Below are 71,652 nucleotides of genomic sequence, written 5' to 3'. Positions count from 1 at the left end.
CCTTTCTCTGCCGTTTCATCATGCTGGGCTCCTGCTGGGGCATCTGCTTCTCTGCTTTCTGTTGCTTCCTCCTTCCTTCTGCCTTCCACATGACTGCCCTGAGTAGAGATGGTCAAATGATGCCCCCAGAAGCCAGCCTCCTCTGGGAAGAGTCTGATTTGTAGTTCTCTGGATATTGTGATGCTGGTCCAAGGTAACTAACAGCCTCCTGGGAAAGCTAAAGTTGGCCAACGAGATAGAGGCAGAAGGCCCTTGGGGAGTTCTTAACCAGGACAGAACCCTTTATGCCTTGCCCTTTTAAATGGCTTCTTCCTAGATGGAATGGAGATGTGAGATGTGGCGCTGCAGCAGCCATTTTATGGCCAAGAGGAAGCCCCACGTGATAAGAGGATGGAGCAGAAAATAAGTACTTGATGTTCCTGATGGTTTCACTGATGCTCTGCATAGCTTTGGGCTGCCTGTCCTAAACTTTATTATATGAGATAAATTAACTGTCATGTGTTTAAGCCACTGGTAGTCAGATTTTTGTTTGTTTGTTTTTTTAATGGATTTCCTGGGGTTTCTATAATGTCCACAACCCCTGGGCTTGGTCCTGTGGGTAGAGGACATTGGAGGAGTTCTTTTTCAACAGCTAGTGCCACTATTGTTCTTCTATCTGTCACGATTTTCCTCTCTGCTCATCTCATTTAATCTTCACAACAAACCTTGAAGGTGGTAGCATTTTCACCTCCATTTGACACCTGGAGAAACTGAGGCTCAAAGAGCGTAAGTGACTCGCCTAAGGTTACGTGAGCCCTCAGAACTCTTGGCTCCTAATTAAGTGCTCTTTGCATGACATCTGGGGCTCCAACAAAGATGGAGGACAAGCATCCTTGCTAATGGTTTGTTGTGGTTGAGCTGGTGTCTATTTCTTGGACCTATGGAAAGACCCTCAAACCTGGGCCTTTGCTTTGAAGCTTAACAAATAGCATGCTAGTGAAGAGTGCAGACGTCAATCTCAGGAAGATCTGAGTTCAAATTCTGGCATCCTCAATGTCACATTTAAGTCTTCTGGGAAGCAGACGCCAAGATGACATTAGACATGCAAGAGATTTATTAGGGGAGATGCCTGTGAAGGACAAAGAGGAGAAGCAGGAACTACGCTGGACTGAAATACAAGTCTGACACCTGTGAAGTGAGAGGGACAGAAAGGAGGATTGGGTGGGAGAAGCCTATGACTACATAGCAGCTCAGAGAAAGTTAGGGCCTAGGCTGACTTCAGAGCAAGGATTGCCCCTCCCAGTATAGAAATGGCCTGGCTGCAGGGACGGATTACGCAGTAAGCACAAGTAACCATGGGCATGGGCTTACTTGTGCTTACTTACTAACCTGTAGTGAACAATTTCACGAGTTTCACCACATCTTTGATGTGAAATTGTTCACTACAGATTAGTAAATAAGCCTGTGTTAACCTTGCTTACTGGGCAATCCATCCCTGTCAGGGGCTGTGAATTTGAAGAGGCTTTGATTCTGTAGGAAGGTGCTGTGGGGTTGGGAGAAAGACAGATGCCAGCCATACCTAGAAGCAGAATTTTTGATGTGGTGAAAAAGTATGAAATTGTTAGCTATAGACGAGCTGGTAAGCAAAGCAAGCATTATGCTCACCTTGCTACCACCCCTGCTGTGTCCAGTCACTGGCTGGGAGCAGTCCCACAAGGCATGGCCTCTGAGTCAAACACTGCAGTAGTTCGAAGGTGCAGCACCTGGAAGCTGCCAACCACCTCACTCATCAGGGAGGCTCTCTCCTGAACGGAGGCTCGCTGGTACACTCCAAGAATGGGAACAAGCCCCATAACCTCACTAAACCTCAGTTTATTTATCTGCAAAATAGGGGTGGTCATAATTGTACCTAAGGAGGCTGGGTGGTGAAAGCTGTTTGCCATCGGGTGCTATCTCAAAGGTTGTGAGAGGGGCAGATGAAACCGGCAGCGACCAGGTAGGGCTAAGCTAAACTAAGAGAGTGAAAAATAAAGGGCTGGGGCGAATACCAGACAGAATCAGTTTGAGGTCCCTGTGCAGGCACAGAACAACGCACAAGGATGCATAAAGAGCCTCAATTTGTCCTCCCAGCAACATATCACAGAGATGTCGCCGAAGGGGGTGGGCCTGGAAGGAGCTAAGTCAACATTTTCCCTTAGCCACGGCCATCTTGTGAATCCTGAATCCCAGTGTAGCTTCGTTGACCGGATGACGACGACATCATCATAAAAGTTGCCCACCAACCCTGATGGACCACGTTCCTGAACACGCCGTGAGGAAGAGTCCCGCCCACTCCGTTCTCCTCCCCGTATAAGCCCCCGTGTCTGCTGATCGGGGAGCCATCTTGGCGACACAGGTGCCGGTGTGCTCCTTTGCTTGGCCAACCAAACGAAGTTTTCTTCTCTCGCTTTCACCGAACTGGTGTCTCAGTGTCAGGCGGAGCAAGACCTGGAGGATGGGTACCAGGTGGAGTCTGAAACCAGCCAGTGGCTCCTGGTGATCTGCTTCCATAAAGATTAAACCCAAGGTCTACTCTGTAACCCATGAGGTTGCGTCAGGGGCCGATTCTACGGCTGCTAACAACAACAATAACTGTACCCACTGCTCGAGGTTGTTATGAGGAGTAAACGATATAATTGTACCTCCTGCTCAAGGTTGTTATGAGGAGTAAACGACACAGTTTACACAAAGGCTCAGCTAAGTGCCTGGCACATGGGAAGCGCTCCATGCAAGGCAGCTATCGTTAGTAATGAAAGTTTCTTCCCTGCCTTTCTTACCTCCCCAAGAACCAGCCCTGTGTCCAGTGCTCTGTCGAGTCCTCCTGTGCTGAAAAAACTGCTGGGCACTTAGCACAGGGGGCCGAAGACGCCACCCTGAGGGACGAGCGGCTCACACTTCACTTGCCCTGGCACGGCCGCCATTTTTTCCACCAGCAGCGGCGCGCTACACAGAGCCGCAGGGCCTGTCGGGAGCGCCCGGAGAGAACCGGAAGCTCCTCCTCCTCTGGAACGTGAAGCTCAGATCATTGGGCCAATCATGGTGGATTTCCGGGCTGGGTGGGTGGGCCAGCTCAACCGCAGCCTATTTATAGATGAAGCGATGCAGTCTGTGTCAGGGAGGGATGAGGCATCCAACCTCTGATGGTGGGGCGTTGCTTCTGCCCTGAACATCAGTGCATCTCAGGAAGGTGGTGGTGGCTGTTAGGTTCTGTGATGATGGTTCAGACTCAGTGTCCCTGTGTACAACAGAAGGAAACAATGCCAGGTCCTGTGTCATCCTCACAATCATTGCTATGTTTGAGCCCATTGTTGCAGCTACTGTGTCAGTCCATCTCCTTGAGGGTAGAAAGGCTGGAGGTTGCTCGTGAGGGTTGGGAAATGTGGTACAGCCCTGAGCAAGTTCTTTGCCACTCGTGGGTTATGGATTATGCGATGGGGCTGGTGGCCTTTTCCTTCAGCTTCTTCATCTGTAAAATGGGTATGATTGGACTTCTCTTAGGCTAGCCACTTATGGAGGTGAAATAACAACAGTGATCAAAATAATGCCAAGAAGAATTATACTAGCAACCACTTCCTGAGCACCTACAATGTGCCAAGCCCTGTGCCACACACTTAAAGGCATTGGGCACTTAATCTTTACAAAAATGCTGTGGCTATACCCACTTGACAGATGAAAAAACTGAGGGTCAGAGAGGACAGGTGAACTACCCACAGTCACACAGCTAGGAGGTAGTGTAGACTGGACTCAAGCTCAACCTCCAGGTCTCCCAAGCTCATGATCAGACCACATACTGCCTGCCCTTTGTTTCTCCCCCTACCCATCCCTCTGATTTGTTTGTTCCTTTTGTCCCTCCTTTCTGAACAAGCACTGAGGGTGAAGCAGAGTGTGTGCAGGGGGAGAGAGTTGTGTCAATGAATTCAGAAATGTTGGCAGGAGCCAAACCATGTCTGAAAGCTGGACACGCTAAGACTGGCCGTGGAGAATTCTAGGGAGATATGCTTTTGACTGTACATATTTCTCTGATGTTTATGTTTCATAACAAGCAAATATTGCTTTTGTGAGAAAAATTAATATAAAAAGCAATGCATGCCCAATGTACAAAAAAAATTTAATATAGAAATGTAGCATAAAGAAGAAAATTAAAATAAAAATTGCCCATACTGCCAGCCCCCAGAGACAAGCCTTGCAAATAAATGCAGTAGCGTTTTCCTGTTTCTCTTCAGAAAAGATTATTTTCATACCAGGAAGCAAGGCCTTAAAGACCCACCTGAAGCCTTCCAAATTTCCTCTCAAGAAACACCCAGTGTCACGTACAAAACCTTTAAAAATGTGTACAACCTTCAGTCCAGCATTTCCACTTTTAGAAACACATCTTAAGGAAATGATTGGACAATGTAAAAATGTGACAAGCATGGTGGCTGCACCACCATTTATAATCAGGGGAAGATGGAAAACAGCCTAAATGCTCGTTACCGGGGAATGGTTGAATAAAATATGGGACATCCATACAATGGAACATTCTACAGCTGCTATGATATTGACAGGGATCGATATTTATTGACACAGAATGATCTTCTTGCTATATTATTAAGCAAGTAAGTGGTTGTGAAACACTACATGTGCCATGGCCCCCATTTTTGCAAAAGAAAAAATATATAACAGAACTTGATTGTCTCACAGTTCTGGAGTGTGAAAGTCCAAATCAGGATGTTGTCAGGGCCATGTTCTCTCAGAAGACTCTAAGGGAAAATTCTTTCTTGTCTCCCTCAGCTTCTGGTAGCCCCGGGTGTTCCTCAGCATGCAGCATAACTCCAATCTCTGCCTCCATCTTCACGCAGCAGTCCTCGTCTGTGTGTGTCTCTTCTCTTCTTTTCTAAAGACACCACTCAGATTGGATTAGGACCCACCCTACTGTGGTACAAACTCATATTAACATAACTGATAACATCTTCAAGACTATTTTCAAACCAAGTCACATTCACAGGTACCAGGGGTTGTTAGGACTTCAACATTATCTTTTGGGGAGACACAGTTCGATTCATAACAATATATATATGTGTGATTGTATGTGTGCACGCTTTTAAAAATATATATATACCAAAATGATAACAGCTGTTATTTGCGGTAGAGGGATTACAAGTGATATTTTTCTTTTTCAATATCGAACTTCTCATCTACAGCTACAATGCAATCCCAATACATATCCCAATGACATTCTTTACTGAAATGTAAAAACTAATGATCAACTTCATATGGAAAGGAAAGAAACCCCAAATAGCCAATGCAATACTGAAGAAAAGGAACAAAGCCAGAGGCCTCATACCCTGCAATATCAAAACAACCTATACAGCCACTGTAATCAAAACAACCTAGTATTGGTTCAACGATAGACACATAGACTAGTGGAATAGAATTGAGAACTCAGAATTAAACCCAGCCATCTATGCACAATTGATTTTCAACAAGAGGTCAAAGTCTATGTAGTGGTACAGAAACCATCTCTTTAGTAAATGGTGCTGGCAAAACTGGCTATCCACTGGCAGAAAAGGAAACAGGATCCATACCTCACACCATATGTAAAAACTAACTCAAAATGGATCAAAGACCTAAATGTTAAGCCTAAAACCATAAAATTCCTGGAAGAATACATAGGGTGAAAACTATGGGGCCTAATCTGTAAAAATAGGATAATAAGCATTACAACAAATGCACGGATAGAGGAAGACAAAACAGATAAACGAGACCTCATAAAAATTAAAAACTTACACTCATCAAAAGACTTTATTAAAAAAGTAAACAGACAATTACAGAGTGAGAAAAAAATCTTCAGAAAAGGCTTATCCAATAAGGGTCTAATTTCTAAAATCTATAGAAAACTACAACAATTCAACAACAAAAAGACAACCCAATTACAAAATGGGCAAAGGACATGGATAGAACCCTTACCAAAGGTGACATCCAAGCAGCCAACAAACATATGAAAAGATGTTCACTATCACTGGTCGTTAAAAAAGAGTTGCAAATTAAAACTACAATGAGACACCATCTTACCCCTGCTAAAATGGCACTGATTTAAAAAAAAAAAGAAAAAGCAAATGTTGGCGAGGATGTGGGGAGATTGGAACACTTATCCATTGCTGGTGGGGCTGTAAAATGGTACAACCACTATGGAAAATGGTATGCCAATTTCTCAAAAAACTAGAAATAGAACTACCCTATCATTTAGCAATTCCACTCCTAAGGATATACCCCAAATCAAACCAAACCTACTGCTGCTGAGTTGATGCTAACTCATAGCTACCCTATAGGACAGGGTAGAACTGCCGTATAAGGTTTCCAAGGCTCTAAATCTTTACGGAAGCAGACTGCCACACCTTCCTGCCAGGGAGCAGCTGGTGGGTTAGCAGCCAAGCAGCCAAGCGCTTAACCACTGCACCACCAGGGCTCCTAGGCTATACCCCAGAGATCTAAAGATAATGACACAAACAGAATATGCAAACCTATGTTCAAAGCTTTATTATTTATTATTATTATTGCTTTATTCACAACAACAAATAAATGGAAACAACCAAAGTGCCCATCAACGGATGAATGGATAAGGAAATTGTGGTACATACGATGAAATACTACCCAACCATAAAGAACAATGATGAGTCCGTGAAATGTATTATAACATGGACGGACCTGGAGGGCATAATGCTAAGTGAAATAAGTCAAGGATATAAGGACAAATATTGTATGATCTCTCCTTTATAAGAATAGATAAATATAGAGAGACCAACGTTCACTGGTGGTTGTGGGGGAGCACACTTTAGACCATGGAGACTTGTTATTTTTGGTGATGGGAAAAGTGGCACCGAATGTGGTCGTAGTAAGCACAACACAACCAAAGTAAAAATGAGTGTTTGAGCACATATGAATGGGTATAGACAAATTGGCATACAGGTAGGTACAGGTGTGTACATAGGTGAGAAAAGATGGAAGTATCTATAAAAAATTAAAAAAAAAAAATAAAAATCTGTAGCCATCGAGTCGATTCCAACTCATAGCGACCCTATAGGGCAGAGTAGAGCAGCCCCATAGGGTATCCAAGGAGCGTCTGGTGGATTCAAACCAAAAGGATTTTATCTTTTGGTTAGCAGCCATATCTCTTAACCACTGCAATATGTGTCAACACAAATATGTGGGTGCAAGCCCATATATTCACTGAAGACACAAAAATGGATACTCCTCAAAGGTAACCCAACACCTTCCAAAATTGATTTTCTGGATTTGAAGGCTTAGGACCATAGTCTCGTGGGGCAGCTCAGTCAACTGGCAAAACATAATTCACAAAAATCGTCATCTGCATCCTAGTGAAGTGAGTAGTATCCGGGGCATTAAAGGCTTGTGAGAGGCCATCTTAGATACAACTATGGGTCTCTACTCGCAAACTAGTAAGAAGGCAACCAAAAGCTCAGAGAAGAAACAAGTCTACACAAGCCACAGCCTCATCCAACATGAGATCAGAAGAACTAGATGGTGCCCAGCTACCACTACTGACCGTTCTGACCAGTGTCACAATAGTTGGTCACTAATAGAATGGGAGAAAAATATGAAGCAGAATTCAAATTCCTAGTTTAAAAAAAAAAAAAGCCAGACAAACTGGAACAGTAGAGAACACAGGAGTCCCTGAGACTATTGCCCTGAAACACTCATGAAACGTAGAACTGAGCCTATCCCCTAAGAAATAGAAGAGTGGCACACAAAATAAAGGCCGTTACCCATAAGATTGGTGCTCTACTTAAAAACTATCTGAGACCAAAAGGTCAACAATTACCCAAAAGCAAAGATGAGGAGATAAGGGGGCAGGAAAATTAGAATAATGGAAAAGAAAGAAACAGAACATAAAGAGAATGTTGACACATTGTGATAAACTTAACTAATGTTACTGAATAATTTATTTGGAAATTCTCAAATGGGAACATAACTTGCTGTGTAAACTTTCACCAAAAACTCAATGAAATATTATTTAAATATATGTATCTCTAACTTTCCTATAATAAAAGTATATTACTTTGCACTTTATATAACTAAAAAATAAACACAGTGAAACCTGTGAGAGCCGGAACTGGATGGGACTGCCTTGTTTTTCTGGGTCTCTCAAGTTTTCCGCCTTTGACAGGATGCAGTCTTACCACTTTTCTATCGCTCATTTTAGTGGAAAGTATTTGCATTTTCTTTCTCTGACAGGTTCCTGCCTTACACATGTTCGGGGTTTCGCAAGTTTTACTGTCGCAGGCCCAGCATGCATGGTCCCACCTCAGGACCTTTGCTCTGGATGATTCGCTCAGCCTGGAACACCCTTCCCCAGGTATCCTCCACTTCCTGCAAGTCTTGGCTGAACTGTCATCTTCTCCAGGAGGCCTTCCTTGACCACTCTATTTAAAATTCCTCAGAGAGATGAAGTCTCTTGCCCAAGGTCACAAAGAGCCCGGGTTCAAAGGCATTTTTGTCTGACTTCCCAACAAGGGCTAAATAGTTAATCCATGCCACTGTCTCAAACAGCGTAAGGCTGAATGAGTGTTCTAACAATCCTCATTTAGGTCCTAGGTGTTGTTGTTGGGTACGGTCAAGTCGATTCCACCTCATAGGGACTCTATGTGACAGAACAGAATGGCCCCATAAGATTTTCTCGGCTGTAATCTTTACAGAAGCTGATCACCAAGTCTTTCTACCATGGAGTTACTGGGTGGGTTTGAACTGCCAACCTTTTGGTTAGCAGCCAAGCACTTATTGCACACCAGGGCTCCTTTAGGTCCTTAATGAGGGGAGTAAAGTCTGTGTTGTTTATTAGCTAGTTTCTTAACTCTTTCTCCCCCCATCTCTCATTCTGCTCTATTTTACTTTTATTCCAAGGAATTTACCGCCTTTTAACTTAATGGAAGCTGTGGTGGCATAGTGGTTGAGCTACGGTGGCTATTCCAAAGGTCGGCAGTTCAATCCATCAGGTGCTCCTTGGAAACCCTATGGGCCAGTTCCACTCTATCCCATAGGGTAGCTATGAGTCGGAATTCACTCAACGGCAATAGGTTTGGTTTGGTTTTAATCTGATATGTAGTTTGCTTATTTATGTTTATCATCTGTGATCCCGCCCCCACCACCACCATTTGCCAGCCAGAATGTCAACCCCATTTAGGCCAGGAACATGTGTGTTTTGTTCCCTGTTAACTCCTGGAGCCTAGAACTGGGCTTGGCACATAGCAGGCGGTCAATAAACACTTGAGTAGTTAATAAATGGCATATAAACAAGCAAATCTTGGATTTGGGGGATTTTTGTTGTTGTTGTTTTACAAAGACTTTATTCCATCTTCCCCCTTTAATTTTCCGAGGTGGCACGGATGAAGTGGGTCCGGCAGGCCTGGCGAGGGACAGGTGGGAGAAAAGATGTCCCCCTCTTTTTCCAGATTTCTGCTCCTTTGATTTGCCAGAGGGAAGGCTCGGTCGTGCGGAGCCCTAAAGTAGCACCGCCCTCTTCTGGCGAGTTTGGAGCACTGCAGTACGGAAGCTCAGCTGTTGCCCCCAGATAGATATATGGAAAAAAAAAAAAAAAAAATTAAACGTGGGAATTTGGAAAGGAACGTAGAAGAATGATCGATGGTGGACCGGCCCCCAAGTTTTTCTCTGGGTATTTGGGTTCGTGGGTACCTTTCAAGCCGGAAGAGAAGCTGAGAAGGAAATAGTACCCACTCTGTCAGCCGTGTTACTAGAAATCAGGGAGAGCCCGTATTTTGCAACAGAAAAATTTCTTCTGTTGAGAAATTTGGCCAAGACTGACCTTGCAAAAGTCAGCTGCAAATCAAGACTCAGTCCCCAGAGATCTTTTTGGAACTTATGGTTTCCCTGGGGTCAGTTCAAGTTCAGGGTTTTTCTTGAGTTTTGTGTTTAGCATGTATTCTTTTATCCAAAACACCTTACAGAACCAGGCTTTCAAGCCCAGTTTTTAACCCAGGCTTGAATGTGCAGGTCCAGTTACAGAAAGAGAAAATGTATGGTCAAGTCAAGTTTGTTCATTGACTTGGCGTTTTTATTGGGGATTTACCATGTGCCAGGCGTGATTCTAGGTGCTGAGAATACAGGAGTGAAAAAGATGAAAATCTCAGCCTCGTGGAGCTGATATTCTAGTGGGGGATACAGATGATTAACATATTTTAAGAAACAAACATGCAAATATGTAATTATAAACTGCGGTCAGTGTTCTGAAAGAGAAGAACAAGGTGCTATAAAAAAATAATGGGGGTAGCCTTTGATTTGGGGAAGTTCATACTGAGGGCATGGTATTTAAGCTGAAATCTTCTTCCAGTAGCTAGGGCTAACTTGGAGGAGGAAAGGATAATGAGAGAAGCTAGAAGTTTCTAGGGTTTTGGTGTTGGCAAAAGAAAGTCATTTGTTCATTTTAGTAGATGTTCACCCCGTGGGAAGCAGCACAGCAGAGTGGTCTAGAATTGGAGTCCTGGGTTTGAATCCTGACTCTACCACCTTCGTTTCCCCCTTTGCCCCATCGGGTTTCCACTTCTTTGCCCCATTGATTTATTATAAGGTTTTAATGAGATAATGGATATAAAGCACTTGGTGCAGTGCCTGGCAAGTAATAGGTACTCAGTAAACAGTAAATGTTGCTAATGGCTCTGAGAAGTCCTGCAGGATGGAAGCTGTTTAACTTGACTCACTCTTTGCCCACAGACACTTTTTGTTACAGAACAATTTGTGTCGCACTGTATATTTTTGGGAAATGCAGCTCCAGCCATTGGGGCTTGGAGAGTTAATTAGACACTATTAATTGCCTTGGAGGGTTAATTAAACACCAATTAAACAGCCAGAGTGCTTCTTAGAGGCCAGGATAGCAAGACTTGTTCTCACATATTTTGCACATGTTGTCAGGAGGGACGAGTCCCTGGAGAAGGGCACCATGCTTGGTAAAGTAGAGCATCAGCGAAAAAGAGGAAGACCCTCAAGGAGATGGATTGACACAGTGATTGCAACAATGGGCTCAAGCATAACAACTGTGAGGATGGTACAGGGCCAGGCAGTGTTTCGTTCCGTGGTATATGGGGTCACTATGAGTTGGAATGGACTCGATGGCACATAACAGCAACAATATTCATCGCCTATCCCAAATCTATTTTCCATCTTTTTCCTTGCTAGTAGAATGTGATTGTGTTCAGAATTGGGCCAAAGAGCCACTGATCTCAAAGAACGTAAGTCAGGTTTGGTGTAGAGCTGGGCACCTGACCCTCACCATCCTGCCTCTGCTTTGAATGTGGAGATGCCAGGACCTGCTACTTGGATCTGCAGTTGCCATCTTGAGGGCATGAGGAAAAAGTCAATAGAATCACAGAAATACCACCAGAATCTCAGTCATGTTAAGCTGCTGAACAACCCTGGAACTGCCTATTTTCAGACTCTTTGTTATGATAGAAAAATGATCCCCCACTGGCTTAAGCTGCTGCTAATGGTCTTGTTACCTGCAACCCGAAGCATTTCTCACTGATCCAGGGGTCCCAGCTCTCTGTTCAGAATTAAGATCAGCCTGCTTTTCTCCATTTGTATTAATACTCACTCCTTCACCTTGAGGACAGTCTCTGGGCATGGCACCAGGCAGATCCATACCCTTCCCCGAATCCTGTTCCCTTTGTAAAACCATGACTCACCTCAGAGTCTTTTGCTGGCCTCACACCTTCATTCCAGAGCAGATTCCATAATCCATCTCTCTTTGTCTTTCTCGTCTCTCCTGTCTATTTTTGTCCTCTGTGAAATACCCTGGGCCCTGGCCAGGATGTGGAGATACTAGCACACACACCCTCTCCCTTAATCCTTCGGGCCCCTATACCCTTGTCCGAAGTCACCCAGGAGAATGGGGCCAGCTTAGCTTTTTCTGTTTGGCACTTCCTGGAGAAATGGAATTGCTCCTTTGTGGGTTCTAAACCCCAAACTCTCTCCTGTTCTCCTCTCAATGCATGGTCCTAGAACTTTCTTTCTGTCTCAGGTTTCAGAAGATACTTTCAAAGGAGGACTAGCAAATACGTGGCATGCATGCTACCACCCCTCATTCAGTGCCCATGGCAGACATTGCTAATCAATCACAGCACTTAATTACAGTTGGCAGGGGGAAGGGGGAGGAGATGATATCCTTGACCTCTCTAACATGGTTAGGCAGGAGGGGTGAGGATAAAAATGAAGCCCACACTCAATTCAAGAAGATTCCCCTGGTGTCCATCACCCTGATGCTCTTGATCAGCCATGTCTGCCCAGAATTCACCCCCAAAGGGGGGCCCGGCTGACCTGGAGAGCTTTAGACAGGTTTGCACCTTGAGATGGGATCAGGGTGGGTAAATTCAGCCCCTGGAGACACTTTGCACAGGAAATTTTGTCAAGCCTACCACACACTGCATCCCAGACTTCCTTCAGGCCATCTTTGGACCTTGTTGAATTCAGTCCCATGGAACAAGTCTGTAGTGATCACCTACCATGTGCCAGGACCAAGGTCCATAGAAATATGAGCCAGTTCTGGAAGATTCTAGAAGAAGAGACACACTAACAAGATGATAAAGCAGGATGCAGTGAATGCTGTCATAAGGGAAACTTCAGTCACCCAAGAAATGCTTATTGAGGTTCCACTATGCCAGACACTGTACATGCTGGGGAAAGCAGTGGTGAACAAGACAGGCCAGGTCCCTGCCCTGTAGAGCTTCCAGACCAACCAGGGAGTGAGAAGTTCCGCAAAGGATCAGACAAACAAATGCAAAATGCAATTGTAGCAAGTGTTAGGAAGGAAAGAGGAACCAAACCTGGGAGAGCTTAGGCTGGGAGTCAGGGAAGAACGAACAAAAGAGTTAGCCAGACCAGTGATCCTCAAATGGGGCCAGTTCTGCCCCCCAGGGAGACATTTGGCCATGTCTGAGATATCTTTGATTGTCACAACTGGGTGGCGTCTAGTGGGTAGAGGCCAGGGATGCTACTCAAAATCCTACAATGCACAGGACAGTCCCACACAGAGAATGACCAGGTTCCAAATGTCAGTAGTGCCAAGGCTGAGAAATCTGCTCCAGAATCGAAGCCCCATGACACTGTCTGTGCTAGGGGAAGCACATGGGCCCGCCCCTGCAAAGCTTGCGTGCTAGTTGCAGACCTGTTGAAAGGTCCTTCACCCGAGAACTTCGGGTCAGATGACTAATGAGTCAGGAGCAAGGCCTTTATATAGCTCCAGACTGGGGCAGCGGTGACCAGGCTGGGCTGTCACCACTCCACGTTCTTCCACAAAGAGGATTCGACAGGCAGGCAGAGTGGGGCGAGCTGACGGGGGAGGTTGGGACAGCAGCTGTTGGGATCTGGGCGTCACGGGGAGGAACAATGCCCCCGGAACGCCAGGCATGCCACTGAGGCAGCTGGGCCCTTGGGGTGGGTGGGAGTGGGCAAGAGGGTGTCTGAAGGACATTGGACACTGGTAAAATCCGGGGACTGTTTGAGTGCCTCTGTCCCCCACATAGGCAAGGCAGGTGACCGAGAGCTAAAAATACCAGGGACAAAAAGGCCACCAAAGTGCTGTCTGGCTGCCTGGGGGTGGTGAGAGGTGGGGCCGGGATCCCCAAGCCCTGGAATCAGTGAGGAAAAGTGCAGATGGTGGAGTCAATCTGGGTTCAAGTTCTAGCTCTGCTAGAGCTAGGAGTGGGGTCTTGGGGAATGACTGTTCTTCACTGACCCTCAGTTTCCACATCTGAAAAATGGGTCTAATATTACCACCTTTTTCATAAGGCTGTTGTAAGGATTAAATAAAACGATGGGTAAAGCACTTAGCAACAGTGCCTGGCTCACGGGAAGTTCAAGATAAGTGGGGCAATGACTAGCAGATTTCTTTTGGGATCTCAGGTTGGTAAGCTCGTGGAACAGGGGGCTGGGTGATGGCCAGGGTGGGGAGGCCTGCTTCTCCCAGTACCTTACCGTCAACCCCTAATGATCCAGCACAATCTCGGCACCACCTCCAGGACCCTACACGTGCCCACCCTCACTCAGCCAGCTCTTGTGTGTCCTTCCTCCACCATGAGGCCGCCATGGAAGACAGGAAGCAACTCCACAAATGAATCATAGCGAAAGAGTACTGAGAGCACCTGCACACAAGATGCTCTGTGGAAGAGGCCTGGGGTGTAGGATGGGGGCTAGAGTAGGACATGAGGCTGGAAAGGTAGCCAGTAATAACCACGCACACACAAAACAACACTCATGACGTACATACTCTGTGCCAGTCTCTGTGCAAAGCCATTTACATGCCTTAGATGAGTTACCAAATGGACAGTGCTTGGAACAGTGCCTGGATCAGAGTGAGCACAAAATCAATGTCAACTGCTCTCGTTTAGGAGCACAACTATCTGCTTTTACTTTACCAGCAATCTCCTAAGGCCAGCGCTATTGTTTCCCCCATTTGCCAACTGAGGAATCAGAAGTTTAGGGTAGTGACGTCGCTGGTCCAAGGCCCCACAGTCAAGAAAGTGGAGGAGCTGATCTGAAATCCAGCTTTTAATCATTCCACGTTCTGGTAGGTCAAGGTCAAGGGATAAAAGATCTTAACTGTCTGGTCAGGAAGGAGAGATTTCCTCCTGAGGTAGTGGGGAGCCACCGAGGGTTCTAGAGCACGTGCAGGTTGTCAGTGGAATTGGGCATGGGGAAAGGTTTTGGGGTGGGAGGATGTGAAGGGTGGGGGTTGATAGGCAAGAGAACCAAAAAAAAAAAAAAAAAAATTCTGTTGCCATCAAGTCAATTCCCACTCACAGCAACCCTGTAGAACAGTACCCTATAGGGTTCCCAAGAAGCGGCTGGTGGATTCAAACTGTCAACCTTTTGGTTAGCAGCCAAGCTCTTTACACAACCAGAGCTCCAGAGGCAAGAGAGGAGAGGCCCAAAACCAATTGAAGCTATTATCATAGGACAAAACTGGAGCAGGACTGGGGAGAAATTGATTTATAAGACATTTTAGAGGCAGAACAGGTAGACTTTGTCACCAATGGGTCAGCATCAAAGATGGCTGAGGGTGTGGGTCTGGGGGCCTGAGAGTAGTGAAGCAATCAATAGGAAAAGGGTTGGGAAAAGGAATTGGAAAGAAAACAAATTCACATCTGAACATGTCATTGCTTCCATTGCTACCTCTCTGGACGTGGGCACCTGGCTAGCGCTCTGGAATAATAGCTAACATTTGTTGAGCACTTACTGTGTGCCAGCAGCAGCCTAGCACTTTACAAGAATGAATTAACTCATTCAGATCTCCCAAGGGGGCTTTGAAGTAAGGATCGCTGTTATCCTCTTGTCACAGATGAGGAAACTGAGGCACAGACAGCTGCTGTTGCTTGCCCAAGTTGTACTCTGTACACAGTGGGTGCCCATCAGTGCGGCTGACCCACCTCCTCTGGGCACAAAGCCCTCTCTACCAGCTTTGGCTTTTGAGGCACTTGGTGGAGGAGCTGCCTCTCTTTGCTTGATGGCTCTCACTAATGCCCGGGGGCCCTGACATGGGGAGATAGGCGCTATCACTTGGTGACAGAGCCCGTCAGCCACCCAGCTTTGGGCTGGCAGGACCTGCTATGCTTTTGTTCTATTGAGAGACAGCTGACTTCACCACTCGCCTTGGAGGGACATTCTGCCCCAAGGCAAGCTGACCAGTTTGCTTCCAAATGGTAATAACAGCAAACCGCGCCAGACTCTGCTCTAAGCATTAATCTGTGCCTAGACTAACTCTTTTAGTCTACTGATATTAAATACATGTACTCACCTGATCTACTGAACGTTTTCTATTTATTTTATTTTTTGTTGAGAATCTATACAGCAGAACACATACCAATTCAACAATTTCTGCAAGTAAAATTCAGTGACATCGATTGCATTCTTCAAGTTGTACAACCATTCTCACCCTGCTTTTCCAAATTTTTCCTCCCCGTATTTGAACAGTTTTATAAATACAACAACATGTGGTCAAGGGTTTCCTACCCCCCAACCCCCCGCCCCTTAGAACGTGAGATATAATGTCTTAGACTCGAATTCCAGAAGCTAAAGAGGAAAAAGCACCCCAGAAAGGAAAAGAATTAAAAAATGCCCCCAGCCAGGCAGGGCTGGATTAAAACCTTTAAAAGCCTGAAGACAGAGAAGATGCTAGCTCCTACCTCCCATTGACTAAAGATTAAAAAACAGGGCTACATGCAAAGATAGCAGAAGAACAGCCCACATGGTTCTGTGTTTGTCCATGGTGGCTATTTTGGTCCTTTGAGAAAATATACCTAATCCTTTCCAAAAAAAAGTTTGTTTTTTTTTTTTTTTGTTCTTGGCACCCCTGCTCAGCTGGAGCTCTGAGCATGTATTTGGTGTGCCAGCTGCGTAAGCTACCAGCCTTGCGCTAAGCCACAGGTGGAAGGCCATTAGGGCCTCACTCAGTGGGGGGTGGGGGGTTTGGGGGCAGCCACGGAAAAGTCTCCCAGGCACAGGGTGGAGTGGAAAAACCCAGGCAGCTGATGTGTGTGTGTGTGTCACATCATTAACGTGAAAGTGTGTTTGTGTGTAGGCGTGTATCGTACATCACTAACGTGAAAAACTTAACTGATACCATTTTCAGAGACACTATTTCCAAAAAAGGTCACGTTCACAGGGGTTAGGACTTCAGGACATCTTTTAGGGTGACCCAATTCAGTCCATAACAGTTTGAAAAGCAGGTCTTTTTTTTTTTTCATCTTTCTTTTTAATTCTATTATACTTTATGTGAAAGTTTACAGCGAAAATTAGTTTCTCATTTGAAAATTTATACACAAATTGTTTTGTGACATTGGTTGCCATCCCCGCAATGTGTCAGCACTCTCCCTCTTTCCACCCAGCTTCCCTCTTTCCTTTGCTCAGGTTTTCCTGTCCCTTCCTGCCTTCTCATCTTTGGTTTTGGGTAGGTGCTATCCATTTGGTTTCATTTATGTGATAGGACTAAGAAGCACATTCACGAGTGTTGTTGTATAAAAAATGTCTAATCTTTGATTGAAAGGGGAACTTCAGGGGTGGCTTCAGTTCTGAGTTAGCAGGGTGTCTGGGGGCCATAGTCTCGGGGGTTCCTCCAGTCTTTGCAGACCACTAAGTCTGATTCTTTCTGTGTGTGTGGAAAGCAGGTCTTCAAGCTTCAGGAAGTCATTTTTGGGTCCCACTTGAATCTCCTTAAGGCTTTTTGATTTTCTTTTATGGAGGGAACCAATACCTGGGATTTAAAAAATAATGAAATCAATACACGGCTATATTTTCACAATAGACGACTATTGTACCATATTGCACCTGAAACTGTATTCTCATTTTCCTCAGATTTGAGGTTAATATGTTTGTCTTCCCTCACCCAAATGAAGTTTTGCTCTTAGAGCCCACGCGTAGTAGGGTTCCAGTAAATATTTCAGTAATTCATGTCCTTTGGATTTGGAGTCAAAATTCTTCTTACCTAAATGCAGAGCACACCTACAGCTATTGTGTGCGTCTTTTCTCTCCTTACCCCTTCTTTTAAAATTGTCAATAGATGTTTCTTTTTTTTTTTTCAATTACCATTCAGTAAAATTGACTTTTTTGGTGCACAGTTCTATGAATTTTAACAGATGTCTGTTTTATTGTTGCAATTAATATCATTCAGCTGTGGGTCTGCTTCCCCCAGCTGTTCCACTTTTCTAGGTGAGGTCGGCAGAATGAATACTGGTCCCCCAAAGATGCCCAGTTCCTATTCCCTGAAACTCATGAGTATGTTACCATACACAACAAAAGGGAATTTGCAGACATGATTGAATTAAGGACCTTGAGATGGGGAGAATATCTTGGATTATCTGGGTCCTCGTAAAATGAAAAAGGAGGTGTCAGAGGCCTCAAGCCAAGGAATGCAGGAGGCCTCCAGAAGCTGGAAAAGGCAAGAAAATGAACGGACACAGCCCTGCTGACCCATTTTAGTTCTCTGACTCCTGCAACTGCAAAATAATAAACCTTTGTTGTTTTAAACCACTGAATTTGTGATAACTTGTTACAGCAGCAGTAGGAACCTAACACACTAGATTTGTTTTCTGATTCTTCTAGAAGTTTGGGTCTTGATTATTCTGTGCAGTGTTCCTCTCTCTGGCTTCTGAGCCCTTCAGGTGGGCAGTTATTTTTTGCTTCGGTGCAATGGGGCACAGGTCTGGTTGCCAGAAACTTCCTGCAGGCAGTAGAAAATCGATGAATTGGTTGATAAGCAACATGTCTGCCCTTCTGGAGGCCCCTGGGGAAGCGTTTTAGCCACTGAGCCTCAGAAGCAGAGAAGCCCCAGCCCACCCACTCAGCTCCCACCCACCTGCACTCTCTCAAGGCTGATGCTGAAATGTCTCTGTGAAGTCCACATATTATAGCCAGGTGCTTTTGAGTCGATTCTGACTCATGGTAACCCCATGTGTGTCAGAGTAGAACTGTGCTCCGTGGTTCTCACTGACTGATTTTTCAGAGGTAGGTCACCAGGCCTTTCTTCCGAGGTGCCTCTGGGTAGACTCAAACCTCCAACTCTTTGGTTAGCAACCAAAGGCGTTAACCATTTATACCACCTTATGGGGATGTGTGCTACTATCACCTGTTTTCCAGATGAAGAAATTGAGGTCCCAAGAGGTTTCATGCCGTGCTTGAGACCTCACTTCTTGTTACTGAGACAGTACTCAACTCCTAGAACCCCCTCCCCAAGCCTCAGTGGAACAAAATGTCTCCTCAGAAGGCCCAGCAGCTACAGGTGCCTTTCAGGGAAACATTTATACACCCCACCTGGGCCCATTCTGAATACAACAGCAGGGACTTCCCTTTACCCTGTGCGTGCTCTGCATTCACTGTGGCTACAACAACCTTTTCACCTGGACATTTCTAGCTACTGACTGCTCTCACAAGGGTTTTAATGAAAATCCATGGTGTGCCTATTAGCCAGAGAAACATTCATTCTGGTGTTGTCAGAGAACCTTGGGCAAAAGAGCTCCTCTTGGCTTGTGCGTAGGTGAGCACATGAGTGTGTGTGTGTGTGTGCACTGAGTGTGCCCACAGGTGCACCTGTGTATGTGCACGTGTGCATGTGAGCATGTACATGCGTGGATGTGCGTATGCGTGTACATGGGTGTGTGTATGCATCTACATGTTTACATGCATGTACAAGAAAGCACATCTTTTTATTTTTCTTTTAAACATTCTTTTCGTTATTAGATTCTGTGATGAGAGACTCCTGGCTGATTCTGACCCACCTGTGACGTAGCACCAGCAGTTGTCATCAAGTGGACTCCAATTCATGGCCACCCCACATGTGTTAGAGTAGAAGTGTGTTCCATAAGGTTTCAGTGGCTGATTTTTTCAGAATAGTTTGCCAGGCCTTTCTTCCAAAGTGCCTCTGGGTGGACTTGAACCACCAAACTTTGGTTAGCAGCTGAGCACATTAATATATATAAAATATGTAGAGATCTATCTAGTCATCCATCTATCCATCTTATTGGTTCTGTTTCTCTGGAGAATCCTAATGATGCAATATGCTCCAAAACCCAACCAAACTCGTTGCCATCAAGTCAGTGCCAACTAACAGCAACTCTATAGGACAGAGTAGAACTGCCTCATGGGGTTTCCAAGGAGCGCCTAGTGGATTCAAACTGCTGACCTTTTGGTTGGTAGCTGAGCTCTTAACCACTGTTCCACCAGGGCTCCATACAGTGTGTCAGGAAGGGCTAAATGCTATGAAGAAAATCAAAACGGAGAAGGGAGCTTGGAGGGGAAGGGGGTGAGGGGCTGCTTTAAATAGGGGGGAGAAGAGGCCGCACTAAGGTGGCATTTAAGCAAAGACCTGAAGGAGGTGAGGGAGGGAGCATGCAGATATCTGCTGGGAAAGCACTCCAAGTAGAAGAGACTGCAGGTGCAAAGGCCCTGGGGTAGGGCCCCTCCCTGAAGATGTTAGAGAACATTAACATTCTCTTTTCCCTGCCATTTTCTGTCTCAAAATTGACAGGCACAAGTGTCACTCCGCCTCAGCTCTGCAAAAAGCCTGCAGCATCTCTCCCTGTGACCCAGCAGCCATCTATTTAACCTTGAGTGCCCTTTTGGGTCTCACGTGTCAGCCAGTGAGGAGTGAGCTGCCGTTATTTCAGAAGAACGGCATGGGGTGGGGGTGGGGGGCCCTTAGGTGGTGCCCGCCTCACCTATTACTGCCAAAAGTGGTCATGGGGTTATTTTTAAACACAGAGAGGAAGTATTTATTGTTCCTGAGCTGAAGAGAGCCAGCGAACTGGTGGCATTCTTCCGGGGAAGCAGTGTTGGGGCCGTTCTGTCACTGTCCTCTCGACCATGGTGAGTAGTGAGGGCTGTGGAGTGAGCGATGCTGGGCGGGAAAGACTGGGACACCACCTACATGCAAGGAAGAGGAGAGAAGGGGGAGAAGGACGCCTGTGGGGGGCCAGACCCCAGACCGTTGTGGGAAAAACACAGAAAGCTGCGTGTGCCCAGAGGAACCCCAATCAATGCCCCGATTTTTTTTTTTTTTTTTGCCCCGATAGGCCACAAATAACGGCAGCCCTGGGCACTCACAGAAACAAAATAAGAGAGTTGGCTTTTTTATGGCTTGTCTACTGACCTCTCACGGAATCAATAACTCCCAGGGCTTGCAAAATGGGATTGAGCGCTTTTAAGGATCAAATTGTAATTCTTTGCTCTTGTTCAGGCAGCTGGGGAAAAGAAGCTTTTTGTGTTCACCTTTTGAACTTGCAAATTTAAAATCTTTCTCCTGTGTTGTTTTGGTTGGATGCTCCCCTCCTGCAAACCAAGCAGCTCCCCCCCAGCCCCAAATCAGGGTCAGTGTAGGAAAGAGCATGAACTCCAGAGTCAGACTGCCCAGGTTCAACTCTGGCTCAGCCTTTGCAGGGCTGTGTGACTTTGGGCAGGTTGCTTAACCTCTCTGAGCCTCAGTTGCCACTTCTTAAAATGAAGGCTGTAATAACAGCATCTACTTGACAGAGCACGTGTGAGGATTAAATGAAACAATGTATGTAAAGTGCTTAGAATACTGAGCGTTATGTGCTTGCTTATGTTATATGTTATTATTTAAATCCAGAGAGACCTGAGATGGTGAGAGATGTCAGCTTGCTCTGCTCTGCACTGTTTGCATGATGCAAAGACAGGACAGTCAGAGAAGAGATTTCTTGGCTGTTTGGATCAAGGGAATGTTGGGACAGGGGGCAGTTGAGCTTTAATTCCCTGAAAACTGTCATTTTGTTTTGGCATTCTTCACGGCCCAGTGAGCCTGACTTTTTCTTTTCCCCAAATCAATTCACCTTCAGTGCATTACTGAGCTTTTTGTAAAAAAGCATCAAGATAAAAGCAGCTGGTTCCTGCCCAGGCTGATCCGTAAGTGTGGCCTCCTCTCTGGAGACACACAACCTCCACCGTCTCCTGGTCTGCAGAGGAGCTGCAGCAACACCCACTACCTCTTAAGATTCACCAGAGCCAGGTCGCTCCGGAGAAACTTTATTTTGTGTGCTTTTATCCCTCCAGCGTCCCCCTTTGGGGTATGAGTGTGGGGACTGTATCCCCATTTTACTGATGAGCAGCTGAGGTCTTGAGACATGGGCAAAGTTGCCTGACCCAGTTTTCTCATTCCCAGCCTTATACTCTTTCCATCAATGCCTCCTCTTTCCTAGGCACCTAAGAAAGCCAAGAAGAGAGCAGAGGGCGCCAACTCCAACGTCTTCTCCATGTTTGAACAGACCCAAATCCAGGAATTTAAGGAGGTGGGTGCTGCTGTTGAAATCTTTCTGGATGGAAATTCTCACCCATTCGAGAGAACCTCTCCCTCATTCCATACTCCCAGCAGGGACCTACTGATTAGACGTCTTTATCCTACAAAACAGGTTGCTGACTAGTCAACTCCAATTTATGGCGACCCCCATGCGTCTCAGAGTGGAACTGTGCGACACAAGGTTTTCATTGGCTGATTTTTCTGGAAGTAGATTGCCAGGCCTTCCTTCCTAGGTGCCTCTGGGTTGATTCAAACTGTCACCTTTTTGGTTAGCAGCCAAGCATATTAACCATGACTAAATTGCTCCCAGAAACACTATCAATTTCTACTCCCAACAGCCCCAAAAGGAGAGAGTTGCCTTTTTTTCCCCCCACCTCCACCAACATGGGGTATTAATATTTTTAAATGTTTTTACCTACCTGAGAGGTGAAAAATAATATCATCTGACGTTCTAAATGTACAGTCTTTGATCATTGAGCACTAGCCCTGTTTGAAACCCTTATGGAAACGTGCCTTGTTAAGCAAACCTAAATACCAAATTAAGCTGATGACCACAGGTTAGAAGAACAGGCAATTACTTAATTTTCCAGCAATCATGATGGCTCACACCGAGCCATCCATACTCTCTCCTGGCCCTTCAGAGAAAGATATGCTAAACCTATTCTAAAGAGGTGGGCCCTGGTGGTTCAGTGGTAGAATTCTCACCCTCCATGTGGGAGACCCGGGTCCAATTCCCAGCCAGTGCATCTCATGTGCAGCCAGCACCGTCTGTCAGTGGAGGCTTCCGTGTTATTATGATGCCAAATAGGTGTCAGCGGAGCTTCCAGACTAAGATACACTAGGAAGAAAGGCCTTATGACCCACTTTCGAAAATCAGCCAATGAAAACCCTAAGGATCGCAACAGTCTGACCCCATTGTGCAGCTAATAACAACAACAATCCTAAAGAGACTGGTGTGTTTTATATCAAAGGGGGAACAATTTGGGGCTTCCAAATGGGGTGTGAACACTTGTGCCTTTTGTCCCCACTAACATTCAGATCTCAGGAATGTCATGTCCCATAGGCCACCAAGGAATGAGAAATGCCTAGGAAAAAAATGTCATATCTGAATTTGAAATAGCCACCTTCCAGGGAGAAAGTTATGCCTACCAGTTCTCCCTCGCCCTGCCCTACCCTCTGGAATGAGATCAGCTGCTGGGGTGTGGGCAGGGAGTGCAAATACTTTCAGGAACCACCTGCAGCAAAGATTAAAAAAAAAAAAAAAACAGATGAGATTGCATTTGTAAAATACTTGGGCATTACAAAGTTCTTGGAGTCTTCCTCGGAGCTCAGTGGGAAAAAAAACTGGCTCTGTTTTATACGTAACCCAGGTTTGCAGGGGTGGGGAGGCAGATGAGACCCCAGGCTTTAGCTCTTTCTTTTTAATAACAGCTTTTGTTGTTGTTGTTAAGTGCCATCAAGTCAATTTCGACCCATAGCGACCCCATGTGAGAGAGTAGAACTGTCGCATAGGGTTTTCTAGGCTGTAATCTTTACAGGAGCAAATTTCCAGGTCTATCTACCTTGGAGCTGCTGGGTGGGTTTGAACTGCCAACCTTCCAGTTAGCAGCTTAACCACTGTACCACCAGGGCTCCTTAAAATAGCTTTATGGAGATACAATTCACATACCATAAAATTCACCATATTGACATGTACAATTCAGTGGTTTTAGCGTATTCAGAGTTTTACAGCCATCACCACATCTAACTTGCGAACATTTCCATCACCCCAAAGAGAACCCATAACCACGAGCAGTCACTCCCTATCCCCTCCCTCCAGTCCTTCCAAACCAAACCAAGCCGACCGCCACTGAGTTGATTCTGACTCATAGCAACACGGTAGGACAGAGTAGAACTGCCCTGTAGGGTTCTGAGGCTGTAAATCTTTACCGAAGCAGATTGACAGTATCTTTCCCCTGAAGAGCTGCGGGTGGGTTCTATCCAACGAACTTTCAGTTAGCAGCTGAGTGCTCAACCATTGCGCCATGAGAGCACCTCTCTCCAGTCCTTAGGCAACCACTAATCTACTGTCTGTCTCCATGGATTTATTCATTCTGCCATTTCATAGGAATGGGCTCATACAATGTATGACCCCTTGTGTCTGGCTTCTTTTACTTAGTGTAACGTTTTGGAGGTTCACCCATGTTGTAGCGTGTATCACAACTTCATTCCTCTTTATTGTTGAGTAGTATTCCTTTGTGTGGATATATTGTATTTTATCTGTTCATTAGTCAATGGGCATTGGGGATGTTTCCATTTATGGCTATCATAAAGAATGCTGCTATGAACATTCATGCGCAGGTTTTTGTGTGGATATACATTTTCACTTATCTTGGGTATATACCTAGGAGTCCCCTGGGTGGCACAAATGGTTGAGCACTTGACTACTAGCCGCAAGGTTGGCAGTTCAAACCTACCCAGAGGCGCCTCAGAAGACAGGCCTGGTGATCTACTTCTGAAAGGGTCACAGCCTTGAAAACCACATGGAGCAGTTCTACTCTGAACAAATGGGTCACCATGAGCCGGAATCCGCTAGATGGCAACTAACAACATCTACCTAGGAGTGGAACTGCTGCGTCACATGGTAACGTGCAAAACTTAACAGTTTGAGGAACCACCAGACTGTTTTCAGTCTTTGACTCTTTTATCTAATGTCCTGCAACGCTGCCTGAAAATCCCAGAATCTCACACGCTTCCCCCAGTCCTTAGCCTAACCCCTTGGGTTCCCTGCCCCAATTCTCCTGCATTGACCAGCTAACCATCACCTTCCACAGGCCTTCACCATCATGGACCAGAACAGGGATGGCTTCATTGACAAGAATGACCTGAGGGACACCTTCGCAGCTCTTGGTGCGTCACACCCACCCCAAGTTCTGCACAGGAGTCTCCCTGTCCTATATCCATGAGGGGTGGGAGGCGGGACCATCAGACAAGCTCAACAGCTGTCGTTTTCCAAACCAGCAGCTCAACGGACATTGGCCTTTAAGACAAACTTCAGAGACACTGAGTCTCCACATATCTTTTATTTTTCTTCTAAAATAATGTTTGTGTGATTTTCAAGGCAATGCCAGATCGCAATAGAAAACTTGGAAAATTCAGAAAAGTATAAAGGAGAAAACAATCGCTACGAATAAGGCCACATTCTGTCTTTAACATTTTACTCTCCTTCCTCTAAGTCCTTTCTAAGCATATCTGGGTTTTTGTTTTTTGTTATTTTCAAGTAAATATTTTCAACATTTTTATTTAACTTCTCTAGAATGTGAACATGGGTGCGTGGAGCTTTTTCAAAATATACAGACCCAACCTGCTACCCACTCCTTCTGTCCCCAGGAACTCAGGGCTGCCATGAACAGCTGTGCAGGTGGTGTACTGCACAGTTCTACAGGATGGTAGTTACATTTGTAGCCAGTGTAGATGTTTATACTTAGAACATAAAAGTATCTTAAGCAGGGGTGGCTTTTTCTAATTTGCACAAAGGTCCTGTATGGGCTTAGGGCAGAGGCTAGAGCAGGTTACCAGAATCTCTAAGGCTGAGGATTATAGCAGGTATAATTTGAAAAGTTCCCCCACACAATCCTGATCTCTCTCTTCCACCTCCAGCTGAGAAGGGCTAATTTATAATATGTACATTGCCCATTTGATTAAAAAATTAAAATATCTATAAAATATTCCAGGTTCCGAAGATGCCATCTTTTAAATAACTAATCCCTCCCCATATCGGATATTGAGTTGGTTTCAATTTTCTGGCCATTATAAATAATACTGTTGAGAACAACTGGGTCTGTGAGTCTTTGCACCCGCTCGTCCATCTCTGAATATTCCCTATTCCAGACGCCTGGAAGGGCAAATGACAGTTTCCTATTGGCAGAGGCATATCTACAGAAAACGGCGCCTATAGCAAGCACTGAAGTTGCGCCCCTGCGGAGGCGTAGAGGGGGTAATGAGCGCCACGGGGCAATCCCTGAGTTGCACCCCCCCCCCATTTCAAAATGAATAGATGTTGATAGTGGCGATGCCTGAGCAGAAACTTCCCCCCTCTTGTCCGGCTGCCTCAATCAGGAATCTCTCATGTTTGGGGCACCTCAGAATGTCATTCTACCCCCCTTTGGACTTGCACACTGGGGCAAGTGCCCCCTCTACCGCCTCTGGCTGTGCCTTTGCACCCCTGTCCAAACATCTGACAATTATGGTAGATAATTGTACCATAATAAACAACAACAAAAAAAAAAAACTGGTTGCTGTAGAGTCAGTTCCAACCCATAGCGACCATAGAAGACAGAGAACTGCCCTATAGGGTTTCCCAGGAGTGGCTGGTGGATTTGAACTGCCAACCTTCGGATTAGCAGCCATGTCACTTAACCCCTTCATACTATAATATCGGCTCAAAAATACAAGTCAAGCTCATTAATCTTTGACTTAACACATTGTGGCATGACAGAAAAATTACAACTGCCCCCCCGTTCTTGCTTTCAGGGATGAAAATTGGTCTATGGTGTGCTCAGTCATTTTTGTTTCTTCTCTTTCTGCACTCAGCAGAGCAAGATCACACCATCTGCCTTGACGCATGGAGGCTCTCAAATACAAAAGTATTAGTTTAACCTTGCTGAATGATGTCTCACAGCAGGCGATGGTTAATAGAAAACGCTCAGTGGCACCCCCTTCCCCGCCTCCCCACCCCGCTCAAGTGGCGCCCAGGGCACATGTGGTACCTGCCAAACCTTAGACGCCCCTCTGCCTGTCGGCCGTTTCACTCCCAGCTCAGGATCTCTGAGTGTGTATTTCTTGCTCTAGGGCGTGTAAATGTGAAAAGTGAAGAAATTGATGAAATGCTCAAGGAGGCTCCAGGTCCAATAAATTTTACTGTGTTCCTGACAATGTTTGGGGAGAAACTTAAGGGTAAGCTCGTATATGCCGGTGTGTGTGTGTGTCTGTGTGTCTGCATTTTTGGCATGAACTGAAGCCCTAGAAGAACAGATGGGAATTGGCAAAACATGGGTAGCTTTCAAGGAAGCAGAAGTACCATTGGAAAAAAATAATACTAACAGCAGTTAACCTTGCTCCGAGCTTTCCCTAAGCGTGTCTTACCCCATTGAATAGCACCTATGAGGTGGATTCTATTATGATCCCTAGTCTATGGATGAGGAAACTGAGGCTCAGGGAGAGAAAGTCACTCACCTGAGGCCACACAGCTGGCAAGTGCCAGAGCTGGGATTCATACCTTGGCCTTCATAAGTCGAAATTCATATTGGAACTTGAGTGTGGTCAGAAAGAAGTTTGTTCTCAACCCTTCTCCCCTTCCCCAGGGACTAGATCTCTCTTTCAAAATCCTGAGGCTTGATGCTCCTCTCTTCCCCAAGCTGTGGCTCCTTGTCTGGCCCCATCATCTTGGGGGAATTTGGGGTACCACTCGTTCTCAGCTACCCATGACACATTTGAGCCCTGTGTTCTGTTTTCAGGGGCAGACCCTGAAGAGACCATCCTGAACGCATTCAAGGTGTTTGACCCTGAAGGCAAAGGGGTGCTCAAGGCTGCTTAGTGAGTGGGGTCTGTGGGGAGCGGGTGGGTCACCCTGCTCTCCCACCCACACCTGGCACCCACACCTGCTTGTCTCTCTCTGCAGCATTCAGGAGATGTTGACCACCCAGGCCGAGAGGTTTTCCAAGGAGGAGGTAACAGGGTCCTTCGAACACTCCCTACATTGAGGCTCTTGAGCTCATCCTTCAGGGGGCTTCCTCTCCCCCTTTTCTAAAACACCCCTGAACCCACCCTAGAGGAGAATCGGCTTTTGTCTTTTGAGGCTTTATTTCATTCTTTCAATCACCCTATGAGGTAAGGACTGGTATTATTTTCATTTTACAGATGGAGAAACTGAGTCCCAGGGAAGTAAAGCCATTTGCTTTAAAATCATAACACTGATGGTAATTGCCAGAGCCTAGATTTGAACCCAAAAGGAACCCTGGTGGCGCAGTGATTAAGCGCTTGACTGCTAACTGGAAGTTCGGTGGTTCGAACCCACCAGCTGCTCCACAGAAAAAAGATGTGGTAGTTCTGCTTCCATAAAGATTCCAGCCTTAGGAACCCTGTGGGGCAGTTCTACTCTGTCCTGTAGGGTCGCTATGAGTCAGAATTGACTTGATGGCAACAGGGTTTGTTTTTTTTTTTTTTTAATATTCAAACCCAGGTCCATCTCACTCCAGGTACTACCTTCCGTGCAGTTTATGGAAATTTCAGAGACCTGGTTAATGCATCAATTTCCTGCTTGAGGGAAGGTGACACGCAGTGCTGCCATGTACTGTGTTGCAGGTTGTGCACTGCACAACTCTCAGGGACGCCTTTCTTATAGTATACATCATGGGTTTATATTTGTTGCCATAGTTGTCCAGCAGTAAATCGTCTTGTTATACTTTTTTTTTTTTTTAATCAGTATATATATGACCTTTTTCTGGCAGGTGGCAGTAATGTGTCTGGAAAAAGGGGCACTTTTGACAATTCACCAAAGGCGCCATATAAGCAAGCAGTAATTTTGCCAACATTATTACTAAATATTAGTGACTATTTAAAATAGCCCCTGTAGCTTCTCAGGTCTGTTTCCATCAATTTTCACATTTCATTAGAAAGATTAGATTTTCATGCACACATAAAACTCAAGCAGTTAAAAAAGCCTGCCTTCACTCAACAGCTGTGTGAATTTGGACAAGCTCCTTAACCTCATTGTACCTCAGTTTCCTCATATGTAAAATGGAAATAATAGAACTTATACTGTGAGGATTAATGAGTCAGTACGTGTAAAGCACTGATACGTGATAAAGCAATATAAGTGTTAGCGACTATTAACCAACTCTTTAAAATAGTCAGTACTTCTGAAACAGGACATCACATATGAAAAGAAAATCTAGATTTCTAGTTCCCCTGGAAGATCAGACCTCCTTGCCCATGTGACCACATGTGGCTGGCACTGAGCAATTGCTGCCCCTGTAGATGGGATGTGTGTCTCCATTTAGCCACAGTCCCCACCATGCCCCCTTGCATTACATGCATAACTCACCCAGCCCCTCTGGACACCTGAGTTTGCAATCTCTGCCCATGGTCACAGGTTGGGCTTCCTGGAAACATACCCACAGGATGTTTATTTGGGAGAGCCCTTGGGATCAACACCTGTGGGAGGATGGGCAAGGACTCAGGAGTGGGCAGAGGGAGAAGATAACACTTGGGAGCCCTGGAGCTACAATGGCCCTTTGGAGAGGTCCTGAGATGCCAGGCCTTTATACCCCTGCACAGATCAGTTATTGGCTATGGGGTGCCCCAGGAAGGGGGTGACCTTGAATGAGGCACTCTCTGCAGCAGCTGGATAACAAGTCCTTTCTCAGGGGAGGTCTAGGGAACACATGTCCATGTCCACCGCAGCCCCCAGCTGCCTCTCCACTCTGGCCTGCTTGCATGCAGCCTTCTGTCCTAGTCCCTCCCATCATCCTCATCGTGTCTTTCGGTTGGCTGCAGATTGACCAGATGTTTGCCGCATTCCCCCCTGATGTGACTGGCAACTTGGACTACAAGAACCTGGTGCATATCATCACCCATGGGGAAGAGAAGGATTAAGGGGGGGCCTCACCTCCTGACCTGGGCTCGTCTTCGGGGGAGCAAGGTCCCTGCCCTCATCTCACTCTGTCTGGCAACACCACCATCCCCACCCCCAGCCTGTTAGCTGTAGGGCTGCCTCATTTATCCACCTCCATTTTCTTTACAGCCTGTGGCTGATACATACCACTTGGCCACCCATCCTGCAGACGGAAATCTATCCAGAGGCCAAGTTCAAATAAACAGGAGGCTGTGTATTTGGTTATGACATTTTTCTGACAGATAGAAGTGCCTTGAAGAAGGGAGGCCCCATGCTCATTCTCCCAAAGGTGACATATGAGCTGGCAGTGGCCCTGATGTCACTGTTATTGAATCATCATGACTTTTTATTTATAATAGCCCCCGGCAGCCATTCAGGACTATTTTATCAAGGGCCACATTTTACTAGACTGTTAACTGGATGACCACAGTGCTTCCTTCCAAAGAGCTCAAGCAGGTAGAGAGCCTAGATTCCAGGGCATCCTTTCTTTTAGGATGCCATCGGAATGTTTCTCCCATGGATACGCTTAGATTGGTCCCATGTTAAATGGACGGAAAGGAGCCCCACACACATAAGGCTCACTTTTCAAAAATCATGTTCATTAATCATGAGAGATTAATTTCTAACTTCAGATAGAGTAGAACTTGTCTATACTTCCCTCCTGACAAATTGGGGGAGGGGCATGCAATGATTTCTGACTCAGGCTGGGGTCCAGCAACAGGACCTGGGTGTGAGTTGACTCTTGCTTTTGAGTGACTAAAGTCATCATTGAAGCATTTGGGTCTGTTTTGGTTGCAAGAATCCCAAGTTAAACAAATTGGCTCACACAAATAAGAAGTCCAAGGGCTTCAGACACAGCTGTATCCAGGAGCTCAACAAGATGGCTCCCAGCAGCTCCCAACTCCTGGCTATCCCCTCAGCAACCCTCGTGGAAAGAGTGCAGGTTTCTCTCTCCAGATCCACACAAATTCCAGCACAGGGCCTCAAGGGATGTCTCTGGGGCCCATGAATCAACCTGGAACCAATCACTGTGGACTGGCAGGTGCAGTGCTCTGATTGACAGACCTGGGTCACATGATTAACCCTCATGCTAGGGTTGAAACTGCTCTCCCCCCTCCCCAATTTGGCCTCAAAGAGGGAGGGTTGGTTCCGAAAAGGAAAACCAACCAAGATGTTGTTCTGGAAAAAGAGGGAGTGAATGTCAGGTACTCTAATAAGTTTTGAAGAGAATCCCAGGAAATCAAGATGCAGACAGAATGATTAAGACAAAGAGCCTAAGTTGGATATGGGAGTGGCGGCTGAGGTCACAGAGAGGGTCCAGCTGGCAGTAGGAGTCAGAACTGGAGCGAGTATTCAAGGCTAAAGGATAGCAACCATCCCACTTCCAAGGGAGCTTGGGGTAAGCCCATCGCTACAACTACAATCTGGCTGCTAGGAAGCCAGGCCCCATCAAAGCCAGCAATGAGCTGAGTGAGCAGGGACCCAGGGGAGTCAGGGCCCCACTATACAGTGACCCATGTCCCCCAGCCCTCCATTCTCTCCAGACACAGCCCAGCTGAGAACCTGCCACCCAGGGCTGCGGCAGAGCAGACATGGCTCAGGTCACTGGTTAAGCGCTGCCTGACGTTCAGAGCCAGACACCTCGACACAGCGGCACAGCGACACGCTCATCCAGAAGAGGTACACAGAGACATGAACACACACACGCACAGAAGCAGACACACACACACACAAACAGGCACTGATACACACACACACACAGAAGCAGACACACACACAGAAACAGACACACGCATACATACAAACACAATGACACACACAGACACAGACACAGACACATGCACAGAAGCAGACAAAGACACGCACACGTGCAGAAACACACAATGACACACACAAAGGACACAGAAACAAACACACGATGACACAGACACACATATGCACAGAAACACACAATGACACACACGCAGAGAAACAGACACACAATGACACACACAGAAACAGACACAGACACACACAGAAACAGACACACAATGACACACACGGAAACAGACGCACAGAAACAGACACACAAACATACAGACACACGATGACACACACATACAAAGATACACACACAAAGACACACAGACACCCATGCACAGAAACAGATATACAATGACACACAAAGACACACTGCCACATAGACATACACACATAAACACACTGACACTGACACACAGCAAGAGGCATGCCCATGCTCGGGGCACCTGCTTTCCAAGCCTCCTCTCTAGCTCCTGGGTCTCCAGCCTCAGCCCACGGGGTTCCTGAGGCAGGTGTGGGCCCGGAGCCAGGCCACCAGGTGAGAGAAAGCACCACCCCCTCTAGGCCCACTCTACCCCCAATTTCCAACCCCAGGAGGGACCCCTGCTTGTTTCACAGGGAGACCACACCTGTCTATAGACAGGCACAGCCAGATGCAATTCTACATGCTGGAGAGACAGAAACAGAGAGACAAAAGAGAAGAGACAGGGAGAAGAGGAACAGAGAGGAGAGGCAGACAGGGACAGAGAGGAGAGAGCCAGAGAGACGCAGAGAGGATGCACATAAGCAGGGAGGTGGTAGTGCCTTTCTGCCCTGGGGGGTGGCCGGCCGGTAGGGGAGGGTAGCCCCCACACCCACTGTCCCCTCTGTGGATCCCAGTCCTGCCTGTGTTCGGTTGCCACACCCTGTGTGATTCTGGAGTCTGCTGCTCAGTATCTCAGCTCCAACATGGCCCCTAAAGTTTGCCCCTCACTCCGTCACTTCTTCACTGGGGGAAACACGGGCTCTTGGGTGTGGCCGGTGCTGGCCCCGCTTCAGAGGTCTTTGTGGCCGTGTGGACCCCAGCACAAGTCTTGCCTCCTGCACCAATTTTCGAACACAACCCTTCTCTGAGCTAGGACTCTGCTCTACTTCTTGGCTCTTCAACCTCCCCAAGGTAGCTCCCAACACCCCAAGTCTCCTAGTACAGAGTGTGCGCAGGCACTGAGGTTACGGAACAAAACATTTACTCTCTGGTTATGGTACAAATTCAGAACCATCCATCGCAGCCTGTTAGCTTCTCCTTTTCAGGTCGCTCTTCTCAGCAATGCTGTCCAAGGGCAGATTTCGAGACTCCCTTGCTTTGTAGTGGTCCAGCACCAGCTGCCGAAGGCTTTTGTGGTTCAGTGGCTGCTCATCTGCAACAAACACAGTGTGATTATGGGAGGAGCTTGGAACTCTAACTCAACACCAGAAGCTTCCTTCCCAGGGACAGTGCCTCTCTGCCCCCTTCCCGGCTGCCCATGATTGGGATGGCCAAGCCTGGTTGGGGGTCATGGAAGCAGAAGGGATTAGGAATGGTGTAGGAGTCAAGAGCATAGGGTAAAGGTGAGTAATGGGATCAGAGAATCTAGTGTGGCTGCTAACTTGCCAACTTATAAAATTTGGGTATTTTAAGGTTTATTTTAAACGGTCACAAAGTCATTGTGATTTTTAAAAGTATCCAGGATACAAGCTTTGGGACCTGTGCCTGGGTCACTAGCTGTGTCCCAGGGAGAAAACTCTCCACACGAACCACATCAAGTGGCCACAGCCAAGATGGTATCCAATGGAACTGATGGGCCAATGAGACCTCATAAAGAGGGGGAAACTGAGGCTCAACACTGCAGCACCTCTTGGGCACCTGGACACGGCACCCCCAACCCTGAAGGCACACGCGTCTCAGGAGCCCCGACCCAGAGGCCTGCACAGACGAGGACGGAAAGGGAACTCACAATCATCCAACCTCTCACTGAGGATGTCCGACCCGAACACCGGGGGGATGACCTTGGCGGCTTCCGCTGGCTTGAGGAAAGCAGAGCCACCCCAGAAAGGGTTGAGGAAGGGTGGCGGTGTCTCTGTCTCCGCCCCTTCCACTTCCAGGACCCGTCTGTAAGCCTCTAACAGCAGCAAGTCATTGGTCTTCTTTTCAATGATGGCTGGAAAGATACAAGCATACCAAGATGGCAGCCAGGAGACTGGCCCCTGAGGGCAGGGCCAGGTTAAGGCATGAGACTCACCCAGTAAGCAAGATAGACATGAGTTTATTTGTGCTTACTGTTCACTATAGGTTAGTAAATAAGCACAAATAAACCCAGGTTCACCTTGTTTATTGGGTAATCCACGCCTGCCTGGGGGAAATCCTGGGGAGGGGCGTACCCTGCTGGAGAGGAAAGGAAGGGACAGGAAGTGATTCTCCCCCACTTAGCCCCTATAAGGACAAGGTTACACCATGCATTCTCAGAGGAGGCCATATCACCCCTACCGGTTACCATGGAGTCGATTCCGACTTATGGCGACCCCATGTGTGTCAGAGTAAAACTGCGCTTCACAGGGTTTTCAATGGCTATGACCTTTTGGAATTAGATTGCCAGGCATTTCTTCTGAGGTACCTCTGGGTGGATTCGAACCTCTAACCTTTCAGTCAGTAGCTGAGCACTTAACCATTTGCACCACCCAAGGACTCCAATATCACCCCTAGGGGGTGAAATTTGGTGCTTAAGAGGATAGATAGATAGGTACAGAGATAGAGGTGGAGATACACAGATCTGAGTCTTTATGTACAAAGCAGATACCCATACAGTACATAAACAGGTACACAACATATCCATGGTATTAACATTTCATGGATGAGGCAATTAGGAAAAGAATATCTAAAAAGGTTTCTGGCGAGTAGGCAGGAGAGGGGAACGACAATAAAAACACAGTCAAGAAACACTGGATTACATTAAAATTTGGATTTGAACCCATGCTGGCTGGCTTTAGTGCCCACACGCTTACCACCAAGCTCACTGCTTCCAGAAGAACAAGTCCCCATGCCTGGTCACGGAACATTCTGTAAATGGTACCCAAGGGCCTCACAGGCCCACACTTGACTCACCAAAATACTGCGGAAGATTGGTGTCGGTGATTCTCCCCGTCTCCCCTAGCTGCACCAGGATCTTGGTGGCGTCACACCTGATTTTCCTGAACAGATTTTCCACCGAGTTCTTGAGGTAGTCCAAGGTCTTGCTGATCTCCTTGTAGTCCTTCTCATACCCGTCCGCCTCCTCTGTGGTCTTCTTCAGTTTCTCCTGGTGACAGATCCCGGTTCCCACCAAGGTCAGCCAGGCTGACACTCTGGGCTCAGCCCACCACAGGAACTTGCAGTGGAAAGGGGGCTTTGGGACCCTCCGGGGGTAGGGTCTCCAAATTATAGGGTTTCAAGCCTCTGAGGAAATGCGAGACCAAATTAATGGGCCTCAACCAGCATTTTTAACAAATGAAATAAAAAATTTCCCAGTGAGGCAACAGGCTCCGAGGCACACAGCTATGAGAGTACAAAGCTAAGATTTGAACTTAGTTCCATAACCACCACACCGGGCGGCTTCCTCCTCCTGGCTACTAGAATATTCAGTTCCCAGGACTAAAAATTCCTCACTGGGCAGGCAGAGCTGCCCTCCTGTTACAAAGATGCAATAAAAGATCACATAATTTTTTAAAAGGTCACCTGGTCAGGCTGAGAAAATAACCTTCTCTGTTAATGTGTCCAGCACCCTAGATGCTCCAGGCTCTTTATATACATTGTCTCAGCTCATCCTCACCATTGCCCCATTTTTCACATGAGGAATATTGAATTCAGAGAAGAAAAGTGACCTTGTACTGAGTTCATATACGTACTTGATCGTGGGCTACACTCCAATTGGTAGTAACTCATTTATTAACAAGGTGATATTGATTCCAGGTGTTTTACTAACTTACATGATAAAAAGCAACAATAACTACGTTTACAACTCTCAGCCCTGCTGTGTGCCAAATGTAAACATGCATGATTTTATTCAACTTTCACAGCCCTAAGAATTGGGTACCTACTGTTGCTGTTGTGTGCCATTGAGTCGATTCCAACTCATCACAACTGTACAGGACGGAACAGGACTGTCTTAGGAAACCATGGGATTTCCTAGGCTGTAATCTCTGCAGGGGAGCCCTGGTGGCTCAGTGGTTAACAGCTCGGCTGCCAATAAAAAGGTTGGCAGCTCGAATCCACCAGCCTCTCCTTGGAAACCAAAGGTCCTGGGGCACCCAGGCATGTGCCCAGTTGAGGAGGGTCTCCCCAGGCCTGGGGCCAGCTTGGAAACCTGTGATTCCCTGTGCCTCAGGCCCTGGCAGGTACCTAGCTGAGCATGTACTTTGCTGCCCCCCAGTGACCCATCAGAGAATGGCACCGCCATCCCTGTCCACCAGGCATAAGGGTGCTTGCCAAGGAGGACAAAACAAGCCACAGAGAGAAGGAGGGGACCCAGAAACAGTTCCTGGGCCAAGAACTACTAAATTAGAGCAGAGCTTTGGAGTTGGACTCTCTGAGTTCATATCTTTGGTAGATATTGATACACAATGTTTATTCTCCTCTTATGCTTAATAACAAAACTGGTTGTATTTGGGGTGGCAATGTCTCCAGCTATGTTATTTCCAATCCTCCCTTGCAAAAGGTATGTCCAATGATATCTAAACACAGAAGTTGTTGGTCTGGACTTCTGAGGAAGTACTTGTAAGGTGGCTGACTCTGCTAGAGAGGCCTTTTTTGCCTCCCCTATAGGGTCCCTGGAAACCCTGGTGGCATAATGGTTAAGTGCTAACCTAAAGTTGGACTCCACCAGGCACTCCTTGGAAACTCTATGGGGCAGTTCTACTCTATCCTATAGGGTCGCTATGAGTCGGATTCAACAGCAATGGGTTTGGTTTTATTTATTTATTTATTTTTGATAGAGTCCCTATGAGTTGGAACCAACTTGATGGCACCTTCATGCTTGGAATGTAGATGTGATGGCTGAACCTGTGGTAGCCATATTGCAACCAAGAGGCAGCCTTGGGAGTGGAAGCCACATACTAAGGATGGCAAAAAAAAAAAAAAAAAAGGCAGCTTAGGATGCTGATGTCATCGTAAAGCCATCAACCTACCTATCTCCTGACTTATTTCTTCACAAAGTAAATAAACTTCTACGTTGCTTAAGCCACTGTTATTTTGGTCCCAAGGGGGCCTGGTGGCGCAGTGGTAAAAGCTCTCAGCTCCTAACCAAACAGTCAGTGGTTTGAACCCACCAGCTGCTCTGTGGGATAAAGATGTGGCAGTCTACTTTTGTAAAGATTACAAACTTGTGAACCCTATGGGACAGTTCTATTTGGTCCTATAGGGTTCCTATGAGTCAGAATCGACTCGATAGCAGTGGGTTTGGAGGTTACTTGCAGCTGAATATAATTCAGAGCTCATATACTATCCCGGCTCCATGATGTTGGTCAAGTGAATTTACCTCTTGAACCTCAGTTTCCTCATCTGTAAAACATAGAGATCAACAGCACCTGCTTCATAGGGTTGTTGTCAGGATTAAATGAGATAGTGCAAGCAAAACACATAGCCCAGTGTCTGGTATGCAGTAATTGCTCAAGAAATGTTTGCAATTACTATTATTGACAGAGAACAGGGCACAAGCAGGTCAAAGGGGAGAGAGAAGAAAAGACTGAAGCAGAGTGATGTCTTACAGGAGCCAGTCCATGCGCCTGGGCTGAGGGGAGGCAGGGCTTTAAAATGGATGGAGAAGCCCTAGGGACAAAATTCTGAGGCAATACCTGTACCAAAGGCTGCTTATGCCAGGGGTTCGGGACCTGTTCAGATACATCCAAGTTGGTGGCAGGTAATGGAACAGATATTTTACTGCTCCTGATAACCAACTGACAGCCTGCCTGACAGACAGACAGACAATGGAGTGGCCCACCTCCCTCCCTCCCTGCACTGTTCTTACCTCTAGGAGTTTCAAGGCTGAACGGCTGTCATCGTGGGAAGATTTCTGCTGGGATCTCAGGAGGATGATCTCGTCCTGCTCGGGAGAGAACCAGACCATGAGGAAGAGTGGACACTCCCCTCCCTCAGCACACCCTGAAAATAAGCCTGCACCTCAATGAGGTGTTAGGGATTTAAATCATTCGTTTCCAGGAGCCCCAGAATCCCTGGGCTCCAATGATGCCTATGGAGGTCCTTCCTGATGTTTCTTAATTAAAAAGAGGATGAGGGCATGGGAAGGTCGGTGGTTCATGTTTTCTGGAGAATTTTCTAGAACATTGCAATCAATAGAATTTTCTGGAATGGTAAAAATGTTCTGTCTGCTCTTCCCAGTACCATAACCACCAGCCACATGCGCGTGGAGAGCGCTTGAAATGTGGCTAGTGCCCCTGAGGAATGATCTGAAATTTTTGTTTAATTTTAATTGGGGAGTCACTGAGTGGTGCAAACGGTTAACTTGCTCAGTGATCAAGTGAAAGGTTGGCGGTTCGAGTCTACCCAGAGGAGCCTTGGAAGAAAGGCCTGGAGATCTACTTCCAAAAACTCACACAAGGGGTCACCACAAGCCAGAATCAACTCCACAGTAACTGGTAGGTACAGTAGGGTATTTGTAATTAATCTGAACACTAGTCATACGAGGCTAGTACGTGCGATATTGGAAGCTGCAGCTCAAGAGTAAGGGTTTTCAAGCTACAGTGAGTCAGAATCACCTGCAAGGCTTGTAAAAACAGAGTGCTGGGCCCACCCCCAGTTTCCGATCCTGTAGATCTAGGATGGGGCCAAGAAACTGCATTTCTAACAAGTTCTCAGGGGATTCTGATGCTGTTGCTAGGTGACCCACTTCGAGAACCAATGAGCTAGAGCAACTTGTTGAAATGTAAAGGGCACACAGTCCTTGACAATTCCATCTCAATTAATCTGTCCTATGGAGATAACAGGACAAGTGGGCACAGATGGGAGTTCAAGGCTGTCCGATGTGTTATTATCTATAACGGCCCCCAGTTACAAGAACCTAAATGTCTACCGGTAGGAAGTGGTTACATCAATGATGGTACATTCATATAATTGGGGGAGGGGATCTCAAATAAAAATATGGTCAAGACGCGGATTCCTGGCCCATCCTCAGAAAATCTGGGTCTGTAGGTATGCAAAAGGAGACCTGGTGGCACAACGGTTAAGCACTTGGCTGCTAACTGAAAAATTGGCAGTTCAAACCCACCCAGCAACTCTGAGGGAGAAAGACCTGGCCGTCTGCTTCTATAAAGATTAAAAAAAATATAGCCTAGAAAATCCTATGGGGGAAATTCTACTCTGTCACATGAGGTCACTGTGAGTTAAAATCGACTCAATGGCACCTAACAACAACACCAAGGTATGGGATAGGACCTGGGGAGTCTGTTTTTTCAAGAAGCACCCCGCAATTCTAACACAGAGGATCCAAGGTTCCCAGAAGCTGTGACAAAGAATATAGAAAATGTTGGCCGATATCTATGCTATATTGTTGAAAAAAATACTTACGAAACAGCATGAACCAACTCGTAATGATCCCATTGTAATAAATGGACATCTGGGTGTGTGTGTGTCTATGTCTGTGTGGGTCTGTGTGTGTGTGCGTGCACACTGCTTCATCAAATGATGTCACCAACGTGCTGATGGGGATTCCGTCTGTGTGGCGATGTTTCCCTGATTTTCACTTTCTGTGTGGCGATGTTTCCCTGATTTTCACTTTCTCTTTACATTTATCCGAATTGCTGACATTTTCCCAAAGGAGTGTGTATTATCTTTCTAATCATAAAAAATATATATATATTGGAAAAAATAAAGATATAAGCCTTCCAATCTTTAAAGGAAAAAAAAAAGACATAAAGTGACTCTACTGAGAAGATTAACCCATGCTATGTCCAGGTGGTACAGTGAGTAAGTGCTCGGCTGCTAACTTCAAGGTTGGTGGTCCAAACCCACCAAAGAAAGACGGATGTGGTAGTCTGCTTCCATACAGATTACAGCCTTGGAAACCCTATGGGGCCGTTTTACTCTGTCCTATCGGGTTGCTGTAAGTTGAAATCCACTCAATGGCAACCAGTTTTTTTTTTCTTTATTGGTTGTTTTTATGTCCAGGTGATGGGATTCTTCCAAATTTGGGGTGTCCTCACAACCCTCTGGTATGGCTTATCCTCATCATCCCACCAGGACTAGAAAAGTGCTCTTGCCTGGAAAATGAGTATCCAGGGCGCTGCCCACTCCCAGCCCCACCTGGACCATCCTTTCAGATCGCCTGCCTGCAAAGACGGAGACCCTTCCCTGCAATCCCGAAGATGGCCGCCAGAGGGCAGTGGTGGCGCGCCTAACTGGAGGTCGCAAACTCCAAGGTCCGCAAGGACCTTGCGGGCGCGGAAGGGAACGTACCTGACCATGGGGAATGGGGAAAGTGGGGCTTTTTATGGGGGCAGCTGCACTCTACTTCCAGCGGAATGTGGCCGAGAACTGTCAGCTCTCGTTTTCCCGGAGAAATTAGAATTCAGATTTTCAGGTGGAATATTTTGGTTTTTTTTTTTTAACCTTGGCAACTAATTAAGAATTTATTTTTTTTAATTAGGGGGAGGGGGACCAAGCAAAAGAAGGTTGGGTTCAGTCAGGGGTCCCGGTTTACAACCTTTGACACCAGCTCTACGGGTAAAGTCAGATGCTGGAATCCAAATCCTGGTTTGTTTGTTTTGTTTGTTTGTTTTGTTTTTAATATAACTGAGATGGGCCACAAGACGGCAAAAAGTAAGGTCCCAGGCATCCCCACCAAAGCCCACTCCCACACCCACCTTCATCCAGGACCGCTCCATGTTATGTTTTTTATACTAATTCATGACATGGATTTAAACAAAAATGTTCTGTGGCTTTTTTTTTTATAAAAGTTTGGAAACTCCTGCTCTAGTCCAAACATGTCATTTTACAGATGGAAAAACTGAGGCCAGAAAGGGCAGAGACTTGCTTATCTTTTATCGGACACACTCATCCTAACGCAGGAGAGCACCGTCTCGGTGGACAGGAAGATCAAGCTCAGTTCTATTGAGGAACCGTTTGCTGGTGCCATCCTCTGTGTGCATATTTGCACTCCACTCCTAAGCTAAAAGCTGGCATTGGAACCCACCAGCAGTATCACAGAAGAAAAGTCCTAGCGATCTGCTTCGGTTAAGATTAAAACAAAACAGAAAAGACCTTTGCTGTGAAGTAGATGAGATTCATAGTGCCCCCTAGCGGCAGGTGGGTTCAAACCGCCAACCTTTCAAACCCGGTTAGCAGCTCTGGGCTTCAACCGCAGCGCCACCAGGGCTCCACCGTTAAGATTACAGCCAACAAATCCTATGGAGCAGTTCTACCCTATAACACATGGGGTCGCCATGAGTCAGAATCGACTGGAAGGAAACTAACAGCAACAATCGTTGCGTGCATGACTCGCTGGGCACCGGGGATACAGAGGGATTTATTCCTGCGCCCCTGTGCGCGATAGAACTGAGCTTTTCTAGAAGGGAGACGCAGATGAGGGTCATCCACCCACACTCACACTGAGCGGGCCAGCCTCTCCGCCCCTCCGGCTGACTGGCCACCCTTCCCCACCAGGCTCCCTGCCCCAGATCCACAGAGCTACGTCTATGGGCTCCCTGGCGCTCAGCCTTCTGCCAGTGGGAGCCACCAGCTGGACACGAGATGGTGGACGGAGACCGGGCTGGGCGGGGTGCGGGTGGTGGGGGGCCTGGGGTCAATCTGTACCTCCCTTTCTCGGTCACCACTGTTTGACACTGCCAGACCGTTCACCATACTGTCCTGGCTCCGGAACTGCGCCCTCCCCTCAGCCCTTCCAAGCTGCTCTTGGTAGCCTGGGGGCTGCCCTCTCCCTTCCTGACTCCCTTAGACCTGTCCACACCTTTGTAAATAATCCCCCTTTTAAAACGCTCCGCCATCGACCCCTTTTGAGTGTTCCATCTGTTTCCGTGAGAACCCTAACTGGTATAACCACCTTCGTTTCTGCCATAGCCAGTACCACCTGTACTATGTCTATTAATATCTGTTATTCTCTAGCCAGTTTCCTTTAAGTTGACTGCTCTTGTTTGTTACTTATTTTTCTTTAATTTTTTCATTTATTATGTTATTTTTATGTTGTTATCATTATTCCTAATTATTATTATTACCACCCTAAGTAATTAAAAAAAAAAAAAAACCTTGCTATGGAATAGAATCTAACTCATAGAGACCCTACAGGACAGATTAGGCTGTAATTTTTATTATTATTATTGTGGTTTAGGTGAAAGTTTACAGCTCAAGTTAGTTCCTCATACAAAAATTTATGCACATATTGTTATGTGACCCTAGTTGCAATCCCTGTAAGGTGACAGCACACTCCCCCTTTCCACCCCGGGCTTCCTGTGTCCATTCAACCAACTCCTGTCCCTTCCTGCCTTCTCATTCTGCCTCTGGACAGAGCTTCCCATTTAGTTTCGTGCATCTCCTTGAACTAAGAAGCACACGAGTATTATTTTATGTTTTATAGTCCAGTCTAATCTTTGTCTGAAGAGCTGGCTTCAGGCATGGTTTTAGTTCTGGATTAACAGAGAGTTCGGGCGCCATGTCTTCCAGGGTCCCTCTAGTCTCAGTCAGACCATTATATCTGGTCTTTTTACTAGAAATTGAGTTCTGCACCCCACTTTTCTCCTGCTCCGTCAGGGACTCTCTGTTGTGTTCCCTGACAGCGGAGTCATTGATGGTAGCCAGGCACCATCTGTTCTGGTCTCAGGCTGATAGAGTATCCAGTTTACGTGGCCCTTTTTGTCTCTTGGGCTAATATTTTCCTTGTGTCTACGGTGTTCTTCATTCTCCTTTGCTCCAGGTGGGTTGGGACCATTTGATGCATCTTAGGTGGCCGCTCGCAAGCTTTTAAGACCCCAGATACCACTCACCAAAGTGGGAAGCAGAACACTTTCTTAACAAACTTTGTTATGCAATTGACCCAGAAGTCCCACGAAACCATGATCCCCAGACCCCCGCCCCTGCTACTCTGTCCCTTGAAGTGTTTGGTTGTGTTCAGGAAACTTCTTATCTTTTAGTTTAGTCCAGTTGTGCTGACTTCCCCTGTATTGAGTGTCCTCCTTCCCTTCACCTAAGATAATTCTTGTCTACCATCTAGTTAGTGAATCCTCCTTTCCCTTGCTCCCCAACCTTGACCAAGGCTGTAATCTTTACAGAAGCAGACTGCCACATCTTTCTCCCGACGGTGGGTGTGAAACACCAACCTTTCATTTAGCTGCCAAGGGCTTAACCACCGAACCACCAGGGCTCCTTCCCTGAGTAATACCAAAAAAAAAACAAACCCAGTGCTGTCGAATCAATTCGGACTCATAGTGACCCTATATATAAAAAAACCCTGTATAAAAAAATTTATATAAAAAATTATATCGTATCCGTTAAATCACAGGTTTGCTCTGCAAGCTATATTTTTCCTACTACTCATTCATTCACAACTAATCAATTAAAAATTTTTCACCTTTCTCCTAGCTACAATCTACTTGCACATGGCCAGTGTACACACCGCACATTTGAGAAACAGTGACAATAGGGAGCGGCTTCAGGGACCGCGGAGGAAGGAGTAATTAATTCCCAGAGGAGGTGACATTTGTTCTGGTCAGGACAAAGGATGGGCATTTCATCAGAAAAGGGGAAAGGGAGAAGGAACAACATGAGCAAGGCCTTGACGGAGGAAAAGCTCAGGCAGAGCTGGGATGGGTGGCTGCCGAGGACGTTTTGGGGATCACTAAGGGAGAGGCAAGTTGAGGTATATATTGAAGGACCTGAGCAATACTCTAAGGAGTTAAGACTTTATCCTGTGAGGACAGTTTGAAGAATGTTTATTTATATTCTAGGGAGTGCGTGGTCCAGGGAGCCAATTAATTGGGGAAATTATGGGTTCAACAAAGGTAAACAGATTTCTTTGCTGCAGGACTTCTCAGAGCCACTACTATGCTCCTGTATATCAAGTCTCTCAAGATAAAACTTGACCATCTCCCCGCAAGGGTAAGAAGCTGTTGATTAACAGGGGTCGGTGAACTTTTAAGACAAAGTGGGCTGGCAAATATTTTAGGCTTCGGGGGCCATATATAGTCTCTCTTACATACTTTTCTTACAATGTTTAAAAATGTAAAAACCATTCTTAGCTTCTGGGCTGTTCAAAAACAGGCTGCAGGCCATAGTTGGCCCACAAGCTGTAGTTTACTGACCTCTGGCTTATAAAACATGCTGTCATAGGCTGAATTGTGTCCTTCCTAAATACACTGTAAATCCTAACCCCTATACTTGTGGTTATAATCCCATTTGGGAATGGGTTTTCTTTGTTGTGTTGTGTTTTGGTGTAGGGCGTGTCTTAAATCAACCTCTTTTGAGATATAGATTAAACATGGAAGCGAGGGAGCGGGGATGGGGGAAGACAGATGCCATGCCACATGAAGATAACCAAGGAGCCAAGGGATAGAAGCTGAAGAGACAAGGACCTTCCCCCAGAGATGACGGGGAGATAAAGCTTTCTTCGAGAGCTGGTGCCCTGAATTCCAACTTCCTAAACTGTGAGAAAATAAAGTTCTGTTTGTTAAGCCCACCCACTTGCGGTATTTCTGTTATAGCAGCCCTACACACCCATGGATTAAATGTCAGTATTGGGGGTGGGGCATGGCCACATTACATGTGTGCATCAGCTGAAAGACAATTATCAATTTCAGAAAAGTTAAAAGGTAAGGGGAGCACTGGGAGAAAACAGCACAGTTTCCCAAACAGACTCGACCTTGAGACCCTTTTTTCTGTCAAGCATCTGATGGAGTGTTCCGAGGAGCCTGCCTTGGGGAAGGATGTTGTGGGCAGATGGCTTTTGGAAATGGGGCAGGGGGTCCCAGGCCTAGGGAAAGAAGAACTGGCCAGACCTGGATCCTCTGGGTCTTCTTATGCATCATCTCCATGTCATTGTTGAGCTCTGTGACATAAGTGAACCGAGCAAAGTTCTTCTCCTCCTTGGCCAGGTATTCGTCAATGAGCTGGTTCAGGTTCCCATTCTCAGCCAGCTTCAGCAGCCGGAGGTGGGCCACCTCGTAGCTCTCAAAACTCTCCCCCTTGTTCTTCTTTCCATGTTTCTTTGCCTTCAGAGCTAGAAAAGGAAAAACCAGCAACAGTGAGTAGGAAAATGCAGCCACTCAGATCAGTGCCAGGCAGATAGCATCTGCTCAATAGCATGCCTTAGGGAGGGGGCTAGAATCTTCCCCGAGATAAGGCAGAGGCTGCACTCATTTATTCACTTCACAAATATCTAATTAAGCATTTCTCATATAGCAGGTAGGTGCTTTTGTGCTCAGCTGCTAACCAAAAGGTTGGTGGTTTGAACCCACCCAGCAGTTTCGAGGGAGAAAGACCTGGCGTTCTGCTGTCATAAAGATTACACCCTAGAAAACCCTATGGGGCAGTTCTACTTTGTCACATGGGGTCACTGTGAGTCAAAATTGACACGATGGCACCTCACAGCAATGACAATGTATATCATCTAAGGAAAGGAAAATAGAGAGGAATGGGGGGCCTGGAGAGCATACCTTCTTCCCTTCTGGCCTGCTCCTCGAACTCCACGCGGTCGTTCAGCTTGACGAGCAGGAAGGACTTGAGCTTGGTCTCATGGGCATAGAGACGTTCCAGCTCTCGGATCTCCAGGTTGTACTGAGAGATGTCCTTCTGCTGGCGGTCCTTCATGGCTGCCATTCGAGCCATGGCTTCCAGCCTGGGCAAGGGGGACACAGGGTCTGAGTGTCCATAGGTCTTCCCTCTCCTCCTCTCTCCCTGTCAGGCTACAGGGCCTCCTGCCTGGCCAATGACCGCCACTTCCCTTTTTTTTTTTTTTACTTCTTTTCCCCCTCTTCCCCTGCCCCTGGTAACCACTAATCTTCTGTCTCAATGGATTTGCCTATTCTGGATATTTCATGTAAGTCAGATCATACAATATTTGGGTTTTTTGTGTCTGATTAATTTCACTTGAAGGTCCCTTGGTGGCACAAACCCACCCAGAAGCACCTCAGAAAACAAGCCTGGAAATCTGTTTCCTAAAGGTCACAGCCTTGGAAACCCTGTGGAGAATAATTCTGCTCTGTACACATGGGGTCACCATGAGTTGGAACCGACTTGATGGCAACTAACAACAACTTCATTCAGCACGTTTTCAAGGTTCATCCATGTTGTAGCATGTATCAGAACCTCATTTCTCTTTATGGCTGAATAATATTCCATTGCATGGATAGACCACATTTTGTTTATCCGTTCACCTGCTGACGGGCAGTTGAGTTGTTTCCACCACCACTATCATGTCTTTTAATCATGGAAGTTCTGGGACTGGAACAACTCTCCTTTCCTAAACACTACCAGCTGCAAGCTCTAGACTATCCCCAGGAAATTATTTTTCCATCATCATCATCATCATCATTGACACCACTTGTCAATTACCATGTCCCAGGCACTCCCTTATATATATTACTTACATATATTAATATATAATTACTATAATTTATTAATATATTAACATTAACATAATATTATAAATATAGTATATATTATTAATATAATATAACTTAACATAACAAAAAAAATTTTAATATAATGATGTAATGTAATATAATAAATATAATATAATTAATAGATTATATGTATTAATATATTAATTTTTTTTTATACTTACATATATTACTTAATTCTCACTACCACCCAAAGGGAGCCCTGGTGGCGCCGTGGTTAAGGGCTACAGCCGCTAACAAATGGGTCGGCAGTTTGAATACACCAGCTGCTTCTTGGAAGCCCTATGGGGCAGTTCTACTCTGTCCTCTAGGATCCCTGTGAGTTTGAATCAACTCGAACCCACTAGCCACTCTGTGGAAGAAAGATGTGGCAGTCTACTTCAGTAGAGTACCACCTTGGAAACCCTATGGGGCAGTTCCACCTTGCTATGAGTCAAAATCAACTCTACGGCAGTGGGTTTTGTTTTGTTTTGTTTTTTTAACCACTCACAGAGGTCCTACAATAATGTAATAGTGATGGAGGCAGGATTCGAACCCAGATCTTTGTGCCTCCAAAACCTGTGCTCTTCAAAGTCAACCTGTGTGCCTTTTGCCCCTATGAGTATGGATCCAGGAGACACCTGGACTGCGAGAGACTCCTAAGGCTAGCAGTAGGACCACCTGAAGAGTGGCTGAATTTCAACACCACCACATCCAGGACTCACCTGAATCTCAAGTAAGTCTCTCAGTATCTCTAAACCTCCATGTCCTTGTCTGTAAAATGGGGGGGGGGATAACCCCTAGGGCTATTGTGAGGGTCAAAATAATACCCAGAACAGAGTTGCTATTTGGGGTGATGAAAAAGTTTTGGAACTAGATAGTGGTGATGGTTGCACAACATTGTGAATGTACTAAACGCCACTGAATCGTACACTTAAAAATGGTTAATCTGTTCTGTAAGCCTTCATCTAAAGTACAGCAAAAAAATTATAATAAAAGATAGTTAAAATGGAAAATTGTATATTACATATACTTACCATGGAGTCCTTGGGTAGCATAAAAGGTTACGTGCTCAACTACCAACCAGAAGGTTGCAGTTTGAACCCACCCAGAGGCACCTTGGAAGAAAGGCCGATGATCTGCTTCCAAAAGGTCACAGCCTTGAAGGCAGTTTTACTCTGAACACATGGGGTCTCCATGAATCAGAATCGACTAGACAGCAACTGTCTCTTTTTGCGGGTGGGGAAGGGTTGCTATTTACCACAATAAAATTTTAAAAAATAAATCAATACTCAGAGCACTTAGCACCATCCCTGGCATACAGTTAGTGCTCAGGATTATTACTGTTATGACTCAGGGTTCCCCAATACACAAGCACAGGGGCAGAGGGAGCTCAGACTAGGGAGCTAGATGCTCAGCAGGAGGCCTAGAGGCATCTCTGAGCCCAGGGGTCTCTCTCCAGCCCACCTCTGCTCATAGGCCTGAGCAGACTGCTCAATGGCCACATTCATGGTTTTCTTTTGCATCGACATGCGACGGTGCAGCTGCTGGTAGACGTGGTCATAAGCAGCTTTCTCAAACCGGAGGTCCTCGATCTCCTTCCGGAGCTTGGCATTGGTAGTCAACATCTTGTCAAAGTGGACGGTGACCTATGGCAAGGGCTGTGTTGTTAATTTTGTAAGGTCGTGTGGTTAGGAAAAAAAATTTTTTTTTTTTTTAGAGAGGCAAAGTGAAGTATTCAGGGGTGAAATATTATGATGTCTATAATTTACCTTAAAATACCTCAGAGGGGAAAATGATGCAAATATAGAAAAACATTAACAATTGCTGCATCTAAGTGATGGATAGGAGGGTGTTCATTATTTTATTCCCTATACTTTTCTGTATGTCTTACTTAAAAAAAAGGAAAAAAAAGATTTGGTGAAACCATGTGAAATTGTGCACTACAGGTTAGTAAGTAAACACAAGTAAGCCTGTGTGTACCTTGCTTACTATAATCCCCTGTGTACCTTGCTTACTGGTTAATCTGCCCCTGGATCAGAGATTTTCGAGCTATGTTCTGAGAAACCGTAGGTTTCTGCAAGGCTAAGATTGGGGTAAGGAGCCCTGATGGCACAATGGTTGAGTGCTCGGCTGCTAACCAAAAGCTCAGCTGTTCAAACCCACCACCGGCTCCATGGAAGAAAGACCTAGCAATCTGCTCCCATAAAGATTATAACCTAGGAAATCCTATGGGGCAGTTCAACTTGACCACACAAGATTGGGGTAAGGCAAGGGAGGCACCCAGGGCATAACATTTAAGGAGGCACTCACTCTCAGGTTTTGACCCTGTACTTCCACAAGCCTGAGAATGAATGCCTCTTTAAATTTTGCACTCTGGTGTCTTTGCTTGTCTCACCCTGTCCCAGCCCTGGGTTTCTCTGTGGGGTGTCTCAGTAGTCACCAAACAGGAGGGACAAGCCAAAGGAACAGAAGCTCTTATCTAAATTTGCATCCTCCACCAACTCTTAGGAAGACACCAATTATCAGTCATTTGTCCTTTAGTATGAATTTTACTGTAGGCCTGTTAGCATGCTACCTGTCTCTGATTGTGGAATAAAAAGTCTGACTCATGGGGAGAACTCTCAGGCCCCACTGAGCAAGTACGGGAGATTTTAGTGGATCATGAAGGATTCTGGGACACTGTAATCACCTTTAGAGATGGCTACCTAATCAACTAAGAGGTGCAGCCACACCTGGTCAGGTAAGAAGAGGAAACCAGTTTGAGATACAAGAAAGCAGACCTCTCAGAATGAAAGAGGAGACCTACCAATCTTACAGAAACTGAAAGAATGGTAAGGAAATATTAGGAACAACTGTATGTCAACAAATTAGTAAATGACTTACATGAAATGCAGAGATTCCTAGGATGACACAAACTACCGAAAGTGACTGAAGAAGAAACAGGAAATCTGAATAGAACTATAACAAAAAAGCAGACCTCAACAGACAATGAATCATGCATGCATTCATTCATTCAACCAGCAGATGTTAGCTAAGCACCTACCCTGAGCCTCACACTGTGCCCGGCACTGATGCTATGTTTCTAACCAAGGGGACCCTTGGCCTTACTGGGAGAACTAATTGCAGGTTCCTGGGCCTCAGCCCTGGAGGTTATGATTCAGTGGATCTGGAGGGGACCCAGGAATCTGCATTTTTAACATGTATCCTCAGCATTCTGACATCAGCTGTAAATCACTATGCATGTATATTAAAAAGACCCTGCCTGGCCCTCAGGCAGCTCTCAGGCTAGTGGAGGAGGCAGAAAGATCAGTTCCACCCATGCAGTTATAGCCTAAGTGTCAGCATTTAAGAGCTCAGGGTTTTGCACAGGGAGGCAGTGACAGGTCTCTCTTCAAATCGATCCATTTCCCTCTGTCTTGGCTCAGTTGTAGGAGCTACAAGTTCACAAGTCAAACTGGAAGGTGTTGTTTGTCCTTGCTCAGCACTAAGGTTCCTCTTCCTCTTGCCTTTCCTGGGGAATCACCTCTCCCCCGCTCTCAGTCCCCATTGTTTGATTGGGGGTGCCCTCCACTCTTTTGGAGTGTTTCCAAGGACAGTCGCATAACTCAGTCCTGACCAATCTATGTATTCCATTCTTCTGGCCATGGTGATTGGTTCACAGATGAGCACATGACCCAAGCTGGCCCAATGAGAAGCCTCCCTGGGACTTGGGATTGAACTCTTAGGAAAGAGAGCTCCCTTTATGCTGGTGTTTCTAAAGTAGAAAGAAGACGAGCTATTCAAACCACCTTCACATTGGGTGCTCCTCAAGAATGAAATCCACCCAGAGGAGAGATGGATAGAAGTGTCCTAAAGAAAGACATGTTTGGAGCACCTGGATCCAGCTATACCTGAAGGCTTCATTTCCACCCCTGAATTTTTCAGTTCTACGACCAATAAATTCCCTTTTTTTTTTTTTTTTTTTTTTGCTTAAGCCAGTTCACAATTTAGAGAATCCCACTTAATGCAAAAGTCACTGTGGATTGAAGGTCATCAGGAAACATCACTTCTCTCTTTATCCAGATATATATGTCTAATATTTCTTAGAGACGCATCAACAACAAAATAGCTGTATAGCTAAATAAGTAGCTATAGTAGAGGAATGAGCAGATTCCACAGGAGAGGAAGCAACTAATCTTGCTTGATAAAGGGTAATATTTAAGCTGCTTCTTGAAAATGAGCAAGAGTTTTTGAGACAGGGAACTAAAAGCAGACATTCTGGGAGGTGAGGGCAACAGCCTGTGCTAAAATCCAGAGAGCAAGAAAAAGGCACATGGGCAATGATGAGCCATTCAGGGTGGGTGGTAAATTCTAAAAAGGCTGCCCCGCCTGAATGTACACCATTAGTCCACCTTTTCCGGCATCAACCAATGAAATGGTTATGTTCCGCTAATGGTTCAGATGACATCATTCTTTACCCTGAGCAAAGGGGGAGAGCTATTTGCAAAGCTGCAGAGAATACCATACATACGAGATTCAAACGGGTTTCCAGGATGTGGATCTGTTTTTGCAGTTTCCGGGGGTTATTGGCCTCCTGCATTTTAATGAAGATCTGCTTTTGGTTTATAATTTTTTTTTCCATCTGAGCAATCTGAAAAAAAAGAGAGCGAGGGAGAGAAAACCCAGCTGTATTAACATCTGTATGGGTACAATTCTACAGTTTACTAACTCCCGTGTATTAAAAACAAAAATCACAATGATGTCTTTTCTTTTCCTAAATATGGAATTTGAATTTCTTTCTTGGGTGCCTGTTCCATTCAACTTAATCTGAGCCAGTTTAGGGTCAAAATGGGGCGATGTAGAGTTTCTGCTCTCACCTAGGCATGTAAATTTCACTTACCTGTTGCAAATTTCACTTTACCATAAAGCTGTGGTTTCTAGCCAAAATGGCATTGTTCCCCAAGGAGCTATCTGTAAATTTGTGGAGGTGTTTTTATGGCTGTTGCAATGATGGGAAAACAAGAGGGCACATATCCTGAAACGTGTTGAACAGCCCCAAATACTCAAGAATTGTGCCCTACCCCTTGGGACTTCCCAATGCCCCTCTCGACATTATGTAGGTGAAAAATCTCTTTATAGTTTTCTGTACCTGGAATCTTTGTTTGAAGGTGGTAAACAAACAGGCAGGATTTGGCCCTGGGGCTGTAGTTTGCTGCCCCTGGTCTACTCTAACCCAATTATGGCAATTCCATTTCCCTTTGCCAGTGATTGGCCTAGAAGTTGGCATGTGCCCCAGCCCAGGCCAATGAAGGGAAAACTGCTGGGGTATCTTGTGAAATATTCTCTCCTCATAAGAAGAGGCTATCAAAGAGAGAGAGAGAGAGACTATCATGTAAGTTGTCCTTCTTCATATCTTTGAACGTGGTTGTGTGAGAAGCTGATACCAGCTAAACTTTGGTAGCCATTTTGTGACCTTGAGGGAAGGACCAAAAGGTTCAGAGAGAAAAAAACCAACCCATCATTGTAGAGCTGCTAAACTATCCCTGGGATGGCCTAGTTCCAGACAGATCTCTTGTTATGTGAGAAAAGCAAACTTTATTCCCTCAGCTGCTTTTAATCAAGAATTATGTTACTTGCAGCTAAACACATTCTCACTAGTACATCAAACAAGATGGCAGCTCAGGTTATCAGGCATTGAGGAAACTGTTGTATCTCACACACACTGGTAAGGCAAATTAATTTCATTTATGATTGACATCAGCCAGGGTTTAGACTTTAGCCATTACCCCACACTCACAAAATTCCCTCAGAGCAAAAATAAAGAGCTTCATCAGTCCTGACATCTAAAGTCAAGTTCCCTGTTTTACTTTGTGTCCCTCTCCAGTTCTCTCTATGCACAGGCGGCATGTTCAACACAAACTCGCTGATGCACTAAAACAAGTGACTTGTCTTAATATATGGAGCGCAGTATTGCCAGACTGCAACATCTCCTGCTCGGAAGGAATGGCCACCCCTGCTAGAGATGACCCCCAGAGTCCTCAGGCTTCAGCTCCTTGTCAAAAGGAAGCTGTGGCGTCAGCATTTCCCCGGTGGCTCTTGTGATTAAATTCAGAGTCGAGATCCCTTTTGTGTCTTTATGTCAGAAGGCTGCTTTTGTGATGCCGAGAGTAATTAGGCCTCTGCCCGATGGGAGGCATTACCAAAGGCTGTGGCTGGCGGAGAAATGTATTGCCTAAGCAAGTTGCTGTTTTCCAGTTGGCTTATTTATTATTTTGTAAGGCCAGGCAGGGCCTGATGAGGTTCCTAGCGCAGTGACCTCTTGCAAGGACAGGGCTCTGGGTTCTGTGTTGGGCACAGGGAGAGGGATTCTGGAATTTGCCCATTCTTGGGCTTAAATTAAGGAAACCCTGGTGGTGTAGTGGTTAAGTGCTACAGCTGCTAACCAAGAGGTCAGCAGTTCAAATCCGCCAGGAAACTCTATGGGGCAGTTCTACTCTGTCCTATAGGGTTGCTATGAGTCGGAATCGACTTGACGGCAGTGGGTTTTTTGGGGTGGGCTTAAATTGGGATAAGACGGTTTGCTTTAAAGGGTGAGTGTCATATTCTTTGAGGACAGCAAATGAGGTTGCCTTTCCCTAATGCTCCTGAGGACCCATGTTCCCATCTTTTCTTCAATTTTCCTTTATCACCTCCTTTCTCATTCATTCATTCACACATTGACTCATTCATAAGTCATTTATTCATTCATGTTTATTAAATGCCTGTTCTGTGCCAGACAGCAGGCGTATGATGGTAATCAAGACAGAGATGGTCCCTGTCCTCAGAGAGCTGACTATCTTGGACTGGCAGGAAAAAAAAAAAAACATAAAGGGGATGAGTCTTCAGGGAGAGGAGATACAAGGTATTCTGCATGCAAAGCAGGGTCATTTGAGCTGAGACCTAAAGGATGAATAGGAGTTCCCCAAGCAGCAAACAGGTGGAAGGGCATTCCTGGCAGAGGGAACAGCATGTGCAAAGGCATGGACGTGACAGATAGGAGAGGGGGTTCCCAGGACGGTGAAGAGGCCGGTGTGGAAGGGACACAGAGAGGGACGGGGCAGGACAGAAGGTGGAAGAGGAGGGAAAGGCACAATTCGATAGAGTATACCACACCGGGGAGTTTGGCCTTTATTGAAAGAACAATGGGAAATTATTCAGAGGGTTTTTTTTTTTTTTTCACTTCTTTGCTATTTTATTTTTTCTAGTAATTACATATAAAGGCTCCTGGTGCCACAACGGTTAAGCACTCTGCTGCTAACTGAAAGGTCAGAGGTTCGAACCCACCACCGGCTCTGCAGGAGAAAAGACCTGGCCATCTGCTCCCATTAAGATTACAGCCTAGAAAACCCTATGGAGCAGTTCTACCCTGTCACATGGGGTCACTGTGAGTCAGACTTGACTCCATGGCACACAGCAACCAACCACAATTTATATATAATTTTTGTGTTGCTGTTTATATCTTAAAATCTCATTTTATTTTATTTTTGATGAAAATATACACATTAAAACATGCATCCATTCAACAATTCCAACACATATTATTCAGTGGCACTGGTTACATTCCTCACATTGTGTCAACATTCTTGTTATTTCTGTTTTAGTTGTCTCCTCCCATTACATTAGACTCAGTGTCCCCTAAGCTACTCACTTATACTGGAGTTACTGCTGTCCCTTTGGTCTCATATAGATAATTAAAAAAAAAAATTTTTTTGTATTGTAAAAATATGTATAACACAGCATTTGCCAAGTCAACGTTTTTCAGGCATACGATTTAGTGCTGGAGGGCTTTAAGCAGAGAAATGATGTTAATGAGGTTTCCATATTCATTCAGACAATATTGAGTGAGGACCTACTATGTGCCAGGCACTGGGATAGGCTGGCAGCCTGGTGAGGGAGCCATTAAATGACACCTGTATTAATACAGTCCCTGTGGATGTTGAGAAGCCCTGGAGGTGCGGTGGTTAAAGAATTTGGCTGTTAACTAAAAGGTCAGCAGTTCAAATCCACCAGCTGCTCCACAGGAGAAAGATGTGGCAGTCTCCTTCCCTAAAGATTTACAGATTCAGAAACCCTATGGGGTAGCTCTACTCTGTCCCATAGGGTTGTTAGGCATCAGAATCGACTTACGGACAATGAGTTTGGTTTTGGGTTTTGGTCTGTGGATGCTGGGGTGTCAGGTCCTGCCTAGGTTATCGAGGTGCTTCATCCATTCCTCCCCGCTGCCATGGGTCTTTTAAGAGAACCCTTTAAGAGAAAGGCCACACCTTCTCATCCAGCTCAGTCAGCAGTGTTTTCATGGATCTAATCAGGGTCTCGTAGTCCTCCTTGGTCTGCAGCAAAAACCGCAGCTCCATGTAGTTCTTCTTATTCAGACTCAAGTTCTTCGAGGACTTGATGAGACTCAGGATCAGGGTGATCTCATCCTGCTCCTCTTTCAGGGTCTTGATCTCCTTGCTGGGTGGTGGGCAGAGGGGAGAAGGAGTGAATGATTAATCCTGAGCCTCAAAGGCACCTTCATCACATACTGCGGGTGCCTCAGCCCTGGAAGGGGATTCAGGGAATGTTATGGATCAAATTGTGCCCCCGCAAAATATGTGTTGTAAATCTTAACCCCTATACCTGTGGCTGGTTGGAGCCCCGGTGGTACAGTGGTTGAGTGCTTGGCTACTAACCAAAAGGTCATCAGTTCGAATCTACCAGCCACTCCTTGGAAGTCCTTTGGGGCAGTTCTACTCTGTCCTAGAGGGTCACTCTGAGTAGGGAATGAGTCCTATAGGGTCACTGTGAGTAGGCAATGTGTTTTGGTTTTTTTTTGTTGGGGGGGAGAAATTTATATCTGTAGTTATAATGCCATTTGAGAATGGGTTTTCTTTGTTACGTTAATAAGACAGTTTTAGTGTAGGGTGTGTAGGTTATGTATTAAATCAATACCATTTGAGATATAAAAGGGCAGATTAAGCAAGCAAGCAAGCAGAGACGGGAGAGGACAGATGCCACACCACACGAAGATCACCAAAGAGCCAAGGAACAGAAGCTAAAGAGAGACAAGGACCTCCCCCAAGAGAAGACACAGAGAGAAAAGGCTTCTCCTACAGACAGGGCCCTGAATTCCGACTTCTCACCTCCTAAACTGTGAGAAAATAAATTTCCGTTCATTAAAGCCACCCACTTGCGGTATTTCTGTTATAGCAGCACTAGATAACTAAGGCAGAATTCTACTTCCCACCGGCTCCAATCATATGAGAGAGAAGGGAAGCCAGGCAGAGAGTGGTCCTGGGTCCAGGTCCAGAACTCGGTTATCCCAGACCTGTGGTTGCTGTTGTTAGCTGCCGTCTAGTCCACCCCCGACTCATAGCAACTCCACATGCAACTGAAGGCAATGCCGCCTGGTCCTGAGCCATCCCCGTGACCAGCTGTAGAGTGCACCACTGTGATCCACAGGGTTTTCACTGGCTGATTTTCAGAAGCAGATCAACAAACCTTTTTTCCCTAGTCCATCTTCATCAGAAAGTCCATGACCAGCTGTAGAGTGCACCACTGTGATCCATAGGGTTTTCACTGGCTGATTTTCAGAAGCAGATCAACAAACCTTTTTTCCCTAGTCCATCTCCATCAGAAAGTCCACTGAAACCCATTCAGCATCATAGCAAAACAGAAGCTTCCTCTGACAGAGGGGCGATGTCTTCACATGAGGTACATTGGCCAGGAATCGAACTCTGGTTTCCTGCATGGAAGGTAAGAATTCTACCACTAAACCACCACTGCCCTCTGCCTGAGGCTTAAGAAACCAGACCCACTGCCTTCTGACTCATAGTAACCCCCAGGGTTCCCAAGGCTATAAAGCTCTACGGATACAGATTGCCATATCTTTCTCCCATGGAGCAGCTGGGGGGTTTGAACCCCTGCCCTTTTGGTTAGCAGTTGAGCACCTTAACCACTGCGCCAGCAGGGCTCCTGCCTGAGGCCTAGTTTGTTGTATTTCTACAGCTCACCCTTCTCTAAGGGGGACTGTTTTCCTGCGGAACAACTTACAGCTGTGCCTGTCAAAACTCATTCCCTAGACCTGGCTGGAGCCCCACGTTCTCTTTTGCCAGCAGGTCTGCTGGCATCTATCTGCTCTGCAGACCTCCTTCCAGACTTGACAGCCAATTACCTTCGGCAACGAGGGGCAAAGATATCAGACGGGATTTTTTCAGTTTGCATCAGCCCAGAGAGGGGCAATCACCTCTAACCTCTGCTACTTTCTCTACTTGAGCTGCTAATGATTTATTAAAACTGGCTGATATGAGTCTTCTTCTTTCTCTGCCCTGGAAAAGGAGTCGGGGTGGGCAAAGAATGGGAATGTGGGCAAAGAAAGGCCCTGTGAGACTGCACAACTGAACTACAGAAAATGGCAGAGAGGTCATGTTTCCTGCGAAGTCCGAGTACCCTGTCCCTGCTGCTCAGTTCGGATTGCAGACCAGGCATCAGGGCAGACCAGCCATCAAAGCAGACAGGCCATCAGCGTCCTTTGGAAGTTTGTAGCAATGCACAATCTCAGGCTCCAACCAAAACCTACTGGCTCAGAATCTGCTTTGTGACATGGTTCTCAAGTGATTCGTAAGCACATTATAGTTTTAGAAGCACCACTCTAGAACAGCAAGGAGTGTTCTAGAGCAGTGGTTGGCAAACTTCCCTGTAAAGGGACAGAAAGTAAATATTTCAGGCTTTGCGGGCCTCTGTTACACATACCCAACCCTGCCATTATAGCCCAAGTCATAAGCAATACATAAACAAACAGGCATGGCTGTGTGCCAGTAAACCTTTATGACCAATAGAACATTCCACAATGACAATGAAATGTTCTACATCTGTGCTGTCCAACAGTACCCACTAGGCACATGTGGCTATCAAGCACTTGAAATGTGGCTATGCAACTGAGGAACTGAATTTTTTTTTTTTTTAATTAATTTAAAATGTAAATAGCCACAGATGGCTTGGCTAGTGGTTAATGGATACCCAGTTCTGGAGCATTCTGTCTTTTAAGGCTGCAGTCGCTGGGATTTCTCTTCCCCTCTTAACCTTCTGGAGCCCTGATGATGCAGTGGTTAAGGGCTCGGCTGCTAAACAAAAGGTCAGCAGTTCGAATCCATCAACCTCTCCTTGGAAACCCAAGGGGCAGCTCTCCTCTATCCTATAGGGTCGCTATGAGTCTGAATCAACTCGATGGCAACGGGTTTGGTTTTTGGGCTTTTTCTTAATCTGCTCCTGGAAAGAGGTCTTTGTTAAGGTGGAAAGAAAAAAAAGGCTGAGGACAAGACTATACCAGATCTTATGGAGTGAAATTGTGTTCCCAAAAACATGTGTCGTAAATCCTAGCCCCCAGACCTGTGGGTGTGATCCCATTTGGGAATAGGCCTTTCTTTGTTATGTTAATGAGGCCGTATCAGTGTATCAAACCTATTGCTGTAGAGTCAATTCCAATTCATAGCGACACTATGGGACAGAGTAGAAGTGTCCCATAGGGTTTCCAAGGAGTGACTGGTGGATTTGAACTGTCGACCTTTTGGTTAGCAGCTGAGCTCTTAACCACTGCACCACCAGGTGTGTTTTAAGCCAGTCACATTTGAGATATAAAAGGAATCGATCAGGCACAGAAGAAAGCAAGCAGGGAGTGGGGGGAGGATTGATGCTACACGCATGAGATTTCCAAGGAACCAAGGAACAGTAGCAGAAAAGAGACAAGGGCCAACAGAGAGAAAAAGACTTCCCCTGGAATTGGTGCCCTGAATTTGGATTTCTCCCCTCCTAAACAGTGGGAAAATAAATTTCTGTTAAAGCCACCCACTTTTGGTATTCCTGTTATAGCAGCAATAGATGACTAAGACACCTTTTTTTCCTCTTTTACTACTCAGTTGGAAACTTCGTTTCTGCTTCCCCTCCTTATACCCACATTCTTCCTCATCTCTTCATGTGGGGTAAATGACTCTCAAATAGGGAAACCTGATGAAGAATGGCCACCTTTGTACTATGATGTTGGTGGAGAATATCGAACATACCATGGATGGCCAGAAGGATGAACAAATCTGTCTTGGAAGAAGTATAGCCAGAATGCTCCTTAGAAGCAAAGGATGGCGAGACTTTGCCTCACGTACTTTGGGACATGTTATCAGGAGGGACCATTCTCTGGAGCAGAACATCACGCTTGGTAGAAGGTCAGTGAAAAAGAGGAAGACCCTCAACTAGATGGACTGACACAGTGGCTGCAACAATGGGCTCAAACATAACAACAACTGTGAGCATGGCACAGGACCAGGCAGTTGTTTTGTTCCGTTGTACATAGGATCGCTATGAGTCGGAATCAACTCCACAGCACTTAACAACTGACAACAAGCAAGTCAGCAGGACACGTGACATTAGCCCTCAAGGCTTGAAAATAATCCTCTGTTCTCTGAAACCATTTAGACAATGGCCCTGCCCTCCAGACTCTAGGTATTAGCCACTCTTCAGGTTCTGCATGGAGAGCCCTCAGTCCTGGGCTTTCGCTCCACCTTCCAGGCCCATTGGAATGGCAATTCTGTTCCCTCAAATTTGGGCAGCCCCATTCTCCTAATCCATCTGAGTGACAACTCCATCCTTTGAGACTGCACAGGTCATGGCCCCACTCTTTGAGACCGAAGCAGCTCTGCTCCCTGATTCCTTGTCCTCTCAGCCCCTCAGGCCTCACCACCTTCATCTGCCCTGCTGGGGCAAGTGTTTCAAAGCTCTTCAGCTCTACCAATAAGCACCTGGAGGCACCCCACTCCACCGAGAAGCCTCCTGCACAAAGGCACTCAGCTCTCTTGCTCTATGGGTTGGCTCCAGTGCTGTCTCGCACTGGTCTCCTGTTCTGCTGCTGCCGTATTTTTCTGCTGCTGCTTCTCTCCATCTGCACCATCTCCAGTTTAACACCTCTCCTCACTTCCTTCTGAATCCTTACCAGAATTGTTTTTGATGTCCATAATTCCACCAACAGTCGCTTCCAGGCAATCTAGGCTTTTACTATTAAAATATATATATATATATATATATATATATATATATATATATATATATACATATTTAATAGTAAAAGCCTAGATTGCCTGGAAGCGACTGTTGGTGGAATTATGGACATCAAAGACTATTCGGCACTTTAAAACTCTTCCAGCCTCTACACATTCACAGTTTGAAAATTGCTTCCACACTTTAGGTACCTGTTAGAGCAGCACCCCACTCCCAATACCAAATTGTCTTGGATATCTAGTCCTGCTATAACAGAAATACCACAAGTGGAGCACTTTAACTAAGAGAAATTTTTTCTTTCACAGTCTAGAAGTCTGAATTCAGGATGCCAGCTCCAGGGGAAGGCCTTCTCTCTCTCTGTTGTCTCTGGGGGAAGGTCCTTGTCATCAATCTTCTCTGGTCGAGGAGCTTCTCAGTGCAGGGACCCCAGGTCCAAAGGATGCACTCCCCTCCTGGTTCTTCATTCTTAGTGGCATGTCTCCCTGTCTCTCTGCTCGTTTCTCTCTTTTATATCTCCAAAGAGATTGACTTAAAACACAATCTAATCCTGTAGATTGAGTCCTGCTTCATTAACAAAACTGCTGCGAATCTCACCTCATTAACATCATAGAGGTAGTATACAACACATGGGAAAATCACATCAGATAACAAAATGGTGGACAATCATACAAAATTGGCAATCATGGCCTATCCAAATTGATACACATTTTGGGGGGACACAATTCAATCCATAACAGGGGGGCAACATTCAGTCACACCTAAAAGGTAGTAAGTACAATAACTATTTCCAGAAAGGATAGGGGAAGAGAATGACTGTGAGAAAATAAATGCCTGTTCTTTAAAACCATCCACTTGCGGTATTTCTATTATAGCAACACTAGGAAACTAAGACACCAGAGTTAGGCTTTCAGAGGCGGGGCATTAGTAGCAAAAGGAAGGTCTGTCTCTCTTGCAGGAAGGACTGTGACTGGGGTGAGGCAAGTGAGGTGCCTAGAGTGCAAAATTTAAGGAGGTCCTCACTCTCACAGTTGTGCAAGTGCAGGGTCAACCCTGAGAGTGACAGCCTCCTGAAATTTTGCTCCCTAGGTGCCTCACTCACCTCACCCTAGTCCTGTCCCTATTTATAGGAGTTTCACTCCCAGCCTAACATTTCCATTCTTCCATCCTCTCCCCTTCAGTTCAAAGGGAAATCAGACCAAATGGACTGACTTAAAGTGAAAACCGTGTGTGTGTGTGTGTGTGTGTGTGTGTGTACGTTTATGGGGTGAGGGAGCATAAGGGTAAGAACCAAGAAAGATTGTCAGGGAGAGACTGGAAAAGAGACATTTCCTGATGTTCATCAGGAGTGGGCTCTGAATCAGGGCTGCCAGACACAGATGTGCAGGTTGTAGACTGCACAGCTCTAGGCAGAACCATCAGCTTCATAAACATCATTAACGTGTTGGTTTACTACACTTTTCTGGGAAGTGTCTTGTTCAGACAAAATCCCTACATAATGACAACTGTTCCCACAGATGGCAGTAAAGAGTCTTAAAAAGGGTGCCTTGTTCTAACTCGCATCAAGGTCTTATATGAGCTACCAGGAGCCTATGTGAGGGGCATTCATAGAAAATCTAAAAAACTCCTTCTCCCCAGTTTCTTAACTATATGCACCATCTAATAGTAAGATTTTCTTTTTAATAATGGACAGTTCATTCTGCCTTTATAAACACTATGGATGTAGCTAAGGAGTTACAGCTTGAAACCCTCAGAGGGAATCCAAAGATGTAATGTCTGTTTATTCAATCCAAGGGAACACTTTTCTAATGCCACAAAAAACCATGCTGTTGTTGTGGGTAGGTGCTGTTGAGTTGGTTCCAACTCATAGCGACCCTATGTACAACAGAACAAAACACTGCCTGGTTCTGCCCCATCCTCACAACCATCATTATGTTTGAGCCCATTGTTGCAGCCACTGTGTCAATCCATCCCATTGAGGGTCTTCCTCTCTTTCACTGACCCTCTACTTTACCAAGTATGATGTCCTTCTCCAGGGACTAATCCCTCCTGATAACACATCCAAAGTCTGTGAGATGAAGTCTTGCCATCCTTGCTTCTAAGGAGCATTCTGGTTGTACTTCTTCCAAGACAGATCTGTTCATTCTTCTGGCAGTCCATGGTATATTCAATATTCTTCACCAACACCACAATTCAAAGGTATCATTTCTTCTTTGGTCTTTCTTATTCATTGCCCAGCTTTCACATGCACATGACTGAAAACACCATGGCTTGGGTCAGGCACACCTTAGTCTTCAAAGTGACATCTTTGCTTTTCAACATTTTAAAGAGGTCTTTTGCAGCAGATTTGCCCAATGAAATTTGTCTTTTGATTTTTTTTTACTGCTGCTTCCATGGGCGTTGATTGTGGATCCAAGGAAAATGAAATTCTTGACAACTTCAATGTTATCTCCATTTATCATGATGTTGCCTATAGGTCCAGTTGTTAGGATTTTTGTTTTCTTTATGTTGGGGCGTAATCCATACTAAAGGCTGTGGTCTTTGAACTTCATCAGTAAGTGCTTCAAGTCCTCTTCACTTTCAGCAAGCAAGGTTGTGTCATCTCATAACGCAGGTTGTTAATGAGTCTTCCTCCAGTCCTCATGCCCATTCTTCTTCATATAATTCAGCTTCTCAGATTATTTGCTCAGCGTACAGACTGAATAGGTATGGAGAGAGGACGCAACCTTGACACACCTTTTCTGTCTTTAAACCACTCAGTATCCTCTTGTTCTGTCCGAACAACTGCCTCTTGATTTAGGTACAGGTTCCTCATAAACACAATGAATTGTTCTGGAATTCCCATTCTTCTCAATGTTATCCCCAATTTGTTATCACCCACACAGTTGAATGCCTTTGGTAGTCAATAAAACACAGTTAAACATCTTTCTGGTATTCTCTGCTTTCAGCCAAGATATATTTGGCATCAACAATTATATCCTTCATTCTACATCCTCTTCTGAATCTGACTTGAATTTCTGGCAATTCTCTATTGATATACTGCTCCAGCCACTTCTGAATGATCTTCAGCAAAATTTTACTTAAGTGTGATATTAATGATATTGTTCAATAATTTCCACATTCTGTTGGATCACTTTTCTTGGGAATAGGTATAAATATGGATCTCTTCCAGTTGGTTGGCCAGGTAACTGTCTTCCAAATTTCTTGGCATAGACAAATGAGCACCTCTAATGCTGCATCCATTTGTTGAAACATCTCAATTGGTATTCTGTCAATATCTGGAAGCTTGTTTTTCTCCAATGCCTTTAGTGCAGCTTGGACTTCTCCCTTCAGTACCATACACATCAAAATTTCAAGGACAACTCAATTTCAAATACTCTGTCTTGCAGTTTCCGTAAGGACACAGTAGGAAACATCATTTGGGTTACTGGCAGCTCAAAGATTCCTTCCTTCTCTGGGAACTCCCTCCACTTCCATTGCTATGGCCATGGGCAGCCATTTTGTATCCTATGGTCCAGCTCCCAGCCACATCTGATTGGACCAGGAAGAGACACCTGACCCAGTCTGAGCCAATCAGATTCTGCCTCTCCTGGAACTTTGGGATTGGAATTGATTCAAGACAGCCTCTCTGTGTGGCCCTTGGTAACTCGCAAGCTCAAGAGTAGGAGGCAGCCATCTTCCACCAGCAAGGGCTGATCTTCAGAGACAGAAGAACAAAACCTCTGTGTAGAAAGAAGCAGGAACCAGAAATGGCTTTTCATTTCAGTCCTTCCCTAAGACACAGGGGGCTTTTCCCCTGGAGTCCAAGAAATACCCCTGGATTCTGATCATGAATCCTTCTCCAGACTAAGGCATCTCAAATGGCTTTCTCTTGTAACCAGTGTTTGTAGATAGATGACCACGGGTTGCCAGATTGGGTTCACAAAGCAGGCCCTCAAAAGGAATTGAAAGCAGGGACTCAAACAGATACTTGTACACTAATGTTCACAGTGTGATATCACTAGGTGGTGGAAATGGTTAACATGCTCAGTAGCTAATTGAAAGGCTGGTTGGTTCAAGTCTACCCAGAGGCACCTCAGATGAAAGGCCTAGCGATCTACTTCTGAAAAATCCAGCCATTGAAAACCCTATGCAGAACACAGTTCTACTCTGATACACATAGGGTTGCCATGAGTTGCTGTCAACTCAATGGCAGCTGGTTAATGTTCATTGCAGCATTATTCACAATAGCCAAAAGGTGGAAACAATCCAAGTGTCCATCAACTGACTAATGGATAAACAAAATGTGGTCTATCCATACAGTGGAATATTATTCAGCCATAAAGAGAAACAAAGTTCTGAATCATGCCACAACGTGGATGAACCTTAAAAACATTATACTAAGTGAAAGAAGCCAGACAGAAAAAGGCAAATATTGTATGATTCCAATAACATGAAATATCTCAAGTATGCAAACCACAGAGACAGAAAGTAGATTAGATGTTATCTGGGTTGGGGGGAAGGAGGATGGAGAGTTATTGCTTAAAGGGCACTGAGATGTTGTTTGGGGTGATGGAAATACCTAGTGGGAAAAGTTGCATTGAAGGCACTGGTGAAAAACAAGGCTCCAGGAATCGATGGAACACCAATTGAGATGTTTCGACAAACAAATGCAATGCTGGAAGCACTCATTCATCTATGCCAGGAAATTTGGAAGACAGCTTCATAGCCAACCAACTGGAAGAGATTCATATCTGTGCCCATTCCAAAGAAAGGTGATCCAACTGAACGTGGAAATTATCGAACAATACCATTAATATCACATGCAAGTAAAATTATGGTGAAGATCATTCAAAAATGGTTGCAGCAGTACATCAACAGGGAACTGCCAGGAATTCAAGCCTGATTCAGAAGAGAACGTGGAATGAGGGATATCATTGCTGATGTCAGATGCATCTTGGCTGAAAGCAGAGAATACCAGGAAGATATTTACCTGTGTTTTATTGACTATGCAAAAGCATTGTGCAGAGTGGTAATTCCAGAACACTTAATTGTATTCATGCAGAACTTGTACAGAGACCATGAAGCAGTTGTTTGAATAGAACAAGGGAATACTGCATGGTTTAAAATCAGGAAAGGTGTGTGTCAGGGTTGTAGACTTTCACCATACTTATTAAATTGGTATGCTGAGCAAATAATCTGAGAAACTGGACTACGTGAAGAAGAATGGGGCATCAGGATTGGAGGAAGACTCATTAACAACCTGTGATATACAGATGACACAACCTTGCTTGCTGAAAGCAAAGAGGATTTGAAGCTTTTACTGATGAAGATCAAAGACCACAGCCTACAGTATGGATTACACCTCAACATAAAGAAAAAAAATCCTCACAACTGGACCAATAAGCAACTTCATGATAAACGGAGAAAAGATTGAAGTTGTCAAGGATTTCATTTTACTTGGATCCACAATCAACGCCCATGGAAGCAGCAATCAAGAAGTCAAACAATGCATCACATTGGGCAAATCTGCTGCAAAAGGCTTCTTTAAATGTTAAAAAGCTAGATGTCACCTTGAGTACTAAGGTATGCCTGACCCAAGCCATGTTTTCAATCACCTTATATTCACGCTAAAGCTAGACAATGAATAAGGAAGACTGAAGAAGAATTGATGCCTTTAAATTATACTGCTAGCAAAGAATATTGAAAATACCATGGACTGCAGAAGAACGAACAAATCTGTCTTGGAAGAAGTACAGCCAGGATGCTCCTTAGAAGCAAGCATGGTGAGACTTCATCTCACTTACTTTGGACATGTTATCAGAAGGGATCAGTCTCTGGAGAAGGACATTACGCTTGGTAAAGTAGAGGGTCAGCGAGAGAGAGGAAGACCCTCAATGAGATGGACTGACACAGTGGCTGCAACAATGGGGTCAAACATAACCATGATTTTGAGGATGGTGCAGGTCCAGGCAGTTATTTCATTCTGTTGTACACAGGGTTGCTACGAGTTGGAACCAACTCGACAGCATCTAACAACAACAACAAAGGTTATACTACATTGTGAACATAATTAATGCCACTGAACTATACACTTAGAAATCGTTAAAATGGCAAGTGTTAAGATATATTTTTTACCACAATAAAATTTTTAAAAAGAAGGAAAGAAAGAGGTGAATCCCTGCCCCAGAGGCCACAAGAGAAGACAAGCACCAAGAAACCAAACCCAAAATTTTCTCTAAGTTTATTCGGGATAAAACTCTGGCCATCACTTACTACTGGTTGGTGATCCTCTGCTGGGAGCGGAAGTTAAAGGTCTTCCGGCTGTCCACCATTTTCCTGAACTGCTGCCTTAGCCTCCGAAGCTCCATCTCTGCCTGTTGCTCTTTGGTCTTGTCTGAATCTTCCTGGGAATATCCAGAGTCTTTTCTCCTATGCTTCTTTGGTTGAGGGAGACAGAGGGCAGGAGCAACAGCTTAGGTAACTAGAGAAGGCCACATTTCAGCTCAAGGGGGAGGGGGAAGGAGGTGGAAGACCACCCTTGAGTGATGGCAACTGCTTATCTGTTACATGGAAAATCTGTCCAGGGTTGTCACGGTGGGAGGAGGCTGGGCCCCATGTTGTATACTGAAGAGGCAGCCTTCCTATGCAGGGTAAGAGGGTGTTCTTTGGAGTCCTGGTTTCAAGTCCTGACACTGCTACTTATGGCCTGTGAGTCTTTGGGCAAATCACTTCACATCTCTGAGTCTCTAGTCCCTTGTCTATAAAATGGGTACGTACAGGTGCGTTGTGAGGATTAAGTGAGCTAATACGTGTAAAGGAAACGGCACAGCCCCTGACCCATAGTAAGTGCTCCTTAGGAGCTGTTATTACCGAAGGCATCTTGAAGAAATAGTGTTTTCCTCTGCTTAGTCAAAGCCAGCGATTGCTTCTTTCTCTCTCTGCAATGCCTGTCCACAGGGTCCAAAGGAAAAGAACTTGTGAGCCACTCTATGGTACTTCCTCCCTCCCCCACCTTCCACAGTCCCGTCCTTCTCCCTCAGATTGGCACATGAGGAGGACACGGCAGATGGCTGCCCGGGTGGGAAAAGAGGCACTTAAAAAAAAAAAAAAGCAATGTTTGCCTGAAACCTGTTCCTCTCACAATTTATTATTAGAAGCTGGGCAGATGGTTCTGGAGTGCCAGTTACCCTTCTGCTCCCTGTGTTCCCAAAGAGAAGGGGTCAAAATGGCATCAGTGTGTTGTGTCCCCTAATGGGGTTAAAATGAAATTCGCCCAACCTCAGCTTCAGCTGCGGGTGGACTCCCCCATTTAAAGCAGAATCCAGTGGTTCTGAGAGGCATTTTTGTAATACCATAACTTAAATTCTGGCCTGTGAGTACTCAGAGGAGACCCACTACACCCCAACTCCCAAACTTCAGGGGCTCGATTCCTAAAGCAAAAACTTCTAGCTTTGCCACCCACTGAGGGGTCCTGTTGTGTAGTGGTAAAAAAAAGCATTGGTTGTGGAGATTAATAGATTTGAGCTCAAATCTCTCCTCAGCCACTGACTAACTTTGGTCAAGTCACTTCAGTTCTCGAAGCCTTGGTTTGCTCATCTGGAAAATGGGAGAAATTCTAGAAGCCACCTCACAGGGTGTTGAGCATGTAAGGCACCTAGCACTTTGCCAGGCACATAGTAAGTGTTCAGTAAACAGTGGCTAGTATGACATGGGTTATTTCACAGACTGAAGGTTTAGCATAGTGAACCTTCAGCGAGGATTTGAGAGGCACCCAGTATTATTCCTCTCTACCCTGAATTTTCTTTGGGAAGTCAGCCCTCCCTCACTCCTGGAACCTCCCGATTGGAGCATGTGACTTTGGATGGACCAATCAGAATGCCAGATCCCTGGCTAATCTGCATAGTTTCAATCTCCTGGCCTGCTTAGTTCAGGGATGGGACAGGACCCTGCCTAGTCCAGCAGGATGAATAGTGGGATCTAACTTTGAACACTCAGGAAGAGACTTTGTTTTCTGCTACACTTGAATTTACGTGAATGAGGTTGGCAGTGGCTGGCAGTCATCTTGCCTCCGCATGGAGCCTGAGAATAAAGCCAAGATGGAGGAGCGCAGAGAGTCTTGGTGACATCAATCAAGTCCCTGGATCAAGCCAAGCCTGAAGATAACATCTGGGTCGTTTTCAGTTACATGAATCAATATATTCCCTTAAAATAATCCAAGATGAATTTTCTATCACTTGCAACCAAAGGAGTTCTCCTGCTGGGAAGTTCAGGAGCACAGGTCAGGGATGTCAGGCATGTGTCACCCCTTCCCTGGGCCTCAGTCTATTCATCACAGCATCCATAGTACCAGGCACATGGTAAACCCTTGGCAAACACTGGTTGAATGAATGAAGTTCCCTCCCACAGAGATAATTTTTACAGTCTAATATTTATTTGGAAACCCTGGTGGCATAGTGTTTAAGTGCTACAGCTGCTAACCAAAGGGTCAGCAGTTTGAACCCGCCAGGCGCTCCTTGGAAACTCTATGGGTCAGTTCTATTCTGTCCTATAGGGTCGCTGTGAGTCCGAATCGACTCGATGGCACTGGGTTTGTTTTTTTATTTTTATTTTTGGGGGGTTAATATTTAATTAGCTGGGGAAGGGCGGGCCTCCTTTGCTGCTAAGTTTTGACAGGAAAGTCTGGCCCGAGAAGGTCAGACTAGTAGGTTGAGGGTGGCGGTGGGGGCTGTAAGAACTGAGCCTGGGGTGCACAACCTGGTGGTAAATTAAACACCTGCTTAGGGCAGAGCAGAGGTGCAGAAACACACGCACAATTTTTTCCCCCATAACAATCCCAATTTTGAAAAAAAAATTTTTTTTTTGATTGGGATTGTTACAGGGGAAAATTTAACTGTTGGATTTCTTGGAGTTATTTTACATACTATAATTTGTTTACGTTTAATTGAGGGAGACTATGGTATTTTCGGAAACTCTGGTGGCGTAGTGGTGAAGTGCTACGGCTGCTAACAAACGGGTTGGCAGTTCGAATCCACCAGACTCTCCTTGGAAACTCTACGGGACAGTAATACTCTCCTATAGGGTCGCTATGAGTCGGGATCAACTCGACGGCACTGGGTTTGGTTTTTGGTTTGGTTATGGTATTTTCAGGGCACAAGGCAGCTAAAGGTCAGGATGGGCTGGGAGCAGCCCCTATACCTGCGCTTCGCCCCGGCTGTGCTGCCCGGCAGAGGGCGCTGTGGAGCGGCAGGCGAGTAGAGCAAACTTACCAGGGCCGCCTACCAGGCTGCTCGGACCGAGTCCGGCCGCGCCAGGAGGGCTGCTCGCCTTGCGGCCTCGCTGCGCCAGCCCACAGCTCCACCCCCGGGCGTTCTCGGACCCCTGGAACGGCGCCTTTGTGACCCGCACAGACGGGGCGTTCTGCCTTGAAGGGGATAAGAGCTGCTGGAAAGGGGAGACTTTGGAGGGATATGACAAACCCCTCGGAGACCCCGCCCTTTCCCCTTCCCCGCAGCAGCCCCCTCACCAGACTAGTCAGGCCCCTCTTGACCCTGAGTAACTTCTCGACTCAGTCAGCACTCTCATTCCCTCACTCGTCCACTCACCTCGCCATTCAGTCCCTTATCTCTTCCCTCGTCCACTCACAGTCCCATCCATCTTCTTTCTCAACCCCTCATTCATACTCTCTCAGCGTTCCTCACAACAACCCTTCTGGTTACATACTTTACGCGTGCTAACTCAGAGGAGCCCAATTCTTCCTCCCTGCAAAAAAAATAAAATAAAATAGAAAAGTAACATTAGCAGTATAGAGGAGGTTACCCATCATTCTCTGTGTGACTCCTGACATGAGCATTTCATTGCTCTACCTGACTTTGGTGGTTTAAAGATAAATGGCCCGGAAACACAAGCAGATTCCTTCCTCTGGGGCTAAACTGAAGAAACACTCACTCGTCCCAGGGCTGGAGGGAAATGATTACAAAAACTGGTTTTCTAGAATAATTTTGACTACATGCGTTTTCCACCTTATCTACTAACCTCCTCAGTGAATGAATGTCAGCTGTACTAAGGCCCCCACCCCCTTATCCCTAAACTCTTAGGACAAGATGTGTTGTAGAACTTACCATATTCTTGGCGTTAGGAAGGTAATACGGTACATCCTGGAAGTGAACAGGGAAACATGTTGCTCCTGTTGTTGCTGGCAGTCTTCTTGTAGCCATGAGGGAAATCAGTGTGCGATCAAAGCCTATTATGTAACAGGCCCAAGAGGGGTCTGGGCAACACGTCAAAATCAAACGCGTTAATATCCCTGCAAGGAAACATACAAATATTCATGCTAAATAGGATAGATTATGAACAGCCTCTTGTCAGGGCTTCCCTCCAAACAATTCACACAAAGTGTTTTGGGGCAATTATTACCACCCCATTTTACAGATGAGGAAACTGAGGCTTCAAGAAACAGTGTGGCTTTTGCAGGATCACCCAGCTAGAAAGTAGGAGAGCCAGGATTTGAACCCAAGGCTGGCTGTCCCTAGAGCCCCATGCTTTCCTACAACCCAGGATGAAACCACAGCTCCAAACTCAGACTGCTTTTCTGGGAGCTGACTTCTCCCATCTCTCTGATATTTAAAGGGATGCTCCAGCAGTCAGCTCCATACATAGCCCAATGACTCACACATTTCAAGTGTCAACGACTAAAAAATGATTAAGTACAATTAAGTTCAGGACTTGTTAAAAATAGACTTTCCTCAGAAGAATTTACTCTCTCTGCCTTTATGGATGCAGACCTCGGCAGTCCCCGTGCGGAGAAGTACAAGGCTTTTTCATTAGAACATGCCAGAATAGGTTCTGCTAAAGGGATCATCAGCTATCAGTGGGGCTTGGAGCAGGGTGAGACGCCACCTTGCCAAAGTGATGAGCCATCGGTGAGAAATTTTGGCGATAGCGCACTTTACAAAACAGAGGCAAAAACTACAGCCAAACTGCAGAGGAGCTGGGCAAGGCAGTTGGACACAGACCCGGGAAGCTGGTTATCCAAGTGACTCTTTGGCTATAAGCATCAGAAACCCACTCAGATGAACTGGAATTTTTTTTTGCCTCTCCGCATCTGTTCCCCCTCCTCCTGCCTGTTGTTGTTGTTTGATGCTGTCAAGTCGATTTCAACTCCTGGTGACCCCATGTGAAAAAGTGGAACTGCCCATAGGGTTTTCTAGGCTGTAATCTTTACGGAAAGGAGCCCCAGTGGTGCAGTGCTTAAAGCAATGGACTGCTAACTGAAAAGTTGGCAGTTTGAAACCACCAGTGGCTCTGCGGGAAAAAGATGTGGCAGTCTGCTTCCTTTGAAATTCATAACCCTGGAAACCATATGAAGTCACTATGAGTCAGAATTGACTTGACAGCAGTGGGTCTACAATCTTTGTGGAAGCAGACCACCAGGCCTTTCTCCTGAGGAGTTGCTGGGGGGGGTGGGTTTGAACCGACAACCTTTTGGTTAGCACCCGAATGCTTGACCATTGTGCCACCACTGCTCCTGCCTCACAGATCCCAATTTGTTCAGTAACCATCACTCCCGCATTCCGCCCAAGTGACCAGGACCATTTCACACACCCTTCAAGGTTTTTTGTTTTTTTTTCAGGGTAGATCTTGATTAATCTTAGCCATCCTTCCTCTTTGCCAGTGACTGAAGCAAGAACTGAAGTTTAAGCCAATCAGTGCATGGTATTTTCCTAGAGACTGAAACTGGTCCAGGAATAGGCAAATAACCGGCAGTAGCCTAATCAGACAGAAAGGAAGGACTTATAATCCAGGGCTGAAGGAGAGATGCGTTCTCTAGCTTCCTGGATATGAACAAAGAAGTGTGTTGTCCTGTTGCTGTTGGCAGCCTCCTTGTAACCATGAGGGACGTCAGTGTGAGATCAAAGCCCACACATGATGGAGAGAAGACTCTAGAAAGAGTTGCAGAACAAGAGGGTCTACCCATTTGCACCTTGGAAGAAAGGCCTGGCAACCTACTTCTGAAAAATCAGGCATTTAAAAACCCTATGGAGCACAGTTCTACTCTGACACACACGGGGTTGCCATAAATCAGAGTCAACTCAACAGAAACTTGTAATTACGGTTACAAACTGTGAGAAAATAAATTTTTGTTCTCTAAAGCTACCCAGTTGTATTTTTTGTTATAGCAGCACTAGATAACTAAGACAGGGTGTCTGGTGGTAGCTATGTACCTCCACAACTACAGCTTCTGTCTAGATGGCTCCTTGCCCCAACTCTAGTTCGTACTGGGCCTCAATCACACAAGTTCCTTCCTTCCCCTGCTTCTTTCTGAATGTGGCAATGGCTTACCTTATTGCTGGTTTCCTGGTGCCTCCACTTCCCTTCTTTGTTCCCTCAACCCTGCCGATGCCTCTGTGCAAAATCCCTCCCTTAAGGTTTCTTGACCCATCTGAGTCAGATTCTCTTTCCTTTTAGGGCTCTGCCTGTCCCAACCCCTTCCCACCTACCCCTGTGACAATCAAGTGACCTTCTTGGGTTCAGTGCTGCAGAGACTCTGCCCTCAGGAGGGTGATGGAAACTAGTCTGGGAGTGCAGCCAGCTTTAATTTCAATTTGGTACCAGGAGCTGTGCCAAATGGTTCCATCATTTTGAAAAAGTAAATAACTGGGGGGCCCTGCCCCCCATGTGTGCCATCTTCCACACCATGTCACCAGGCCCACCTTCCTGGATGAGGCTAAGAACAGGAAGAGCACACCGA

At 45.8% G+C, this 71,652-nt stretch overlaps 2 protein-coding genes across 2 annotated transcripts; one reads left to right on the top strand and one right to left on the bottom strand.

The window, feature by feature from the left end:
- Positions 1 to 20,322: 20,322 nt before the first annotated feature.
- On the top strand, positions 20,323 to 29,767 carry MYL2 (myosin light chain 2). Its single transcript, XM_049865969.1, has 7 exons — positions 20,323 to 20,376; positions 21,723 to 21,812; positions 24,634 to 24,709; positions 26,651 to 26,755; positions 27,316 to 27,394; positions 27,480 to 27,528; positions 29,357 to 29,767. Exons 1-7 carry the CDS (start codon positions 20,374 to 20,376, stop codon positions 29,453 to 29,455), a joined length of 501 nt encoding a protein of 166 aa, XP_049721926.1. The 5' UTR covers positions 20,323 to 20,373; the 3' UTR covers positions 29,456 to 29,767.
- A 2,779-nt stretch (positions 29,768 to 32,546) lies between these two features.
- On the bottom strand, positions 32,547 to 65,844 carry CCDC63 (coiled-coil domain containing 63). Its single transcript, XM_049866893.1, has 11 exons — positions 65,775 to 65,844; positions 65,178 to 65,341; positions 54,167 to 54,356; positions 50,395 to 50,514; positions 47,349 to 47,530; positions 44,937 to 45,118; positions 44,280 to 44,500; positions 37,289 to 37,363; positions 34,393 to 34,585; positions 33,248 to 33,451; positions 32,547 to 32,671 (listed from the first exon to the last, which is right to left on the bottom strand). Exons 1-11 carry the CDS (start codon positions 65,781 to 65,783, stop codon positions 32,547 to 32,549), a joined length of 1,665 nt encoding a protein of 554 aa, XP_049722850.1. The 5' UTR covers positions 65,784 to 65,844.
- Positions 65,845 to 71,652: the final 5,808 nt, after the last annotated feature.

This window comes from Elephas maximus, chromosome 22 (genome assembly GCF_024166365.1).
Source record: "Elephas maximus indicus isolate mEleMax1 chromosome 22, mEleMax1 primary haplotype, whole genome shotgun sequence".
Classification (NCBI taxonomy): Eukaryota; Metazoa; Chordata; class Mammalia; order Proboscidea; family Elephantidae; genus Elephas; species Elephas maximus.
This window is presented reverse-complemented; position numbering and strand designations above follow the sequence as displayed.

Bases quoted from the DNA above. Each gene is read 5' to 3' on its own strand.
- CCDC63 (XM_049866893.1), bottom strand. The intron at 44,501-44,936 runs GTATGCTCTCCA...TTCCTTTTCTAG, and splicing joins GCAGGCCAGAAGGGAAGAAG to CTCTGAAGGCAAAGAAACAT. The intron at 37,364-44,279 runs GTCTGGCCAGTT...TCTCCCGAGCAG, and splicing joins AGAAGACCCAGAGGATCCAG to GACGAGATCATCCTCCTGAG.
- MYL2 (XM_049865969.1), top strand. The intron at 21,813-24,633 runs GTGGGTGCTGCT...CACCTTCCACAG, and splicing joins AAATCCAGGAATTTAAGGAG to GCCTTCACCATCATGGACCA. The intron at 27,529-29,356 runs GTAACAGGGTCC...GGTTGGCTGCAG, and splicing joins AGAGGTTTTCCAAGGAGGAG to ATTGACCAGATGTTTGCCGC.